The 72,089-nt window shown below is 36.6% G+C and overlaps 1 protein-coding gene and 2 long non-coding RNA genes across 5 annotated transcripts; all 3 read right to left on the bottom strand.

Annotated features, from left to right (window-relative positions):
* Nucleotides 1-18,414: 18,414 nt before the first annotated feature.
* On the bottom strand, nt 18,415-21,295 carry LOC136221800 (uncharacterized). 3 transcript variants are annotated; one of them, XR_010685312.1, is made up of 4 exons: nt 20,943-21,295; nt 20,033-20,367; nt 19,500-19,619; nt 18,415-18,774 (listed from the first exon to the last, which is right to left on the bottom strand). It is a non-coding gene; the product is annotated as an uncharacterized lncRNA (long non-coding RNA). The 3 variants fall into 3 exon arrangements; XR_010685314.1 differs by having other exon boundaries at nt 20,033-20,363; XR_010685313.1 differs by having other exon boundaries at nt 20,033-20,271.
* Nucleotides 21,296-44,155: 22,860 nt separating this feature from the next.
* On the bottom strand, nt 44,156-46,657 carry LOC136222728 (sulfite exporter TauE/SafE family protein 3-like). Its single transcript, XM_066010460.1, has 11 exons — nt 46,514-46,657; nt 46,271-46,430; nt 45,991-46,191; nt 45,828-45,910; nt 45,536-45,646; nt 45,378-45,464; nt 45,005-45,055; nt 44,687-44,911; nt 44,529-44,622; nt 44,308-44,448; nt 44,156-44,232 (listed from the first exon to the last, which is right to left on the bottom strand). The coding sequence occupies exons 1-11, from the start codon at nt 46,655-46,657 to the stop codon at nt 44,156-44,158; spliced, it is 1,374 nt and encodes a 457-aa protein (XP_065866532.1).
* Nucleotides 46,658-53,066: 6,409 nt separating this feature from the next.
* LOC136222140 (uncharacterized) lies at nt 53,067-55,416 on the bottom strand. The gene is made up of 5 exons (XR_010685515.1): nt 55,355-55,416; nt 53,665-53,710; nt 53,532-53,587; nt 53,322-53,374; nt 53,067-53,216 (listed from the first exon to the last, which is right to left on the bottom strand). It is a non-coding gene; the product is annotated as an uncharacterized lncRNA (long non-coding RNA).
* Between the last annotated feature and the right edge of the window lie 16,673 nt (nt 55,417-72,089).

Here is a 72,089-nt window from a genome sequence, read left to right as displayed (position 1 = left end):
GCACTAGGCAGGATAAAAAGAGGAAAGCTGACCAGTTCTCAACCAAAGACATTAACTCAGCTCCTAAGAAGCTTAGGATAATATCTAGTGCGAAGAAAGCTGCTCTTGCTGAGCAAGCTCAAGGGGAACCTAAGTCAGCTGAGAAACAGAAAAGGCAAGATGAGCCTGAGGAAGAAAGTGAGGAAACCCCTGACCAGCCTTTGAAGAGGAAGAGAACTTCTAGGTTGAAGCCGATCGACGCTAACCCACTTGACTTCATGATTACAAAGGAATCACACTTCGTGCGGAGTCAAGAAATTGATCTGGAGAAAACTCCCTGTGATCAGGAGGAAGAACTGGGTGATACTGAGGGTCAGCCTCAAGCTGACAAGATGGGTTCTGCTGAGCTAAGTAACACAGGTGCTGCTGAGCAAACTGCTGAGAACCAAGCTGAGTCACCAGTGAAGGACAAGGTTGTGGAAGGCCTTGATGCTGACCTTGAACTTAACTCTTCTTTTGAGTCCCTTGAATCTATTGCTGCTGATCCTTCACCTCAAACCAACAAGGACAGCACAGGAAGGCGGTTCAAACGCAAAGATCTAAAACCCCCAGTCATAGACTTATTGGATGAATCTTCGCTGAGGGAACCTATCACTGATCTCACTGGGCTTCAATTCCAGTTCTTCACAGACATCGTCGAACCTTCTCCCGACCAAGTAAAGGAAAAACAAGCCTCTGTTTCTCGAGCTGAGGAACAAGCTGACCCGAAAGCTGCTAAGGGTCCAATTTCTGCCGACACTTCTGCTCATCCTCCCATTGAGCAAGTGCTCGAAGTCCATGCTGCTCAACCCAACGAGTTAGCAAAGGAAACTCCTCCTGCTCAAGCTAGCTCTGAGTTGCCTCAACCTCCAAATTCTACTCAGCCTCAGACTGACACTAAGCAGGTTAATAACTCTGTTGATCCACCTCTTCCCACTCCTACTAAGCGGAATGAAAACCAGTCAGCACTAGCTGCTGACCTGAATAAAAGTGCAGCTACTGACCAAGCTGACACCTCCACTTTTGGACAGCACCAAACACCTCCTCCATCCGGTGCTGACAACATTACGGCCGCTGAGCAACAAACTGATGACTCTTACATTTATCTGAATGCCTCTGAGTCTGGAAGGAAAATCATCGACTCAGCTCAAGCACTTCAAGATATTCATTAGTTTCATGTCGATGCTGCTGGGTCTGTTCCTGCTGAGCCAACCCAAATATCCTCTGTCACTCAACTTCTGGCTGAAATTAAGGGTCTCAAAGATTTGATGAGTGTCATGACATCTTTTGTATCTCAACAGCCCAAGCAAGAGTGCATAGTAAAGCTGGCTGAACTCCAGCTGATGATGGTGAATCACATGAACGCCATCCAAGGTCAACTTAATGCCTTATCAGCTGCAAACTCAACATCTGCAACCTCTGCTGAGGTCAATCATCTATTCTCCCAACTGACCTCTGAACTGGCCGGAGCCCGTGACCTTATCTCCTCCTCTTCTCAATGCTCTATAGAACAGATTGGTGAAGCCATTCGCCTACTCAACTTAAGCAAAGAAGAGATGGACACTGACCAGGTCAAGACCAATAAGATTCTGCAATGCACTCAGTCCACACTTGCGCATGTCCAGCACACAAATGCTCAACGTCAGTCTTATGACACTGCGCTGCTCAGGATGTACTATCAATCCTATGCACGACTGACTCAATCCATAACTTGGATCGGGAAATCTCAAGAGTATCTGCTAAGTATGCTCAGTGCCAACATCAAAATCCTCGCCTCAAGTATGGCCAATGGCATGCAGGTCTTTACTGGTCTAAAGGAAAGTACGAGTCAACTACAGCAGTATTCCTTGAGACTGACTCGTGCTGTTCAACAAGGGACTTTTAATGCTCCTTCTCCTCCCTCACATGATGCTGGCAAAATAGGGGAGAAAGATCAAACAAAGCAGCTGGTTGAACTCAGCAGAAAACGGGAGATACATCTAAACAGCCAGCTGCCGGAACTCAACAGAAGCCTGGTTCAACTTCTGCTGCTCCGAGCAATCCAAGTCAGCAGCAAAGAACAGCCAAGGACAAGGGCAAATCAAACAAAGTTCAAGTCAACATAAAAAGATAGATTAGAAATAGTTTTAGTTTTTGACTTGTAACTCTATATCTGACTTGTTCTATTTTGTTGCGCTGACTATCTATATATATATGCATCCTTTATCTAAAACTGACTTGGGCTTATATGCTGATCTGTCATACCTAACTATTCATTGAACAACAAATTAAAACTTGTGAACATAAGGAATATACAAGTAAATAATACTCAGCATAAACTCTGATATCTACAATGGACATTGAGTAATAACTATATGTTCCAAGTAGTGATCTACTTCTGAAAACTGACATAGGCTCATTTGAATTAGATCTTGGAAGGTCTAGAATTGAACTAAGTCAGTAAAGGCATGTCTTAATTTTACTCGATTAGATCTTAGAAGGTTTAGAGTTGAATTAAGTCAATAGATGCAACCCTTACGGGGGAGTAATTTCAGAAGAACCCACTGCCATTCTGACCTATCAGATCAACACGCTTCGACTATAAATAGTGAACGATTTCTCACTAATCCACTTTCATGCTTGATAATTTCGCACGCGATCTCTCTCTCAAATCCCCAAATCCTCTGCATTTCTTTAGAACTTCCTAAGAACACCATGTCTGACGATTCCCAGAACCGCTCAAACGATCAATACAATGACAACCGCTCAGATATAAATCCTCCCTCTCCAGCTGAGCAGGAATATCAAGGGACTTCCTCAGAGTCTCAAGAACAAACCCATGGTCAGCTTGACCAACCTATGGATGAGGTCAGCATCCTCGGTGAAAACCCCCAAACTGACCGATCTATTCCATCGAAGAAGAAGAAAGAGAAGAAGAACAGGAAACCCAAGGAAAGGAAATTCTTTCCAGTCTTCAGCAGTACCAAGAACCTCGACGTCTTCCACTCCCGATGGTTCTCTAAAAGCTTTGTCGAAGCTGAGAAACCCTTCTGCGAGTGGATCTCAAAGAATGGATGGACTACCCTCTTCTCTCTCCCTGGAATAACCTACCCATAACTGGTGAAGGAATTCTACGCTAACCTGAAAGTGGCTGACGATGATGATGACTATATGATCACTCAGGTTAAGAACAAGGAGATCACCATCACCCAATCTTATCTCGCTATACTGCTAGATCTGAAAGAAGAAGGTGCAGAACTACAATGCACAAATGATTACAAGCGGGTTGACTACGACGCTGAGTTCTATAAACCCAAGAAACACGTTGATGAAGTCTCTAGTACTAATTTGAGTCAGCCTCAAAGACAAGCACACTACCTCCTGACCAACTATCTTTTTCCTAAGGTCAACTCCTCCTCCTCAGCCTCAAACTTTGAGCAATGCTTCATCTGGCATATGCTCAAATTTCAACCACTCAACATGCCCGTCTTCCTCATTGGGGCTTTCCAATGCAGCACTGGGATTCTGAGGATGGGTTCTCTCATCACCAAAATTCTTCAGGATCACAAGGACAGCTTAAAAGGGGAAATCGATGTAGAGGGTGTTAAAACACCTTTCCATATGATTTTGATTTGACAAAATTATTTAAGTTAATCCCATGATTAAGACAATTAAATTTAAGTGCTTTGATTTAATTATACTAATGTGTTTGTTCAATGTTGAGTATATTAATAAATGAGAACAAGAATGAAAAGTAAGACAGAACAAAGTCAGCATAAGCCACAGAAGCTGAGTGAAATACAAACTCAGCATTATAAAAGAAAAGTCTTCTACAGAATAATGCTTGAAGGCGAAGCCGACCGAAGAAGCTGAGTAGAACGTAACTCAACCCCGTCAAAGGAAATCTTAAACGCAAAGCCGAACAATCAAGTAGAGTGTTCGTCAGGACAGCGCCAATGATCCCTTAACTAAAAGACAATGCCCGACAAAGGTCTGCATCAATTCAGAAGCCTCGGAATTAAACCAAGAGACCTTTTCGAGACGCATGGACCATCTGGCGTTTGGCAAGAAGACAAACCTGGCGCTAGAAGACGAAACCTGACGCTAGAAGATGAAACTGGCAAGCCTGACGCCTGCTAAATTCAGACGACAGGATTGGCCTGCGATTCTGAATGCTGACCAATGAATGACGCAAGAAGACCGTTTGAATTCAACGGATATGTCCGAATTCAAATCATTGAAGCTTCAGAAATTGCTATAAAAGGACAAGTTCATCACTTGGATCTTTTGCCGAATTAGAAAAGAGAAAAGACAAGCAAGATCTTCACTAAGTTAAAAGATCCAAAAGAGAAGTTGTCTGATTAGAAAAAGCAAGTTCTTACACCCAAATCCAATCTCTGTGTAAAAGTCTAGAGTGAATTTGTATTCATCTAAAGTGTTCTTCATTTAGAGAGAACAATCTTGTATCAATTGTAAAGGTTGAGAGAGTGAAGCTGAGTACTCGGTTTTAGTACTCAGTGGTAGAGAAAATCTGAGTGTTCAGTTATAGCACTCAGTAGGGTTGAGTAGACGAATAGAGGACGGTACTCTTGCATACTCAATTGCTTTGTAAACGGTTTGTGCTCTACCTTTAAAGAGCTCAGTAGTGGATTGAAAAAGCCTGGAGGTATTCTGGGGACTGGACGTAGGCGGTGAGGCCGAACCAGGATAAGTATGCTGAGTAATCTCTAACCCTTTCTCTTGATATATATATATATGTATGTGTTGTTTGCTTAAATTGCTCAGTATATAATTTATATAAAGCCGACGCTGAGTAATTAGAGTGCTGAGTTGGAAGCTGACCCAAAGTGTTATCTCCTAACTCAAAATTGAAACAGCTCTAGTCAGCATCTGATTAAAGCTGTCTCACACTTCACTCAGCCGTGCTGACCTAAAGCCGAGTTAAATGATCAAACATTCAATTAAGTCAGCCTTATTAAGCGAAAAAGTTATATTAGTTCCTAAACCCCCCTTGGAACTAATCCTATTACATTACACGGGCCCAACAGAGGGCACTAAAATCACCTCAGGAATCCTATTCGGGTTAGCTCACAGCCTTCCTTTCAAATCTAAGAAAGGAAAGGAAACTATGGTTGAAGAAGCACCTGTTGAGCTACCTAAGAAAGGAAAGAAAACCATGGTTGAAGAAGCACCTGCTGAACAACCTAGGAAGAAAAAGAAGAGGAAAGCTGACCCATCCTCAACACCGATAGCCAAAGACATTAATCAAACTGTGAAGAAAATCAGGCTGGCGGTAAGGGAGAAGAAAGCTGCTCCTACTGAGTCAGCTCAAAAGAAACCAAAGTCAGCTGAAAGATAGAAGAAACGCTCTGAGCCTGCGGAAGAAAGTGAGGAGACACTTGAGCAACCTCTAAAGAGGAAGAAAACCTATGGGATGACGCCGTTGGATGCTGCCCCACTTGATTTTGTGATCTCAAAGGATTCACATTTCCTGCGAAGTCAGGAAATCGACTTGGAAAAGACTCCTCAAGAGGAAGAGCAAGGCTGTACTGAGGAACAACCTGAAGCTGATCAGATGCACGCTGCTGAGGGAAGTAACACGGCTGCTGCTGAGCACGCTGATGAACAAGGAGCTGAGTCTCCAGTGAAGAACAAGGTTGAGGACCTTTATGCTGACTTTGGACTCAACTCCTCTCCTGAGTCCCCTGAACCTATCTCTGCTGTCCCTTCTCCTTCGACCAAAAATCATAAGGGAAGCATTGAAAAACGGTTCAAGCGGAAGGCACAAAAGCTTAACCTCATAGACATATTAGATGATGCTCCGCTAAGGGAACCCATCACTGACCTGACTGGGCTTGAATTCAACTTCTTCACCAGCATCTCTGAGCTCACTCCAAGTCAAGTGAAGGAAAAGCAAGCATCTATTTCTCAAACTGAGGAACAAGCCGACCCAACAATTCCTAAGGGTCAAGTTTCTGCCGACACCTCTGCTCCATCCTCTACTGAGCAAGTGATCGAAGCTCCTGCTGCTCAACACAACGAGTTAGCCAAGGAAAATCATCCTGCTCAAGCCAACTCTGAGCCGACTTCACCGACTATCCCAATTCAGCCTCAAGTTGACTCTGAGCAGGTAAATAATACTGCTGGGCAAACCACTCCAAATCCTACTGAGCAGTTAGTAAGTCAGTCAGCTCCTGCTGCTGGCCTCAATAATGAACATGCCGTTCCTAACCAAGGCGGCACCTCGACTTCTGAACAGCACCCAAATCCTCCAACATATGGTGCTGACAAAGAAACGGCCCCTGAGACTTCGCAGAACCATTCTGAAGATGATGCGTACAACTTTCTCAATGCCTCTGAGTCAGGACGACGAATCATCAATTCTTCCCATATGCTTCTACAAGCAATTGATCAGTCTCAAGTCGATGCTGCTGGGTCGGCTCCTGCTGAGTCTACTCAACTCGCATCCATTACGCAACTTCTGACCGAACTCAAAGCTGATGAATGTTATGACTTCCTTAGTCTCTCAACAGCCCAAGCAGGAATTCATTATCAAGCTGGCAGAAGTTCAGCTTATGATAGTAAATCACATGGACTCCATTGAAGGGAAAATCAATGCCCTATCTGCTGTGAACTCATCATCTGCAACTTCTGCTGAAGTCACTCAGCAATTCACCCAGCTGAACGCTGAGCTAACCGGAGCTCGTGAACTTATCTCCTCCACTTCTCAATGCTCCATCGAACAAATTGGTGAGGCTATACGCCTACTCAACCTGAGCAAAGAAGAAATGGAAACTGACCAGGTGAAGACCAATGACATCCTATTCTACACTAAAACGACTCTTGACCATGTCCGACATCTGAACGCTCAGCGTCATATCAACGATGCTTCCATGCTCAGGATGTATCATCAGTCGTATGCACGGATGACCGACTCCATTACTTGGATTGGGAAGTCACTTGAGTTTCTACTCAGTATGCTCAGCGCCCATATTAAGATCCCCGCATCCAGTATGGCAGATGGCATGCAGGTCTTTAGTGGTCTCAAAGAAAGTACGAGTAACATGCAACAATATTCAGCTACCTTGACTCGTGCTTTTTAGAGGGGCCAGCTCTATGCTTCTGCCCCTCAGCCTGGTGATGCTGGCAAAACGGGGGAGAAAGATAAGCAGCCAGCTCAAGGAACTCAAAATCTAACTCAGCAGAAGCCTCCTGGCTCAACTTCTGCTAATCCGGGCAACCAAACTCAGCAACAAAGAACAGCCAAGCCCAGCCAGCAGACCAAACCTAAAGCTAACCAAGTTCAAGTCAACATCAAGAAATAGAACTAGCAATAGTCTTAGCTTGTAACTTGTGTTTCTATACATGGCACGATTCTTGTTGGACTGAGTATATATATATATGAAAGCATCCTTATTCATACTATCTTTTATATATATACATGTGATGCTTTATATGTTGTGTTTATCTATATGTTGACATAACTACTCATTGAACAAAATGAATTTGCGAACATAAAAATTAAACAAGTACTTGGCTACTGAGTAAAACTACTCAGTCTCAATTCATATACTCAACTCACCTTTACTTTGATACCTGAACTTGACTAAGTATTAAAACTGAGTAAAGGAAAAATGTTCCAAGTATTGACCTACTGCTGAAGCTGACCTTAGACTCATTTCGATTAAATCTTAGAAGGTTTAGAATTGAACTAAGTCAGTGGATTCAAGCCTTAGTTTCACTCGATTAGATCTTAGAAGGTTTAGAGTTGAACTAAGTCAATAGATCCAACCCTTCCGGGGGAGTATTTTCAGAAGAATAGAAAAAGTCAACTATCATGGGGGAGCTCAACACTGAGTTCCTTACTGTTGGGAATTAGGCTAAGGTGTAGCAGCGGAAATATAAAATTTTTAGCCTACTTCCATATAACCATAGGATCCGTTAATCGTTATTTCATATAAAGAGGGTTAAGAAGAAATACCTTACGATGAACAATCTACCGTTGTTAATGAAGTGCCCACAACTCTAATCCGAGTTCCCAAGCACAAAGTAAAACACAAGAAGATTAAGTTAGAATCAACCGTATGAGATGCAACCAAAATAGATTGCCTCTAATTAATCAACACAAGATCAAAGAAAAAGGGAGATAGATGAAATTAATCGATCGATCGATGGAAGCCGTATGAATTCTTGTCGACGAACTAGTCGAATTCTTTTCTCTCTCTCTCTCTTGCAAAAATCGAAATTCACAAAGGGGAGTATCTGGGCTTCGAAATTCTATGTAGTAGGGGGTATATATAATCACTTGTATCTAAACCCTAGTTAGATAGGAATAGGTTACTTAATAGGAATTCCATTCGGAATAGAATTCCTAATTATTATCTCACTATATATCTAATATATCTAGGATAATAATAAACAACCTTATTGGATAATAATAGGAGTATATTAATCTAATTAAAACTCCTAACTTAATTATCTCTTAATTAATTTAATTCATATTCCTAATCAAATTAGGATTAATAAAATCAAAATAATTAATTACTAATTATATATAAATTTCGGCCCCCTTTAATTAAATGGGCCTTACTGGGCTCAATTGGGCTTCCATCAATTAATAACATCCATCTCTCTTTTGGTTCCAAGTCTTATGTGTGATCCATTAGGTTCTTACTACTTCTGGCCGTATGCAACTATTAAATTAATTTCTTCAAGAATTATATTTAATCTTTGCATAACGGAATGATGTACTGAGTATGTTATTGGCAAGTCTGTAATCATTCCCCCAAAGTCCGTTAAGAAGACAGGTTGATTCTGTCGTTAACCTTTCCGTATTAGTTACAGTATAATTTGATCCTTTATCAACTACATCCTTGAACTGAATCTTATGACTATGGATGATGTCAAGTCACATATAGCGAGACGTTCGTTTTTCTTGTACAGGCCGAGTCAACTCAAATAGATAGGTTAAGTGAAATCCGCATTTCAAGTTTTAAGCTATCACCTTGCAAGGATTTAGAGTCGAGTCTTCCACAAGTGATCCATGGACGTATCTCCCATTAATCGGGAGTGATAAATGCTCAATCCAATGTATAACTACCCTGACATTACCTCCTGTGACACCCAACCTTTGCAGTTCACACCCCAGAGTCATCTCTGTTAAGGATCGTGGGACCGCAGGATCAAAGTCTCACATTCAGTAATTCAGGATGACCAATTAACATTCCTTTGAGTCTGAGGATTAGTTATACCTATTAATACCAATGAGATGAACAGGTGACAAGGATGAATCTACCCATCCTATTATCTCAAATCGGATCCCCAATCCTAATGAACAACGTTTCATCGGATCTGTGTAACTGTCGAGATATCTATATATATGAAGCTCGTGAGATCAGCTTTCTGTCGGACAGAAGACATTGTTACATACAAGTCTCAACAGTGATATATCAATCCTAAACATATCACTTGACTTGGGGTGGTTTTAAGTTTATTAGTTTATTATAAAGTTTTGTCTCACTTCATGCTTGTATGAACACTTTATAATCACTTTAAACAAACTTACGGATTTCCTTTTATTAGACTTTATTTAGTGCTTAAAAGGGATTGCCTTTATATAGTTATAAAACATATATCTCATTAAAACAAATGATATAAAGAACAATTCATTGAGAAGTTACCAGATAACCAAACTTTCACTGACTGTAGCAGAGCAATGTCATTTCCCATTAATAATATATCGTCCACATATAGTATGAGAAATGCTATAGAGCTCCCACTTGCTTTCTTGTAAATGCAAGCTTCTTCGCAATTTTGTTCGAAACCAAATTGTTTTATGGTTTCGTCAAAACGCTTATTCCAGCTTCTAGATGCTTGCTTGAGTCCATAAATGGATCTCTGAAGTTTGCAAACTTTATTTGCATCCTTCGATATGAAACCTTCAGGCTGCATCATATATACATCCTCAAGCAGGTTTCCGTTTAGGAAAGCTGTTTTCACATCCATTTGCCAAATCTCATAATTGTAGTGATCGGCAATTGCAAGCATGATTCTGATTGATTTGGACATAGCCACAGGAGAGAAAGTTTCGTCATAATCAATTCCTTGCTTCTGACGATATCCTTTCGCTACTAACCTAGCTTTGTAGGTGCTAACCTTTCCATCCATGTCTGTCTTCTTTTTGAAGATCCACCTGCACCCAATGGGTATTATCCCTTCGGGTGGATCAACCAAGTCCACACTTGGTTAGTATACATGGAATCCATTTCAGAATCCATGGCCTCAAGCCATGCTTTAGAATCTGGACTAGTAAGAGCCTCTTCGTAGTTTTCGGGTTCGTCGTCTAACACGGGAACCTCATTATCATCTCCCACTAGAAAACCATATCTAACTGGGAGTTCGCGAACTCTTTGTGATCTACGAATAGGTGGCACTGGAGTCTCATCTAATGGGACTCATTCGGGTACCTCAACCGCCTCTGTCGTTTCAGTTGGTGTCACTTCTTCTTGAACTTCATCAAGTTCAATCATGCTTCCCTTTTGTGTTTCTTCGAGAAACTCTTTCTCTAAGAAGGTTGCATGCTTGGATACGATTACTTTCTGATCATCTGGATGATAAAAGTAATATCCCATAGTTTCCTTAGGGTATCCAATGAAGAAACATTTATCAGATTTAGAATCTAGTTTGTCGGACGCAATGCGTTTGACAAACGCTGAACAACCCCATACTCTCATGAATGAGAACACGGGTTTCCTACCAACGAACAATTCATATGGTGTGGAACTAGCGGATTTAGTTGGTACTCGATTTAGGGTGAAGAGGGCAGTTTCTAAGGCATAGCCCCAGAACGTCTTTGGAAGTAAGGCCATGCTCATCATGGATCGTACCATATCTAGTAGGGTACGGTTTCTCCTCTCGGATACACCATTGTGTTGTGGTGTATAGGGAGGTGTCCATTGTGAGCATATCCCACATTTAGTTAGATAATTCAGAAAATCATCTCAAAGATATTCGCCACCTCGATCAGATCGAAGCGTCTTTATTTTCCTTTCTAATTGATTTTCCACTTCATTCTTGAAGCATTTGAATTTCTCAAAAGCTTCTGATTTGTGCTTCATCAAGTAGACGTAACCATATCGGGTATGGTCATCTATGAAGCTTATGAAGTATCTGAATCTACCTCTTGCTTGGACTGACATAGGACCGCATACATCTGAATGAATAAGTCCTAGAGTGTCTGATACACGCTCACCTTTATTGCTAAAGGGTGTCTTTGTCATTTTACCTTTTAAACATGACTCGCATGTTTCCAATGATTCATGATCGATTGGATCTATAAGCCCATCTGAATGTAGCTTTAGCATGTGTCTCTTGTTTATATGGCCTAAACGACAATGCCACAAGTAAGTTGAATTATCTATCTTATGTCTTTTGGTATCAATTGCAAAAACAGGAGTTTTGTCATCCAACACATAAATCCCATTTTGTGATATTCCTGAAAAATAAAAGATCGAATCTTTATAAAAAAATTGCAACTATTGTTCTTTATTGAAATATGAAAACCGTCGTCAACAAGACGGCTAATAGAAATAATGTTACGAGACATTTCAGGAACGTATAAACAATTCCTTAATTCTATTACAAGCCCAGAGGGCAAAGATAAAACATAATCTCCAATTGCGATGGCGGCAACTCTTGCTCCATTTCCCACTCGCAAGTTTATGCTTCCTTTCTTTAGTTCCTTAGTTTGTTTTAGCTCCTGCATATTTGTACAAATATGAGATCCACATCCGGTATCAAGTACCCAAGATTCAGACAGTGAAACTGTATTTATTTCAATATAAAACATACCAGATGCTGTAGCACCGTTATTTTCCTTCTTGTGGAAGGTTAGGTACTCCATGCAGTCCCTCTTCCAATGCCCCAAGTCACCACAATAGTAGCATTTTCCTTTGGGCTTCTTTAATTCCTTTCCATTTGTTTCAGTGAGCATAGCCCCCTTGCCTTTATCAGGATGGTTTGGATCGGGAGAGATCCCTTTCCTTTTTCTCGATCCTTTAATAGCAAGGGTCGGTATCTCCTCGTTTTCTTTTATAATGGGCTCGACTGACTCGAGCATATGTGCAAGCTCTGCAAGAGAGATTTGCAAGCCACTCATTTGGTAGTTCTCGATGAACTGTGAGTAACTCTCGGGGAGGGATTGAAGAAGTAAGTTTTCACTTAGTTCATCATCCATCGCATCTCCAATACTAGAAAACTTGGTGATAAGGCTGATCATTTTGGCACAATGTGCCATTACAGATGTGCCCACCTGCATCTTGCTTTTGTATAACTCCTTTGTTATTTCGAAGCGCTCGCACCGAGTTTCATTTACAAATAACTCTTTTAGGTGCTTGACCATGGAATAGGCATCCATATCTGAATGTAGTTGCCGTTTAACTTCCGGTGTCAAAGATGCAAATATGATGTCTCTTGTCTGATCATCATCAGATTTGTGCTTCAAGTAAGCATAAGACTCTTGGTAGGAAGCATCATTCGTTGGGTAAGGGGGTATCGGTGTATCAAGTACATACCCTTTCCTCTCGAACTTCAAAACAATTTTGAGGTTGCGATACCAGTCGGTGAAGTTTGAACCATTCAATTTGTTATTGGTAAGAATGTTTCGCAGATTGGTGTTAGTCATGATTTTAAGAGTGTGCGTTTAATTAAACTTGAGAGTGAGAAAGAGTAAACGTATGTCATTCATTTGCTTAAAGTATATCAATCTAAATTTATAGGCCTTTTAGTTTATTTTAGATTGCTCCCACTATTTTGCCAAATTAATAGCCCTCCATATTAATTCGAAGAATTTCACAAATCCTTTAGTGAGCTAGGATCCTAACTACTGAGATTTCGCCTTGAGTTTACTCAACAAGCTAGTCTCATTCATTAGGTAGATTCATATGATCAATCACATCTCTAATGTGATTCCTAGGTTATTGGGTTACTAACCACATTAGTAACTAATATGCTATTCATATTAATCCCAACCATCTTGCCCATTAGTTTATGACAACATGAGTTTACTCATCCAATTATCATAATCTAATTTAAGTATTACCCCATATTCATGAAAGAACGATTTTCGATAATTCAGGTGTTACCATAAGACCCCGAGCTTGAGTTTACTCAACAACCCAAAGGCCTCCAGTACTGCCGGCTGAATTATAATATTAGGGAGGGGCAACCGATTTTAATAACTTGCTTATTTACTTAACTTTTTAATGAGGGATTTTATTTTATGTCTCATAATCTAACTTAGTCTTGATTTGCTTTAGCATACATCAGACACATACATTCACATACATTGGCGTTATGGACATATCATCTAAATTATTCCGTCGAGCCAGAGACGGAATAAAAGGGCAAACCTAAGGAAATACTAACTATTACATATTTCTCTTTAGATCCTCCGTCTTGTCCATGGCGCCTTGAAATTACATATTAATTTCTATACTACTAAAGAAAACTTCAACTGAATTGAAGGGAATTAGATGAGAGGAGAAATTACAATAGATAGTAGATATGCAGGACTCGCAGACTCTATTTTAAAAATACCAAAAGACTAAAGAGATGGTCCAAATATGTCCATAACTCCAAACATGAATAGACTCAATTAAATAAATTTAATTGGTTGATTACATAACTATCTTATGTAATATTTATGTTAATCATATTAACTTATCAAATTAACTTTCATCCAATTTTACTTCTAATAGTTTCGTATCCTTTTATATTAAACTTTTAGGTTAATATAACTATACAAAACTTTAATTATGTATGTTCCAATTATTTAGATTTTAATTCATTTAACATTTTGATTTACAAATTGGTAAAACAAACTTTTAAACAAATTTTCATTCGATAATCAAAAACAGAAAAACTAGCAATTTCTGAAATATATATATATTCAAATATAAAACGATTTTAAACCATTTAAAATCAAGTGGGTATCGGGCCGGGCCCGAGAGTGGACCGCTGCCGATTGGCAACGGCCCTTAGGGCGCGCGGGATGCCGCTGCCTTGCGGCAGCGGCGCCCCAGCGCCGCACGCAGCTGCTGCCGCGAGGCGCGACTCGGCCCGCTGTCGCGTTATATATTTTTTTATTTATATATATATATATATATATATATATATATATATATATATATATATATATCAGATTTTAAAACGATTTTAAAAACGATTTTCAGAAATAGGAAAAACTACAATAGGTTTCCGTTTTATCTTTAGATTTAATAAAACTGATTTTATTAACCTAACTATAAAACTAATAGATTCTATTATAATGATTATCAACCGAAATAATTAGGAACATATGCATAATCAATTTTAATTAACAATTAATTAAAACTTATTTATCCTTAGGATTAATTAATCAAAACTTATTTATCAATTAACCTAACCATAAATATTTATTCAATCCTATTGAAAAACTTCTAAATTTTCATATATGAAATAACGGATTTAACGATGGCTCTGATACCACTGTTGGGAATTAGGCTAAGGTGTAGCAGCGGAAATATAAAATTTTTAGCCTACTTCCATATAACCATAGGATCCGTTAATCGTTATTTCATATAAAGAGGGTTAAGAAGAAATACCTTACGATGAACAATCTACCGTTGTTAATGAAGTGCCCGCAACTCTAATCCGAGTTCCCAAGCACAAAGTAAAACACAAGAAGATTAAGTTAGAATCAACCGTATGAGATGCAACCAAAATAGATTGCCTCTAATTAATCAACACAAGATCAAAGAAAAAGGGAGATAGATGAAATTAATCGATCGATCGATGGAAGCCGTATGAATTCTTGTCGACGAACTAGGGGAGTCGAATTCTTTTCTCTCTCTCTCTCTTGCAAAAATCGAAATTGACAAAGGGGAGTATCTGGGCTTCGAAATTCTATGTAGTAGGGGGTATATATAATCACTTGTATCTAAACCCTAGTTAGATAGGAATAGGTTACTTAATAGGAACTCCATTCGGAATAGAATTCCTAATTATTATCTCACTATATATCTAATATATCTAGGATAATAATAAACAACCTTATTGGATAATAATAGGAGTATATTAATCTAATTAAAACTCCTAACTTAATTATCTCTTAATTAATTTAATTCATATTCCTAATCAAATTAGGATTAATAAAATCAAAATAATTAATTACTAATTATATATAAATTTCGGCCCCCTTTAATTAAATGGGCCTTACTGGGCTCAATTGGGCTTCCATCAATTAATAACATCCATCTCTCTTTTGGTTCCAAGTCTTATGTGTGATCCATTAGGTTCTTACTACTTCTGGCCGTATGCAACTATTAAATTAATTTCTTCAAGAATTATATTTAATCTTTGCATAACGGAATGATGTACTGAGTATGTTATTGGCAAGTCTGTAATCATTCCCCCAAAGTCCGTTAAGAAGACAGGTTTATTCCGTCGTTAACCTTTCTGTATTAGTTACAGTATAATTCGATCCTTTATCAACTACATCCTTGAACTGAATCTTATGACTATGGATGATGTCAAGTCATATATAGCGAGACGTTCGTTTTCCTTGTACAGGCCGAGTCAACTCAAATAGATAGGTTAAGTGAAATCCGCATTTCAAGTCTTAAGCTATCACCTTGCAAGGATTTAGAGTCGAGTCTTCCACAAGTGATCCATGGACGTATCTCCCATTAATTGGGAGTGATAAATGCTCAATCCAATGTATAACTACCCTGACATTACCTCCTGTGACACCCAACCTTTGCAATTCACACCCCAGAGTCATCTCTGTTAAGGATCGTGGGACCGCAGGATCAAAGTCTCACATTCAGTAATTCAGGATGACCAATTAACATTCCTTTGAGTCTGAGGATTAGTTATACCTATTAATACCAATGAGATGAACAGGTGACAAGGATGAATCTACCCATCCTGTTATCTCAAATCGGATCCCCAATCCTAATGAACAACGTTTCATCGGATCTGTGTAACTGTCCAGATATCTATATATATGAAGCTCGTGAGATCAGCTTTCTGTCGGACAGAAGACATTGTTACATACAAGTTTCAACAGTGATATATCAATCCTAAACATATCACTTGACTTGGGGTGGTTTTAAGTTTATTAGTTTATTATAAATTTTTGTCTCACTTCATGCTTGTATGAACACTTTATAATCACTTTAAACAAACTTACGGATTTCCTTTTATTAGACTTTATTTAGTGCTTAAAAGGGATTGCCTTTATATAGTTATAAAACATATATCTCATTAAAACAAATGATATAAAGAACAATTCATTTACATTAAGTTTGTATCCTAGAACAATTGTCTATAGGACACCAAACCCCAACACTTACTAAATACTTTTGCCAACATCAAAATGGGGGAGTTTGTTGAAACACCTTTTCACATGATTTTGATTTGATAAAATTATTTAAGTTAATCTCATGATCAAACAATTAAATTTAAGTGTTTTGATTTAATTGTACTAATGTGTTTGTTCAATGTTGAGTAAGTTAAGTAATAAAGAATGGGAATTGAACATCTATAAGAGAAAGCCAAAAGTCAGCAGACGCAAGTCACACAGCAGAAGCTTAGTAAGAATGCAACTCAGCTTCACGAAAAGAAATGTCTTCTTCAGAAAAGCTTGAAGGCGAAACCGCTACGTCAAGCTGAGTGGTCGTCAGGTCAGCGTCAATGATCCGTCAACTTGGAAGACAAGGTCTGAGCAAAATTCAGAAGACTCAGAAATCTATCGGAAGGACCTTTTCGAGAAACATGGACCGTTTGATAAATTACTAGAAGACAAACCTGGCACAAGAAGACAAACCTGGCGTTAGAAGACAAACCTGGCTCCTGTCGAGAACAGAAGACAGGATTGGCCTGCAGCTCTGTAAGCTGACCAAGTGATGACAAAAGGAGACCGTTTCCCCACAACGGCTATGTCGGAATTCAAATCATTGGCGCCCAAAGATCACTATAAAAAGGGCAATTCATCACTTGGATCAAATAAGGCAAACAAGCATATCTTCATCAAGAAAAACAATTGAGTGAATACAAATTAGAAGCTCTGTCGAAAAGAAAAAGCAAGCTCTTACACCAACTCCAATCATTGTGTAAAAGTCTAGATTGATTCAGTCATCTAAAGTGTTCTTTGTTGTATTAAGAACGATTTCTTATCATCTGTAAAAGGTTAGAGAAGCTGAGTACTCGGTTATAGTACTCAGTGGTAGAGAGAAGGTGAGTACTCGGTTATAGTATTCAGCGGTAGATAGGATTGAGTAGACGAATAGAGGACGATACTCTTGCATACTCAGTTGCTATTGTAAAAGGTTTGTGCTCTACCTTTAAAGAGCTCAGTAGAGGATTGAAAAAGCTCGGAAGGATTCCGGGGACTGGACGTAGGCGGAGAGGCCCCACTAGGATAAGTCTGCTGAGTAACTTCTAACCTTCTGATATATATATGTATGTGTAAAAGTATTAAAATTAAAAATTAGTCAGTCTTTAAAGCGAAAAAGTTTAATTAGTTCCTAACCCCACTTTGGAACTAATACTATCACGTTACACGGGACCAACACTGCTTAGTACCCATCCAAACCCTGAGTCTTTAAGGGAGCCATATCGAACAATTCCATTGTCACATAAGCCGCTTCGAAACTCCTATCAAAGGACTCTAACATTCTTTTATCTATATTCGGGAACCCAATCATCGTGATTATAGTGCAACAAATAGCAATCTCCACTACACCATAGATGGTCTGTTGCAACACCAAGCAAGTGTTGGCTAAAGTCGTTATTGTGTTGCTAAAGAAGTTTTGGCAACAGTTTTTGTCAGAAAAGAGAGTTGCTTTTTCGCACGTTGCTAAAGATGTCTTAAGCAACATTTTTTCACATTTTTAGCAACATCGATACAAATGTTGCTATTCGTATCTGTGGCAACACTTTCTTATCCTATAGCAACTTAAATGAAACGTTGCCTCAATCATAGAACAGGTAACATATTATCGAATAAAATTATAAGCAACACTTTTGAACTTTCTTGCAACAAGTTTTTATGCAACATTGTTTTTTAGTTGCAACTCTTTTTATATAGAATTGCAACACTTTTTTATTTAACATTTTTTTTTTGTTTCAAACAACTCTTTCGTATACAATTTGCAACATTTTTTAATGTAACACTTTTTAAGCAACTCTTTAATTTAACACTTTTTAATTTAACATTTTTTTAGCAACTTTTTTATATTATGTTCATAGCTTTTGTTTGAAATTTTAACGACTTTTAATGTAACACTGTAATATATGCAACATAAGCTTTAACTTGTGCAACACTAAAAAAATTAAAAGAAATTTTTGAATTTAAATAATAGCATAAAAAAACCCTTAATTGCAATTACAAATCCATAATAAGCCAATATATCAACAATAAAATTTAAAATTCTCAAATGATCCAAAACACATAATAAAAAGTATAATAAAGTCATAATAATGTAACCTATCCTTCAAATTCCTTAGAAAAGACAGTAGCATTCTCATTTTCATTTGAAATGCCACCATATATATCCTCAATGTCAATGTTGAGATTGGGATTAACTTCTACCATTTTGTTTATGATATATATTAGAAGTCCTATTGCAGAAGTTGGAAGACAACAGAATTTGCTTTGCTATTCCATGGACATTTGCCACCAGCTTCCAAAGTAACCTCTTGACAAATGGATTTCTGAACCCAAAAACCGCACATCTGAGAAATAAGAAACTTCACTTAGCACAATGCCATTGTTCTTTCAATTCAAATACAATACTCTTTTGAAACTGATCGTATGAGAAAATAACAGTTTATAATACAATAATAAGAATTAAGTAAGCATCCTACTTGCAATTAAAGCTAGCAGCTAAAATAGGCTAAATAGCTGAAATCAATCGAATATGAAATCCATAGGTTGCTTTCACTCCATGATTCCTTAATGTACTCTTGTTCCCATTTCAGAAACAAACTTGGATATTAAAAAAGGATGTAATTACTTGGTTATATGAACCTTGCAGCACAAGGATAATATACAAAAAAAAAAAAAAAGATGGAGATATGTATCCAACATTTATACCAAACTCCTTGCACTTAGCCAAGTGCATCAAGACATGATTCACACCAATCACTAAGTTAGAATTTCCAAAGGAAATTTAAATTAATAGAAACATAACGAATTGCAAAAAGATATTCAATGAGCATTATAATAACCACACGCTCAAGCAAAACAACCAAATCATGCAATTTTAATGAAACAGAGCAAGAGTAGGTAATACTCATCTCATCTATTGTAATCTAGAGAGACATAACCAGTCTCTGAATAACTGAAAACGAGAGCTTTGGAGAGTATAGGGAATGTAAGAGACCAGCACCTTATCCCCGTGGGGTTCCTTATGCCAATAGGAGCTTTGGAGAATATAGGGAATATAAGAGACCAGTACCTTATCCTCATACGAAACGATAGCTCCTTCAATAACTGAAAACCGAAAGCTTTACTTCTCACGTCCCAGCACCTGAACTAAAGCCGTGAAAGCTGTTGATACTCTAAGTCAGCGGTTCACCTTAGATAAAAGAAGACTAAAACATCAATGGAAAAAGAGTAAAACAATTTTCACTATATTATGAAAACAAATAGAGCATTGAAGTGCATAATGACACAAATAACACGACTTATTTGACATAATTATTATTTAACATAACATGAGTATGACATACCAATCCGAACTGTGAAGGAAAACAGAATGAAATGAAATGAAATTTGTGTGTTTATGGATGTATTGATTCAGATTGTTACAGAAGTATAGTTTAATCATAGTGAATGAATTAGATAAATATTATAAAAGAAAAAACTCAACTGAAACTAAGAAATTGGGCATGATTTTGAGATCCAAAAACACAAAAGTAACGACAAAGTTATTTACTTCTGGATCAAACCTTGTTTTTGATTGATTATGAAATTGAAATCAACACTCACCTCTTGATGTGGTTGACAAATTCTGCATCAGGAACAGCAGAAAGTCCAATTTGGCTGACATCATCTTCAGCAATTGGAGCAGGGAGATTGACATCTATCAATAAGATGGAAAATTCAAGATTTGTTCACTTAAAACTCACTCGTACTCCAACTATGCTTCTCAACTCTTCCTTGTCATTTACCATTGCTGTACAAAACTGGCTTTACTTCTCCTTACAGATCTATTTATAACAAAAGCTCTGCAATTCAAAGAAATTTCCTCCCTTCAATTGCTAGAAAATAGCTATGCAATTGCAAGCACTTTCCTTACTTATATTCCATCATGCATTATCTACCTTCACAAAATATCACAAGATGTTATGTGATCAAAAGACACCTTTCAAAGTGTAAATAAGTTCCAACTTAAATTGCCCAAGAAAAAGATTGATCCACCTCAAACCGACAAATATTGAAGCAAAAGTTAAAAGAAACAACCTTTCAGAGTATCTCTGTTTATCCTCATTCCATTTATGAATCAATCAGTACAAGTCTAATTTATCCTTATTCCATTTATAACTGTCGAATTGAAACACACTTTAAACTAATTGCAGTTTTTGAAAATTTGCCAACATTAATCACAATTCATGGAGTCTCATAATAACACTTAACTTCACCAATATATAAAGTACCTAGCCTCGTAAGGCAAAATAAGCAAAACAAGTCTTTACAGTTGATCATAGATTATAGTTTGCTTTACCACATTATAGAAATTAATACTAAAACTACAACCAGCATTTCAATAATGAAATTATGCCTATTCTACGAAATGTATGGCTTTAAATTGATAATTAGATAGTTAAACAAAGAGGAGGCTATAATGAAGAACCTGATAAAGCATAACCCATCACGGAAATTAAAACCTAAAATATACCTGAGCTAAAGCAGCGATGGTGCACCGAACAGCACTGTAGAAGTAGCAGAGGAGAAAAAAAATCCAGTTGGAGATTCACCCTTCCATTCTGGTGGCCAGATCTAAAAAGGTAGAGGAGAAAAAATGAAGTAGGATAGAGAGAAATCGGGAGGATATAAACGATGAAATGGAGTGGCGATACGGTGGTGAATGGCAGAAGCCGTTGAAGGGGAGGAGGTGGGTCGGACTGTTAGTGATGGTGGAATTTCTGGATTAGGTGAAGCAATGGAGAACCCTAGGTATGAATTTGGCGTAAAGTGAAAATTTGGGGAAAGCCTAAATCTGTAACCTTGAAATATTGGGAAAAAAATGGGGGGAAGGGAAAGCGGCAAAAAGATCCGTGAAAAAGAGGTGAAATTAGGAAATAGTGAGTTAAATAAAATATGGGATAAGGTGCAAAAATACCCCTAACGTTTTGGGTCAGTAGCAATTTTACCCCTAACGTCTAAAATGGTGCAATTTTATCCCTAACGTTGGAAGCCAAGAACAATTTTATCTCTAACGTTAATAAATTGGGTCAATTTGAGAAATAATTTATCAAACTGTCTTCTCGATCATGAATCTTGTCATCTACACTTCATACGTGTGTCATTTTATCATTAACAAACCACAAACATTCGTTGGGATATGAAAAAAAATAAAAAAATAAAAAATATACTGTCTTTTTTGTACGAATTAGACAAAAAAATAAATTTCAAAAAATTCACCGAATTTATAAATATTAATCTCAAATTCTATTATTAAATTATAAAAAACATGAAATCATTTTTTTAGAACGAATTGTTATGCAATTGGTGCAGAATAATGAACAAAAATATCTATGTTTTATAATAATGTCTGAAATTGATCCAATTTACTAACGTTAGGGGTAAAATTGCTCTTTGCTTCCAACGTTAGGGGTAAAATTGCACCATTTTAGACGTTAGGGGTAAAATTTCTCCTGACCTAAAACGTTAGGGGTATTTTTGTACCTTAACCCAATAAAATAATAAGAATAATGAAAAATAAAATATAATAAATTGGTAAAAAATTAATATTAATGAGAATAAAATAAAATAAAATTTCATAAAATATCCGTGACGTTTTGGTTATGAGCAATTTTACTTCTAACGTCTAAAATATGCAATTTTACCCCTAACTTTTGTAGCCAAGAGCAATTTTATCCCTAACGTTGATAATTTCGATCAATTTCAGACACTATTATAAAACACGAGTATTTTTGAAGTGCATGTGTTTTATAATAATATCTAAAATTGACCGAATTTGCGAATGTTAGAGATAAAATTGCTCTTGGCTACCAATGTTAGGGGTAAAATTGCACCATTTTAGACGTTAGGGGTAAAATTGCTCATGACTGTAAACGTTAGAGGTATTTTTTCACCTTATCTGTCACGTCCGTGTCTAAATTTCTAGAATTTATACCTAGATATTAATATATATTATAATTATGGGGTATGTGATTTTTATTTGGTGTTATAGAAAAAATTTGGAGTTAATTCGATGGTTTTAGGTGTAAATTAAAAGTTTAGAGTAAGTAGTAAAAGATTATATAAAGATGGAGGACCAAAATAGATATTTGCTAACTTTGGTATATAAAACCAAATTGTTCCAGAATGTCGAGCATCACCTTTTCTTTTCTTTCTTCTCTGTTTCTTTTTGCTTTTATCCGTTCTTCGCCGTTCTTCGACCGTTTCTCCACCGTTTCTTTGATTTACGGAGATTCGACCGTCCAAATCACTTGAAACTTAAACTATAGCATCCTTAGGCATAGATCTAAATCCTAATCGAAGAGTTTCTGAATTTCGGAAGTGTTTGGAGGGAAAACGTCTTAGACAGGATTTAGAGGCGAATTGAACGAGTTGTTTTCTTCAATTAGCAGTCAAGGTAAGTAACTATCAATTATATTTTGAGTTTTATGTATAGAGATATATATATAATCAAAGAATTTCTAGAAATTGATATTTTAGGGTTATGCCGGAATTTTGTAAAATTGAGGTTTTTCACAATCTTGCTTTTATTGTGAAATTATAGTTCAAATGAACTATTAACTATGTTTAAATGTGAAGTACAGATTTTTCTGGGTTATATTGATTTGAGGTTTCATTGGTTGATAATTTTGGAAATTTTATTTGATTAAGGATTGATATTTTGGAGAATTGAACACTTGTGAATTTGATTATGATCAAGTGAAATATATACATATATACATATATGTTTTTGGTTTCAATCTATATATATATATGGAATTAAATGTTTGGTATCCATTGAGAGTAGTCCGGTATGGTGGATTTAATTTTCAAAGACCATATTTAGTGAGAAATATGGCATGTGTACACAGTCTGAAGACCTATTGGGTATGGCAGAGAAGTGTTGGGTAAGACCATATGGGATAGGCAATGTTAAGAGACGTCTCGTATATGTTGTGAATTGTGATTTGAATTATAAGGGGATGAACTCAAGAATGGATACAAGATTATATATTTTTGGTTTTTGGTTTAATACCTTGATTGAGTATATTTTACAAGGTTTTGATTAAATCCTTTATAAACGTATATATATGTAGTTATATTAAGTAAAGTTGATTTTTATAGCTGATAGTTTCTTATTGAGATTTTTATCTCATGTTTTCCAAATGTTTTTATTGTTTTGTTTTAGGCGAGGAAGTGCAAGGTACCGAGAGGGGTACTCGATCCTAGGGCGTGGTTCGGTTACAGCTACGAGGTGCAAGTCGTCTCTAGGGTATTGCATCCATTTTGTTCATGTACATATATGTGGATAGTATACGGACACTTGAAGAACTTGTTTTTGGCAGTGTCCTTTTGTTTGGTTTGTATTATCTACCGGTATATATATAGATATAATAAAGAATTGTCTATATAGGTGATGCGGAAAAATCAGATTCATACCTGAATCTTGTGATGAATTTTTCGACCAGATATAGGCCGAATCTGTCTTGGAGTCCTAAATGAAAGTTCTTTATTTTTGTCTTATGTTTCCAGGGGTTTTTGAATCGCCTTAATCGGACTCCGTATGAAAAAGTTAAGCTGGAAACGGAATATGTTGTTCATTTTAGCTTTAAACTAGAATTTCGTTTTTGATTTGATTTTTCTCCTTATTTGAGAGATACTGCTATTGGTTTATATAATAAGTCAGTAGTAATGTCTCACCGTCTTATCTGATCTTATTTTAGGTCGGGTTTGACATTTTGGTATCAGAGAAATAGGTTTAATCCATATCCATAAGTGGATATATAAGTAATATAATGTGATTCTTTGTATTTCTTGTGTTGCACACATGACATTCATGCATAGCATATATCTACATATAATTATAATTGTGTCTTTATCATATAGATGCATCCGAGACGACCGCGTGGCCGACCGCCTCTAAATAGAGGTAGAGGTAGAGGTAGAGATGAGGAAAGAAGAGAGTTAGGATGGGATCTTGAGGGCATAGGGGATAGTGAAGCCTCTGATGCTAGAGTTCCACCCATTAACCAACCCCAAAGACAACAACAACCATTGCCTCCACGTCGACCTGTTAATCTTCCAGCTGAACAACCTGCACCGTATGTGGCTCCACAAGCTGCAATGCCACAAGTAGTACAACTTGAACCCCGAGCTTTAGTTGAAGCTTTTGTTACTATAATGGAAACACGGGAAGCACATAGAAGGCCCAGTGAGCTAATTGAGGATGCTAAAAATTGTGGGGCATTTGATTTCAAAGGTACAATTGACTCTGAGGAAGCTGACAATTGGTTAAAGGCTACAGAAAAAGCCTTTAGTACTATGCAGTTATGTGATGAGGATAAAGTCAGGGTTGTGTTTGGTTTATTACGTGGACCAGCAGATGCATGGTTAACTCGAGTCAGGGGTTTGTATCCTGAAGGTTTGAATTGGGGAGTTTTCAAACGTGAGTTTATGAGAGAATATCTGACTGAAACATTCCAGAAAGCGAAGAGAAATGAGTTCTTTAATTTGAAACAGGGGACTATGGCTGTGAAAGAGTATGTGGACAAGTTTGATGATTTATATCGTTATGCTAGTCAGTGGTTTCCTACTGAGGAAGTGAAATGTGAGAGATTTAAGGATGGATTGAGTGCATTTTATCAGAATGAGCTGAGTTTATTCGAGGGTGTACATTATCGTGGCTGGGTAGAGAAAGCATTACAGAAAGAAAAGTTAAAGGGGAAGTTAGAATCTGAGACCAGTCAGAAGCAGTCAGAGGAATTTGGGAGATCAAAGTTTGCTAGAGGAGGACCATCTCAGTTTCGGGGTAGTCAGATACAAAGTCAAGGTTCAAGGGGAGCATTTGTGAATCGTAGTACTTTTCGAGCACCTGATACTTTTAGCCAAGCTTCACACAGTCCTTCAATTGCTAGCAGTGGTAATGTTTTAAAATGTAGTCAGTGTGGGCAATTTCATTCAGGTGAATGCAGAAAGAGAACATTACAGTGTTTTCAGTGTGGCGGAAGTGGTCACTTAAGAAGGGATTGTCATTCAGGAAGGACAACTGAACCTCAGAGAAGAATTGTTTATTATGAGTGTGGTGAGGAAGGACATGTACGTACTCGTTGTCCTAAATGGAACAGAGCTGGAAGAGGTAGAGGATTACAGACTGACAGAGGAAGTAGAGGTAATTTGTTTGGGAGAGGAAATAATCAGGGTAATGGTAGAGGTAATAACATGGGAAGAGGAGCTGGTAATACTTCTCAAGGAGCTAGGAATCAGGGTAATCAGTCAGATAGAGCTGCAACTCAACCTCGAGCTTTTACTATGACTCCACAAGAAGCTGTTGCATCTGCAGAAGTTATCACTGGTACGATTTCTTTATTTGGAAAAGATGCTTATCTGCTTATTGATCCTGGTGCTACACATTCTTTTGTGTCTCCATTATTTATGTCTGATATAATTTGGGAGTCAAAACTTATGCCAGAACGTTTAACTGTTAGCATGCCTATGGGAGAATCTTTAGTATGTACACATGTGTATCCTAATTGTGAAGTGAAGTTAGGAGAGTCTTTTATAGATGTGAATTTGATACCTTTGCTGGTGCAAACATTTGATGTCATCTTAGGCATGGATTCATTATCTAAGTATCAAGCAATAGTAGATTGTTCTAAAAAGAAAGTTAATCTAGTATTAGCTAGTGGAGAGGGATATGTGTTTCATGGTGAGAGAGGTGTACGTAGAAGTATAGTCACAGTTATGACAGCTATGAAAATGCTAAGGAAAGGATGTGACGCTTTCTTGGCATATGTGGTAGATAGTAATAAGGAATCTCCCAACTTGGAAGATGTGCCAATTGTGAATGAGTATCCAGATGTCTTTCCGGATGAAATACCAGGGTTACCACCAGTAAGAGAAGTAGAGTTTGCAGTTGATTTGCAGCCTGGTACTGCTCCTATATCACTTGCACCATATAGAATGGCACCGGCAGAAATGAAGGAATTGAAAGTGCAGTTGCAGGAGTTATTAGATAAGGGATATATTCGACCTAGTGTATCACCATGGGGAGCTCCAGTTTTGTTTGTAAAAAAGAAGGATGGTACAATGCGGTTATGCATTGATTATCGTCAACTGAACAAGGTTACTATTCGTAACAAGTATCCATTACCTAGAATTGACGATTTGTTTGATCAATTGCAAGGAGCAACCATATTTTCGAAAATTGACTTGAGAACTGGGTATCATCAATTGAAGGTCAGGGAAGAGGATGTTCAGAAAACAGCTTTTAGAACTCGATACGGGCATTATGAATTCTTGGTTATGCCATTTGGATTAACTAATGCACCTGCTGCTTTTATGGACCTTATGAATAGGATTTTTAAACCTTACTTAGATACATTTGTGATTGTGTTTATCGACGATATCCTTGTGTATTCTAAGGATAAGGAAAATCACAGTAAGCATTTGAGAACAGTTTTGCAGATTCTAAGGGAGAAACAATTATATGCAAAATTTAGCAAATGTGAATTTTGGCTTGATGAAATGATGTTTTTAGGTCATGTGGTCTCAGCTAGGGGAATTTTAGTTGATCCTAAGAAAGTTGAAGCTGTAGCTAATTGGGAAGCACCGTCGAATGTACATGAAGTACGTAGTTTCCTAGGATTAGCGGGTTATTACAGAAGATTTGTGAAAGGATTCTCACTTATAGCTTGTCCGATGACACGATTACTGCGGAAGGGTGTTAAATTTGAATGGACACTTGAATGTCAAGAAAGTTTTGATATACTAAAGTCCAGACTTATCAGTGCTCCTGTGTTAACACTACCTATAGTGGGTGAAGGTTATACAGTGTACAGTGATGCATCAGGGCAAGGTCTCGGAATTGTATTGATGCAGAATGATAACGTTATTGCTTATGCGTCACGACAATTAAGGCCACACGAATTGAATTACCCGACACATGATCTTGAATTAGCTGTCGTGGTGTTTGCGTTAAAGATTTGGAGACATTATCTTTATGGTGAAAAGTGTCTAATGTTCACTGATCATAAAAGTCTGAAATATATAATGACACAGAAGGAATTGAATTTGAGGCAAAGGAGATGGATTGAGTTATTGAAAGACTATGACCTGACTATTGAATATCATCCTGGTAAAGCTAATGTTGTAGCTGATGCATTGAGTCGCAAGAACGTTGGAAGTTTGAGTTATATACAATCAGTGAGAATGTCTTTATTGCTTGATATGAGAGCTTTGAATGTTGAACTGATTTGTGGAGATGAGGCAGTATTATGTGCAATGCTGAAGGTGAGACCGATTCTTCGAGATAGAATTAAAGAAGCTCAAAATCAAGATGAATTTTTAGAACAAATCAGAAAAGACGTTAGCGAGGGGAAGAAGATTGAATATAAGGTAACAGGAGATGGCATGTTAATGTTTGGAGACAGAATGTGTGTTCCAAATGTTAATGATATCAAGAAGGAGATATTAGAAGAAGCTCATGATTCGTCATATGCAATGCACCCTGGGAGTACTAAAATGTACAGAAATCTTCGAGAGCATTTCTGGTGGAAAGGAATGAAAAGGGAGATAGCTGAATATGTGGGTAGATGTTTAAGTTGCCAACAAGTCAAAGCAGAACATCAACGACCTGCTGGTACTTTACAACCACTTCCTATTCCTGAATGGAAGTGGGAACATATTACAATGGATTTTGTCAGTGGATTACCTCGTACACAATATGGTAATGATTCTATATGGGTAATTGTGGATAGATTAACAAAATCATCCCACTTTCTTCCGGTGAAAGTGACTTTTTCTTTAGAGAAGCTGGCACAGTTGTATATCAAGGAGATTGTTAGACTTCATGGTGTACCGGTTTCTATTGTTTCTGACAGGGATCCTCGCTTTACATCAAGGTTTTGGCCTAGTTTTCAAGATGCATTAGGCACGAGATTGAATTTCAGTACAGCTTTCCATCCACAGACTGACGGTCAAAGTGAACGTACCATTCAAACTTTGGAAGATATGTTGAGAGCTAGCATTTTGAATTTTCAAAGTAGTTGGGATGTACATTTGCCTTTAATGGAGTTTGCATATAATAACAGTTATCAATCTAGTATTGATATGGCACCTTATGAAGCCTTATATGGAAGAAGATGTAGAACTCCATTATGTTGGTCTGAAGTAGGCGAGAGACAGTTATTAGGGCCTGAGATAGTGCAGTTGACAACAGAAAAGGTGCAAATCATACAACAAAGGTTAAAAGAAGCACAAGATAGACAAAAGAGTTATGCAGATCTGAAACGGAGACCAATTGAATATGATGTGGGAGATAGAGTATTTCTGAAAGTATCACCGTGGAAGGGTTTACTTCGGTTTGGCAAGAAAGGAAAGTTGAGCCCTAGATTCATTGGTCCATATGAAATTGTGGAACGAGTTGGGCCAGTTGCATATCGATTACAATTGCCTCAGAATCTCTCCAATATACATAATGTATTCCATGTTTCAATGCTACGGAGGTATAGGAGTGATCCGAATCACATTATTCAAGAGCAGCCAATTGAATTGTCTGAAGACTTGTCCTATAAAGAGGAACCAGTAGCTATCCTAGCTAGAGAACAGAAAGTCCTCAGGAACAAAACCATACCACTTGTTAAAGTTATGTGGCACAGACACTCTCGTGAGGAAGCAACCTGGGAAAGAGAGGAGGATATGAGACAACAATATCCCCATTTATTCACCTAGACGGGTAAGTACAATTTCGTGGACGAAATTTCTTAAGGTGGGGAGGATTGTCACGTCCGTGTCTAAATTTCTAGAATTTATACCTAGATATTAATATATATTATAATTATGGGGTATGTGATTTTTATTTGGTGTTATAGGAAAAATTTGGAGTTAATTCGATGGTTTTAGGTGTAAATTAAAAGTTTAGGGTAAGTAGTAAAAGATTATATAAAGATGGAGGACCAAAATAGATATTTGCTAACTTTGGTATATAAAACCAAATTGTTCCAGAATGTCGAGCATCACCTTTTCTTTTCTTTCTTCTCTGTTTCTTTTTGCTTTTATCCGTTCTTCGCCGTTCTTCGACCGTTTCTCCACCGTTTCTTTGATTTACGGAGATTCGACCGTCCAAATCACTTGAAACTTAAACTATAGCATCCTTAGGCATAGATCTAAATCCTAATCGAAGAGTTTCTGAATTTCGGAAGTGTTTGGAGGGAAAACGTCTTAGACAGGATTTAGAGGCGAATTGAACGAGTTGTTTTCTTCAATTAGCAGTCAAGGTAAGTAACTATCAATTATATTTTGAGTTTTATGTATAGAGATATATATATAATCAAAGAATTTCTAGAAATTGATATTTTAGGGTTATGCCGGAATTTTGTAAAATTGAGGTTTTTCACAATCTTGCTTTTATTGTGAAATTATAGTTCAAATGAACTATTAACTATGTTTAAATGTGAAGTACAGATTTTTCTGGGTTATATTGATTTGAGGTTTCATTGGTTGATAATTTTGGAAATTTTATTTGATTAAGGATTGATATTTTGGAGAATTGAACACTTGTGAATTTGATTATGATCAAGTGAAATATATACATATATACATATATGTTTTTGGTTTCAATCTATATATATATATGGAATTAAATGTTTGGTATCCATTGAGAGTAGTCCGGTATGGTGGATTTAATTTTCAAAGACCATATTTAGTGAGAAATATGGCCTGTGTACACAGTCTGAAGACCTATTGGGTATGGCAGAGAAGTGTTGGGTAAGACCATATGGGATAGGCAATGTTAAGAGACGTCTCGTATATGTTGTGAATTGTGATTTGAATTATAAGGGGATGAACTCAAGAATGGATACAAGATTATATATTTTTGGTTTTTGGTTTAATACCTTGATTGAGTATATTTTACAAGGTTTTGATTAAATCCTTTATAAACGTATATATATGTAGTTATATTAAGTAAAGTTGATTTTTATAGCTGATAGTTTCTTATTGAGATTTTTATCTCATGTTTTCCAAATGTTTTTATTGTTTTGTTTTAGGCGAGGAAGTGCAAGGTACCGAGAGGGGTACTCGATCCTAGGGCGTGGTTCGGTTACAACTACGAGGTGCAAGTCGTCTCTAGGGTATTGCATCCATTTTGTTCATGTACATATATGTGGATAGTATACGGACACTTGAAGAACTTGTTTTTGGCAGTGTCCTTTTGTTTGGTTTGTATTATCTACCGGTATATATATAGATATAATAAAGAATTGTCTATATAGGTGATGCGGAAAAATCAGATTCATACCTGAATCTTGTGATGAATTTTTCGACCAGATATAGGCCGAATCTGTCTTGGAGTCCTAAATGAAAGTTCTTTATTTTTGTCTTATGTTTCCAGGGGTTTTTGAATCGCCTTAATCGGACTCCGTATGAAAAAGTTAAGCTGGAAACGGAATATGTTGTTCATTTTAGCTTTAAACTAGAATTTCGTTTTTGATTTGATTTTTCTCCTTATTTGAGAGATACTGCTATTGGTTTATATAATAAGTCAGTAGTAATGTCTCACCGTCTTATCTGATCTTATTTTAGGTCGGGTTTGACATTATCCCTTTTTTTCCTCATATGTAAAACATACTACATAATAAAATGTTTCAATTTTTTGTATATCTCTTGCAACACTTCATAAATAGTGTTCGAAAATACCATAGTAAAGTTAGTTTAACATATCTTTGGCAACACTTTCTAAATAATGTTGCAATAGATCGAATTTAAACCTATAAATTGCAACACTTTAGAGGCAACACATGTGTTTTAGGTTGCAAAAGACCATCTATGGTGTAGTGCTCCTTATTATAAAGATTTTAAAAAAAACTAAGACCATCTAATAGATAATGCTTTGGCCGCCATGCCAAATGTCGTGCATATAACGTAGTCCTCAACTTTATTCTAGCGTCTCTAATGGCAGTGGAGAGAAAGAAGAAAACGATATTCCGATCTCTAAAATTTAACCAATTAAATATAGACTTTGGAAACCAAAAAACTTCCTCATGATTTACGATTTCATCAATTTCTTCCAGCAAATTCCTTTCTAACAGCAGCAAACTGTTAATAACTCTAACTGTAAGAGATTTCTAAAATGCTTCTAGTCTTTTATGTTCTATAAAAAAAAAAAAAAAAAAGGGCGGCCCGGTCGCATTACGCGTCCCCGCTGAGCGAGCGTCCGGGGAGGGGTCCCACCACAAGGGTGTATTGGGGGCAAGCCTTCCCTTGCCAATTTAATTGGCAAGAGGCCGCTCCTAAGACTCGAACCCGTGACCTCTGGTCACACGGCAACAACGTTTTACCGTTGCGCCAAGGCTCGCCCTCTAGTCTTTTATGTTCTATATTTTTCCAAAAACCAAGATGGCCAAAGACACTATGATTCCGCTCGAGAAGCTGGGGGTGAAACTTTGAAGTCCATCACAAATGTTCCTTTCAAAATCCCAGTTCTCATTGAAAAAACTTTGAAAGTTCACATGCTTTAGCCAAGCTGCCTAAAAACAAAAAGGACGTCAGACAAGATGAGTATCTGTACATTTGGTATTAAGCAGTAGAGGAGGATGGTCAAATTTATTTCGTGGGAGATGCCTGATGGAAGCCTCAAGATAAGACGAATGCCAGTTTGTGTTGCACAACGTTCTGTCAAGACGACACTTGTTGCACAATTGTATTATGATTCTACTTGGAGTTGTATATATATCTTGCATTGTTTCATCAAAGGTTAATGGGAATTCAAGACTTGTTATTGTATTTCATGCTATTAAAATCTAATCCTTAAAACTTAATTATTCCGGCTTAGCAAAAATAATACCATGTCAACCATTTCAAATCCAATCTTATCGAACACATGTTGTTCCACCTCCACTGCTGGATGACATTCCACGAACCCTTCGGTGACCTTAACTGTTCAACAATGGCTATTACTTATACTTTTAGCCAATCATGGGCTTAACACCTTATGCTTGCCATAATCACCATTAGTTAGAGTAAATTTTGTTAGTTTATCTATAAGTCACCCCAAATTCGAACCACCTACACTAAGATTTTTTAATATTATTGTATTTGGAAAAGAGAATTGTCTAACCCTAACTACCTACTTAATGGGTGTATATATAGGTGAAAAATAATTATAATTAAATATCAAATATTTAATTAATTCATTTGAAATTCTTATCGGTATAGAACTACGAAATCCATTAAATAAAACATGTTATATTTTATTTAATTTCTGGTCTCATATTTTGGATGTCTAATTCAAGCAATATTTATCGAATATGGTCACAATCTAGATATTATGAATATGGATATTTTTTTTTTTTTTGTACATTTTAAGTCATTCTTTGTACGTGACTCTGTAGGTTCATATAATGTTAATAGTAAGACAAATATCATTTTTTCCTATAACATAAGCGCTATCAAGCAAGATATTATGACTACTCAATTTATATGAAAGAGATAATCCAATATAACCTTTTTGATAGTTTATGTCATAATCTATTTGTCTCGTAATATCTAGATTGAAGATAAGACATGTTCCTTGTCATCCTTATCTTATGGAAGCATATAATTTCTCGATCTTCAGGTGGACTATAAAACAAATTAACTGATACCCTTATCAATTTATTTGAGCACGATCATGCATTTTTGAGTCTCACTTATCGAGGTGCCCATTGATATTGCTTTCATATTGACAGAGACAAATCACATATGCCACTCATCTTCTTGTACTATGTCCAATCACAACTTTTATAATTATGGAGTTAAAGGTAATATTGGATTTTGTCAAAACGTATTACTCTTCATAATTGAGATCACTTATGACACTATTATATTCAACCGTTTAATAGTAGCTCGACCAACTTTACATTACAATTAAATTGATTGTATATTCTTGTGAGATAATATAATAAATTAATTGAAACAAATAAGTTACACCATTTTTCTTAACAAGATGGAAATTAATCATATACATTTGAACTCTTAATATAAATTAAGTTTTGAATATATCATCTTGGTAATATTATTTTTTATTCTAAGTATGTATTTTCGTATGTATAGATTGGTAGGTTTGACTGTTAGATAAAATAACTTATAAATATATATGATTTCTGAAATTAAAACAAATTCCTACTTTATATATACATAAAAAGACGAACACAGATTTGATAAGCTTTTGTCTACTTTTGGAAGTAGTTAAAATGAACATGAATGCAAAGGATCTCCATCCAATATATTCTAAATTAAATGGATTTATTTGTTTTAAATATTTTCCAAGGATCTTCATAATAATTTATTTTCTACCTAATATCTGCTACTGTACTATTGATATTATTTGTATGCATGTGGTTTTAATAGTTTATATAAATGTGCCAATTAGCTAGGACAACCTCTCTTTTCTGGAAAATTTTACTTAGTTGAAGGGATCTTTTGGCGAAATGTAATAAATTATAAATAAATAAGTTAAAAACTTATGAGAGAAAAAAAGTTCAATTACTAAAATATCTTTTCTTTTACAGGACAAGCCTAAACATACAAGAAGAATGAAATAGATAAAAGAAAAAATAACATTAAAATCATAACAAGATTGTAACCATAATTATAATATTAAAATTATAACATTAAAAACATATATAATATTATCAAAATTTACAACAATATTGCAACATTAATTCTAACTCTAAACCCTAAGAATGTGCTTCTGGAACAGAATGATTAGCACAGTGTTCTGAAGGCACACTTTTTCCTTAGTGTGCTTCCCATGACATTTGGATGAGAATGTGCTTCAAGAACATTTTGCTAAGAAGTTCAGAAGCAAAAGGAACTAAAATATTGGAGTGCTTCCAGGCTTTACAGAAGCAAGAAAAATCGGCAGCGTCATACAAAGTCAATGGCCTTTGGGATGATAATAGTGATTTGTCTTTTCTTTTCAGAAGTAAGAAAATTGGCAGGTTCACAATCTTCATCACATCCCAATCACCCCTCACTGTGATTGATGCTTTTGTATTCAAGATAAACAGATCATTATGATTGATGCTTTTGTATTCAACCTTCACAAAAATTAAATCATTTTAGTGAAATAATGAAAGAAACGGTTCGCAGAGAGAGAATCTGTGAATTCTGCGAAGAAAAAGACATTTGAAAAAGGATGATATTTACTTTGCAAAATTAGTTTACGTCACATTTTGCGAAGTCTGCGAAAAGGAATTCACATGGGAAATGATGATTTTGCTTCGCAGAAAGCGAATCTGCGAAGCTTGCTAAGAGAAAAAAAAAAGTTACAAAGGAATGATTTTGCTTCACATATTCGCTCATGAAATGATACACAACAATGAGGAGATGGAACATTAAAATCGATAGAAAAGAAGTGGGAAGATGAAAGGTTTGTGATATTTTGGGAAAGTCATAAATAAATAATCTAGATAGGTAACGAGTTGGGTAATTGATCTAAATATGTAAACAAGTCTATAATTTGATCCAATTTTATAATTTTCCCTTAATTAATTAGATGATAAGTAATCCTAATCAAAATATTATAATTCTACCATCTATTGCGAAAAGTATTATTGTACTTATCCAGTAATACATTCAATTAGTCTCTTTAAAACAATAAAAGTAAAAATAAAAATATAGAATGCACCACGTTTTTTTTTTTTTTTGAATAGAATGCAGCACTTGATGGGAGATAAATGATTCACTAGGTGCTGAAATTGATATTTGGATGGTTGTGCAAGTGCAACAAAAATTAAAGTTGAATATACATTCAGACAACTTTTAAATGATTCACTACTAACACATGATTTTTGAGGTTAGGACCAGTTTGTATTGATGTGATGTGAGATAAAGTAGTGTGGGGAAACACACTCTGGAAATAAACTGATTTTAATCATAAATAAAAAAGAAAACAAAAATATACAGGAATATTCACATGGACCTTAATGACCAAGTGAATTTAGTCATTCACCGTTAGATCTAGGCTTATTAAATCTAAGTCGTAGGATGTTTTAAATCTCCACCTTAAAATTCTAATAAACCTAGATTTAATGGTAAATGACCAAATACTACATGGTCATTAAGGTCCATGTGATAAAAACCGCAAAAATATATATTCAAAAGCTGATTTTTACCATAATTTCCTCTTTTGAATTTTCAATATTGACACACACCCAAATTGCGATGCAAAATGGGAAAATTACACTGAAATTCATGTTTTAAAAATTATTTATAACTATGTGAAGTTATAATTTTAGATTATATTAAACTAGTAAAATTAGTACTTTTAATATATTTTAAAGATTAAAATTTATAAATTAAAAGTCTAGAATATATTTTTTAGGATTTATAATTTATGAATTGGAGTCTAGATTTTTTAAATTATAGTGTAAAGTCATAATATATAGAAAATAATACATATTAAAATTTAAATTTATTAATATAATTTAGTTGTAATTATATACCTATGATATTCATATATTTGAACCATGCAAAATAATAGGTTGAAGCCCAATAGGCCTGATTACAGGGCCTAGAAATACTCATCTCTTTGTTTATAATAGATTTTTTTTTATATAAATATCACACTTATTACTAAATTATAAATTAAATCATATCATCAAAATTAATTATTAATATGTAACTATTTTCTATATATAATAAATAAAATATATTTTTATATTCTAATTTAAAAACGTTAGATTCTAATTTGTAAATTCTAAACCATAAAAAATATTTTTTAGATCCTTAATTTATAACCCTAATTTTTAAAATATATTAAAAATTAGTTTGATATAATTTAAATTATTACTTAGATTTTGTCAAAATGGTATCTGAAAAAGAAAAATCTCGTTTGCGACAAGGAGATGACAAAGGTTTTTTGTTTTACTAAAAACAAGGACCTTAAGACCAATTGCATATCAATTCGCTAAAAAGAGGATTCTCTCAAACAAGAGACCTCCTTTCTCCCATAAAATTTATCACATCTTTAAGATGAAGCCTATATTTTCTAAGTGATGAAGGATCCTCAAATCTGGTAATGATTAAACTTTGTTTAACCTTATTTCTTTTTTCTTCAATCCATAATTTGTGATAGTGAAATTTAAGATGGTTTTTTTATTAAATTTGAAAAACCCTTCCTTATTGAAGCATCCTTGAAGGTTAAGGAGATTAAAATCTGCCTAAAAAGTCCCCAAAACCTTCCTTATCCAAATTAAGACAAGATAAGGGAATGAGAATTATACCAAATAAAACAAATTAACATAACCTAAGGATGGCGTCTAATGTGCCGCCTTGATAATTATTTTAGGATTGGGGTTCTTTTCAATCCCAAAGCCCCTTTCTCTGGCCGGATTGCGTGTTCTTCGTCGATTCCTGGGATTTCGGTGGGTGAGGCTTCTGTTGCTCCTCCTGCTGGTCGGAATTTTTCTTATGCGCAGGTTGTTTCGGCCAAGGCTGATACGGTTCCGAGTTCTACGGCTGTGGTTACTGAAATTGGAGGGCTAAAATCAATTATAATTTCTCAACAGGCATATGATAAAAGGGCTGAACTTTGTTCATATTCTCTAATTGGGCGTTTGATTCTCAGTAAAGGGGATTCCCCTTGGAAAGTTGCAGCTCTTAAGGATGCTTTGTCAAATATTTGGGGGTTTCAGGATAATTGGAGACTTATATCTATTGGGTGCGGGTTCTTTCATGTGGTACTTAACTCTCAGGAGGCTAGAAATTATGTTTTCTCAAAGGGAATTGTGAATGTTAAGCCAGGTACGTTTCGTTTACAATCATGGGTTCCTGATTTTGATATGTATGCTGAGAAGTCTACTAATGCACAAGTTTGGGTTAGACTATATTCACTTCCGTGGGAATATTGGGATCCACAAATTCTGTCAGACATTACAATTGGTGTTGGAGGTCTGATTAGGCTTGATAAGGCTACTATTGAAGGTGATTATGGGCATTATGCTCGAATGGTGGTTGATGTTGATTTGAGTTCTGATCTTTCAATTAAACTTGGAATTGAAAGAGCAAGAAAACAGATATGGATTGATCTTGTTTATGAGAGATTGCCAAGCTTTTGTAAGGTGTGTTCTAATATTGGTCACATGGCTTATGATTGTAGGAAAAATAAGAGACCGGCTGAAGGAAAAAAGACTGAGAAACTTTTAGAAGTGGTTGTTAATGCGATACAAAATCTTAATTTGGTTAAGGTGCATAAGGAATCACAGGTTGTGCAGGTTCAGCAGGTTAATGCGAGGTTGCTTAATGATCTTGGGGTTCATGATGGGCCTCCGGGTTTTATTGAGGATCGACATGAGGGTGACTTGGTTGTGCCTTTGTCTGGCAGCCCGCTTGGGTATCGGGAGGACGGTTCTGATGTTTCTCGTCCTCCTTCTCTGGGGATGGCAAATATTTTTAGGGCTTTGGAGAAGGGTAATTGTTCAGCTTCTGATCCTGTATCTCAGGGTTCGGAATCTTGGGCAGATTTGGTTGAGGAGGATGATATTGGTTGGAGTACTATGAATAGTAAAAAAGTGAAGCAACACGAAAGGATTATGACTACTACTAAGAACATTTCATCTCGTGCGAAACGGGCCAGTAAGCCTCCGATTCGTTTTAAATGAGTGTTTTATACTGGAATTGCAGGGGTATTCTCAATAGAGATACCCAGAATTATTTGTTTCATTTATGTTCGGTTCATAAACTTGATTTGTTATGCCTTGCTGAGCCAATGGGGAGTTTTGATTCACTTAGGTTGTCTTTTTGGAGAAGTTTGGGGTTTTCTTTGATTGCTGTTAATGATAGGTCTTTGCCGACTCTTTGGGTTTTTTCTTATGTTCGTTTTTCTTTTGCTTCTGTGTGTTTCCATCATGAGCAGTTTGTTCTGTTGCATTTAAAATCAATTAATACTTATGTTTGTGTGGTGTATGGTAGTGTTTGGGCTAATCGAAGAACTTCTATGTTTGATAGTATTCTGGATCAGAAAAGTAGGATGGGTGGGTAGTGGATTATTATGGGGGATTTTAATGCGGTTTTAGGTGCTCATGAGAAGCTTGGTAGAGTTTCTGCTGCTAGGTCTTGCAATGATTTTCGTAATTTTATTGATAATGGTTTGTTGATGGATTGTCCCTCTCAGGGTAATTTTTTTACTTGGTCTAATGGTAGGGTTGGTTCTGCTAGAGTGAAGTCTCGCTTGGATAGGGTTTTAGTTTCGTCTAATTTTTCGAAATTCTGGAATACTGTTAGTTGGACGGCTTTGTTGCGACATCATTCTGATCATTGTCCTTTGTTTTTTAGTTTTTCTAATGGGCTGCGAAAGTTTTCTCGCTTTCATTTTCAAGCTATGTGGGTTCTTCATCTGGGTTTAGGGATGTGGTTATGGAATATTGGAATGGTTCTCATCCTATATTACCTCCTATGCAAAGTTTGTGTGACAAGCTTAGGTGTCTTCGCCCGATCCTTAGAAATTGGAATAAGAATGTTTTTGGTAATGTTGACATTGCAATTTCTGAGTCTGAGGAGAGTTTGGCTAAAGTGCAGCATGATATCTTGGTGTTTGGTTTTTCTGATTCTCTTTATCTTGAGGAGATCGCGGCTTATTCTAATCTGGATGCGGCTCTTCGTAGGAAAGAAGTTTTTTTACGGGAAAAGACCAGGGTGAAATGGTTAAAAGATGGTGATAGGAATTCAGCTTTCCTTCATAGAATGGCTTCAAATCATGCTGCTATGTCTGGAATTTCGGCTCTTAGGATTGATGATCAATTGGTTACTAATACTATGCTGATTAACTCTCATATTGAGGATTTTTATTCAACTTTGTTTAAAAATGATTTGGGCAACCCCGGTAATTTTGATTTGGTTTATGAGGTGGTGCCAAGATTGGTTACTGATGCTGAGAATGATTTGCTTATTCATTGTCCGGATTTCTCTGAAGTCAGAAAGGCTGTTTTTGAGATGGATGGTTCTAGCTCTCCTGGTCTTGATGGGTTCACAATGATCTTTTTTCAACATTTTTGGGACGTTGTTGGTAAGGATGTTTATGAGGTTGTGAGGAGCTTTTTTCTGAATGAGATGGTTCTTCCTGGTTTATGCTCTAGTATTATGGATTTAATTCCAAATTAATTGATGGTGCCATTACACTTGATCAGTATAGACCGATTGCTATGAGCAATTTTTGTTATAAATTAATTTCCAAGATCTTGGCTGATAGGCTTGCTTCTGTTGCTTCAAATATTGTTTCTGCTAACCAGTTTGGTTTTATTCCTAAGCGAAGTATTCATCAGTGCATTGTTATGGCTTCGGAGGGCACTAATATACTTCGGAAAAAGTGTTTTGGTGGTAATATGGCTTTAAAGGTGGATATTAAGAAGGCCTTTGATACTTTGGATTGGAATTTTCTTTTAGCGGTTTTGGATGCTTTTGGTTTCTCCTTGCAACTTCGGGATTGGATTTTGAATATTTTGTCGGCTTCTAGAATTTCTATTCTGAATAATGGGATAATTAGTGGCTATTTTAAATGTTTGAGAGGGGTTAGACAAGGGGATCCTCTTTCTCCTATTTTGTTTGGGATTACTGAAGACTTTCTTAGTCGTTGGTTGCTTTATCTCAGAGATTCGGGGAGGTAAGCTCTGATTCAGTACACGGGTTTAGAGGTATTTCCTACTCATGTACTTTATGCAGATGATATCTTGCTTTTTTGTAAAGCTTCGTCTGCTAATTTGGAGGTTATTAGGGATGTTTTTTATATGTATGGTTCTTTGTCGGGCCAGAGGGTTAATTGGAATAAGTCAGAATCATTTTTGGGTAGCTCGATTACTTTTCATCGCGGTACTCGTTTGGCGGTAATAATTGGTATTAGGCTTGGGGAGGTCCCGTTTCATTATATGGGTGTTCCTCTTTTCTTTGGGGCCCCTCGCAAACAGGTTTTGAGAAGTTTGAAGGATAAGGTTTTGGCTAAATTTACCAAATGGAAGGGTCATTGTCTGTCTATGGCTGGTTGGGTTGCTTTGATTAACTCTGTTATTACTGGTAGTTTCATTCATTCATTTATTGTTTACAAATGGCATGTGGCTCTGCTTAGGAGCATGATGGGTTGTATGAGAAATTTTGTTTGGTCTGGGTCAATTGACAATCGGAAATTAGTTTCGGTTCCTTGGAAATTATGTTGTGGTTCGATTGACTCTGATGGGCTTGGGGTGAAGAATTTGATTTTACTTAATCAGGCTTTACTTAGTAAGATGGCTTGGGGCTTAATTCAGGAGAAGTCATTGTGTTTTAATTTATTAAGATCCCATTTTATTACTAAATCGGGCCAGCATAGGCTTTGGCTTCATAATTCATCCATTTGGGGTTCGGTTAGAGGGGTATATTCTTTGGTTCTAGATAATTATTGTTGGTGGATTGGGCAGAGATCTGGTCTTAATTTTTGGAATGGTAGATGGATTTGCCCTACTGTGGCTTCCCAATTGGGTTTATCGGCCTTGCAGCAAAGGCGTGGCTTAGATATGGTGGATGATTTTTCGATCAATAATGCTTGGGTTGGTTTGCCGAATTTGCCGGCAGAGGTGGAAGATGGTATCAAACGGGTTTGTAGAAGTTCTGAAATGGAGGATTTTTGTATTTGGGAGCCTGCGACTGGTGGGATTTTGATGGTTAAATTGTTTTATGATTGGTTGCGGCCTCTTAGGTTGAAATTGGATTGATGTTGTTTTCTTTGGCGCCGATTTGTTCCCCCTGCGCATTCATTTATTTGTTAGAGGGCTTTTTTAGGTTATCTTCCTATCCATGAGAATTTGAGGCGGCGGGGTTGCTTGATTGTTTCTAGATGTCTGTTGTGTCTTTCTCATGAGGAGACGGCTGATCATATTTTGCCAACATGTGTTTTTTCGCAGGAGGTTTGGCGATGTATTTCTGCTTTGTTTGGGAGGCGTTTGCCTTTGGATGGTGATTTCCAAACTCTGATTTTGGAGGCTAGTAAACAAAGGTTTAGTTCACAAATTGCTGAACTTTGGTCTGCGGCAATTGTTAGCACTGTGTGAGCTCTTTGGTTAGTAAGGAACAATCAAATTTTTAATGATGAGAAACTAGTAATTTCTTTGGTTCTTCGGCGTATTTGGAGCGCAATTCGTGAAACGCCAAATTAGGGTCGTGGTTTTACTTGGAATTCTTCTGCGGAATTACAAATTCTTAGGGAAATGAAAATTGATAGAAGATTTTCTAAGGGACCTCGTATTATTCATGTGGTTTGGCAGCGTCATCCGGTCGGTTGGACTAAGGTTAATACTGATGCTTCTGTTTTTGGTAGTCCGGGTGCTGCGGGTTGTGGCGGTATTTACCGTTCCTCAAATGGTATGTTCCTTGGTGCTTTTGCATTCCCGTTTGACGCTTCTTTTGCTTTTTTACCTGAGTTGAAGACTGCCATTTATGTGATTCATACGGCTTTTGACAAAGGTTGGCGTCACCTTTGGTTAAAGAGTGACTCGACTTATGTTGTTCAGTTGTTGCATAGTAAGTCGACTACTGTTCCTTGGGTGGTTCGTTAGAGTTGGAGTGATTGTTTATCAAAATTAGATTCCATGCAATTTGTCATTTCTCACATTTATCGTGAAGGAAATGCGGTTGCTGATTCTCTTGCCTCTTTTGGTCGTATGGTTGATAGTTTGCATTGGTGGGATTTAATTCCTCATTTTTGTTGCCCAAAGGGCGTGGTTCTTATCGCTTCGCTTGACATGGTTTTGTTTTGAACTTTTGTATTTGGTTCTTTTTAACTTTTCTTTTCTTCTTTAATAATATTGGTTCGGGTTTGCTGTGATTTTCAAATGTGCCAGCATAGCTGGGATGTCTGTTTTTTACACTCTCTCGCTAACCGGCCTTCAATAATAAAAAAAAATTATTACTTAATAAAATTTCATATAAGTTTTTAAAAGTGAATTTTCATATAAGTTTTTTCTTATGGATAACTGTGACATTAAGGTGTCGTTTGCTTCGCGGAATGGAATGGAATAGAATAGAATAACAAATAATAAAATAAATATTCTTTAGAAATAAATATTCTCATATTTAATTGGTGGAATAAGATATAATGAAATAGATAATTTTTTTTATTCAAAAGACAACATTGCTCTAAAATATAATTTTTTATTTCTTTTAAAATTTTAATTATTACTATAAATTATTCAAATATTTAATATATGTTATTTTAAAAAATAGAACAATGGGAAACATGAAAGATGGAAAAGAATATTAAAAATAATAAAAACAATAAAAACATGAAAACCTGAAAAATTGTAAAAACACGAAAAAAGGAAAAAAGAGATGGAAAACAGTAAAAACACACAAACGTAAAAAAACTTAAAAGCACAAAAATAAAGAAAAAAAATGAAATAAAGTGGAAAATGGTGAAAATGCGAAAAACATATAAATGGGTTAACACGTAAAACATGAAAAAACACACCCAAAAAATGTGCAAACGGTAAAACACACAAAAAAAAACATAGAGACGTGAAAAGTTGTGAAAACACAAAAATAGAAAAAAATATAGAAAGAACCCATGAAAACAAGAAAATACAAAAAACACGAAAAAAAAACGTAAAAAAAACATTAAAAACACGAAAATATAAAAAACAGGAAAATGTGAAAAAACAAAAAAAAAATGTGAAAAACATGAAAATGTGAAAAAATGTGTTTATAGCGTTATTTCATTTTTTTTAATGTTTTTTCGTGTTTTTCAAGTTTTTTTTTATTTTTCGCGTTTGTTCATAATCTCATATTTTTCGTGCTTTGTCACGTTTTCTTATTATTCACGTTATTGTGTTTTTTTTTGTGTTTTGCTTTTTTTCGCGTTTTCATGTTTTTCGTGTTTTGTTACTTTTTTGTGTTATTCACCGCCTTTTCATGTTTTTCATATTTTTTCATGTTTTCATAGTTTTTACGTTTTCTCGCGTTTTTGTGTTTTGTTTTCGTTTCACATTTTCATGTTTATCTCACGTTTTTGTGTTTAGCATTTTTCGTGTTTTCATATTTTTCGTATTTTTTCATGTATTCATATTTTTTTATTTGTCATGTTTTGTCACTTTTTTCGTGTTATTCCTATTTTGTGTGTTTGCATTTTTTGCGTTTTCGTGTTTGTTCATGTTTTCCTTTTTTTGGTATATTTTCGTGTTTTGTAACATTTTCGTGTTATTCACGTTTTTTGTGTTTCATATTTTTCGTATATTTTATATTTTTTAATATTTCCCCATTTTTTCAATTTTTTACATTTGTTTAGATATAAATTATAGATTTGCTAAAATTTATACGTTTTGAGAAATTGGCTATAGAGAGAAGATTATATATTTAATGGAAGATAATTTTATAAATTACAAAAATATAGTATCAAAATATTTATTCCGTAGTTAAAATGAAGAATAACTATTCCGTAAAAAACAAGGAATAAAGATTCTATGGAATAACTATTTCATATCTATTACGCGAACCAAACAAACCGTCATGATTATATATAAAAAAAAAACCAAAAAAAAAGTGACATTAATAATTTATTAATTAATTTTATAACATCTATGTCAAAACCCTATATAGACTAAAATAAATAAAATAAGTTAAGCTTCTCTTTTTTGTTAATTTTAAATATTTCTTCTATATTTAATTTTAGCTAACAATAATTGGTATTGCCCTAAAGCCTATAAACATAAACTAAGAACACATGTTTTGAAATCCCATGTACTCTTTGTGCTTAAGATCTTTGATAATGTCTGCTATTCCAACTCCACCTGTTTCAAAACAAATAATCAAATATATAACACAGATAATCACATTATAATTACAATTAATTATATAAAACTTACCAAGTGCAATTGCACTAATTAGGATTGTTAAGGACAAAACGAAAATAATAATAGAAGCCCTTCCTAACATATCAATCACTTTCTTCACCACATATTGTCCAACAATCCCAGCAACCGTCGTCACTCCAAATAAGTAGAGAGCTGTATATATCCATTAATTAACAACTAATCATGATTAATTAATTTAATAACTTCATACAAAAAAGTAAGTAATTAATTACCATATGGAATTGGAAAACGTTTGAGGAGGTAGTATTCTACTACAGACATAGAAGCAGAAAATGTCATTGCAAATGTTGCTGTGGCACTTGACACCTGTATATAGTTAATTAATAATTAATTTCTTAGTTAGAGGATAAAATTGTAATTAAGAAAATACCTGAGGAGGGATTCCCATCTCAAGAAAAAGTGGACCTAAAATGAAACCTCCACCAAGACCAAGCAATCCTCCAGCAATGCCAGCCACTACACCACATAAGCAATAAAATATCAATTTTGATACTCTGAACTTATTTTCTCCTGCTGATCCTTTTGATGAAATCTTCCTTTTTCCTTTGTAAAGTCTAACTGCTTCATATATGGTTAAGGCGCCAGCTACTGGCACCTGAAAAACATAAACATATGCATATATACTTAGTGTATTAATCCAAATTTAGATTGAGAGGTAATTTTTAGGAATTTTTTTGATTTGTGTTACCTGAGAAAAGTCTAGCATCCAATATGGTACTGAACAATCTTTTGTGTAATTCTGCACAACAAAAAATTATTACATATATTGGTTGCACTTTAATAGGGAAAATCTAAAATTTAGTGTATATATTTGACATCATTGGCATTTTGGCCTAGAATGACAAATCTGTTTGTTATTATACAATGAGTCCGGTCCATTGGACCTCACTAATAAAGATGTAACAACTGTACAAATTTTTTTTAATAAAGTGTTATACATCTCATTTTTCATTGGTTAGGTGCATTGCATCCGGTCTATTGAAGAACTTTTCATTAGATAAAATGCTCAAATTTTAGACCTTTCCATCAAAAAATGCAATGATAACAGTAAAAAAAAAAACCTTTGCAATCTGCAGTGCAAGGATCATTAGCCAGACAGCAAAGAGAAGCCCAACTCCCTTCCAATAAACATTTTGGATAACAGATACCTGAACATAACAATTTCAATCAATTTTAGTCACCTAAATCAAACACTTAACAATTTTTTTTCTTAGCTTACTTTTTCCTTTTTAGGACCTTTGGTTTCATTCTCAACATTATTGCTTAGTCTTTCAGAGGGAGATTTTGAAACTACTACTTCAACTTTAGGTTCAAGACATCTAGCAGCCTCCTAAAAAAAGATACAAAAGAAAGAGCATGATGTTACATGATCCGTATATTCCCCGTGATTATATAAGATATAAATACAGTAAAAAAAATAACAGTGTCAAACCACTAGTTTCAAACAAATTATCTCAGTAGATCGTGTTGTCTTGTGAGAAATTGACAATAGTACAAATATGCATAAAAACTGAAAAGTTTGAGAGCACCTTTTTGGCTATAGTTTCTTTGTTCCATGTTTTAATACCCTTCAAGAATGCCTTGGACGACATAACTGCAAGGAATTGTTGAATTAGCTCATGAAAACTACAGAATTAATTAGAAATGAATGAATAAGAAAAAGAAAAGTCATACGAAGGAAGATGATAATAAGCAAGACAGTGATCATCCAATCTGCAAAAATGACATTAAAAGTAACACCAATGGTAACTCCAAGAACCAACATTGGCTGGAAGAAAAGAGCAAGATCATAGTCAATTAAAGGCAAATCAAGTGTTGGATGTCTTTGATTCAAGTTATAGTATACTGTTCCAGCTGCTGCACCTGTTACCATACCTGAGTTTTACAATCACAATATCACTATCAGATTATGCTAATTAACCATAATTAATTAATTAATTTAAATCACACTTACATTTGGATATAGCTATTGATGATTTGGAATCAAACCCAATAATAAGCTTAAGCATAGGCACAAAAATTCCACCCCCTCCAACACCTCCTGCACTCCCAAATGCTGCTCCAATAAATCCAATTATCCCTCCCATCGCTATTTTCCACCCAAATTTCATTTCCTGTTCGTGATTATACATGATATAAATGCCACAAAAATGTTAGATTGTCTATGTAAATCATATTGTCGTGTTAAAAAACTTACCGGCCAGACATGTTTATAATCTGCTTGTGAAGCCTTTTGAGTCTGATTTTGTTGGGTAAAACTAGATTCTGCTGTGGTTACTAATGAAGCTACAACGGCTAAACTTGCCAAAATGTTTATAAAGTTCATATTCTCTCCCGCCATATTTGAACTTGATTAGCTTTAAATTAAGAAAGTAAAAGGGATTGAAACTATATACTATAGTAATATATACTAAGACATGATGACATGTTTATGAGGTGGCACTGGCACGATGAATATTTTTTTTTTGGTTTGAATTGAAAGCTGTTAAAAGCAAACAACAGAAAATCAATGCGGATTTACAGAAATCAATCTGCAATCCCCTAAGCTCCTATAATCTAATTGTAGTAATTGTTGAATCCCGCTTGGAGGGCATCTGAAGGAAGTTACTCCTTTGCTAGAATCTAGAGCCGATTTGGCAAGCCAGTCTGCACATTTATTCGCTTCCCTGTAAATGTGGTTGAAATTAACAGTGCACTTACTCTTGAAAGAGAGGATGTCCTGGATAAGAACTCTTTGTGGGTGGAGTTGGTGTTGTTGAAAACGGCCATTGAGAAATTATATAACTTCTAGACAATCTGATTCCACAATTATAAAGTCATACCCTTGTTCGACGGAGATCTTCAGGCCACTGTATATTCCCCAAAGCTCAGCTATAAAACTGTCTCCTTTCCTTATGTTGTGTGTAAACCAGATTATCCATCTTCCGTTTGAGTCCCTTAGTAGACCCCTGCTCCAATTGCTTTCGAGCCCGAATTGCACTACCCATCTGTGTTTAATTTCACCCAGGGATTGTTTGGTTTTCGCCAACAAACCCATATTTCTTGATTAGGTGCTCTAGATACATCGACATTTATGGCATAAAAATGTGTATTAAATTTAGGAACAACTAGCAAGTTAAAGTCCCGCACGCATTAGATCTGAGTGAATCAATTAAAATAAGGGTAAATTTCAAAAAAAACCCATGTGGTTTTACTTTTTTGCCAAAAAAGGATTGTGGTTTTTTTCGTTTCAAATACAGGACTGTGGTTTATTCGTTACACTATTTACGGATTTGGTGAAGATGCCGTTAATTTGCTGACGTGGCTGAAGGGCAATTATGGGTTTTTAAAAAAATTGGGATAAATTTTTTTAAAAACAACCATGTGGTTTCACTTTTTTGCAGAAAAAGGATTGTGGTTTTTTTTTCTTTTCAAATACAGGACTGTGATTTATTCCATTACATTATTTACGGATTTGGTGAAGATGTCGTTTATTTGCAGACGTGGCTGAAGGGCAAATATGAGTTTTTTTAAAAAATTGACTATAAAAGGCTTTGAACAACCATGTGAGATTGCGCTCATGTGAGATTTTATAGTCAATATTGTAGCCACAAAATAGTTATAAAAAATTCATCGGTAAATATTGTAGACCCAAAATAGTTATAAAAAATTTATTGATCAATTTTTTTAAAAATCCATATTTACTCTTCAGCCACGTTAGCAAATAAACGACATCTTCACCAAATCCGTAAATAGTGTAAAGAATAAATCACAGTCCTGTATTTGAAAAGAAAAAAAAACCATAGTCCTTTTTCTGCAAAAAAGTGAAACCACAGGGTTTTTTTTTTAAATTTACCCTAATTTTTTTAAAAACCCATAATTGCCCTTCAGCCACGTCAGCAAATTAACGGCATCTTCACCAAATCCGTAAATAGTGTAACGGAATAAACCACAGTCCTGTATTTGAAACGAAAAAAACCACAGTCCTTTTTTGATAAAAAAGTGAAACCACAGGGTTTTTTTTTGAAATTTACCCTTAAAATAAAGACCCACGTTTATGAATTGCAAATATTCATAACATTTTCATTACAAGTGTAGTTTAAAAATAGCAAGAGATAATGATTCTTGTTACATATTAACCTAAACTTTATCTGAAATTTGTTGCACACCGTTATCATACCTAAGATCACGGAAAAACTCAATTTTTAGCTACCTCTTCTACTTGCCTAACATTTCATAATCAATTGGTGGTTTTCATTCGATGAACTAATGAGTCTTCGTTACTTAAATAGATTTCAAGTTTGAGTTTTAGCGTACGCAAAAAGCTTTATCTGTGAGAACATCCACCTAAAAGGTATCTGACGAACCTTTGATACAGATTATTGACCTGTGAGTTGATTTTAATCTTAAATCAAAAGGAGGTTTCTTTTCTACCTAAAGTTAATAAAAATGTTTCATGAACTAAATATGTAGGAACTGTGAAATCCCCATTGTTAAATAGATGAACCCTAAACAAAGTTGTCAAAGAAAAAGATATAATTGATTGATAAAAATTTAAACATTACAAATGAAATAGATGAATTTATATCATCTCTAAATCTAAAGATGAAATTAGATAAAAAGACAAATGCATACAATAAAATAGATGAAGCTTAGGTAAAACATGATAGAAGTATATGGGTGACATGTGTTGTAAATAAGGGATGGCATGAGTTATAAATAAGTGGTGATAAAGTTGTAATTAAAAGGAAGTTGGAGTGAGAGGCAATATTGACCTTGTAAGGCATTTTAAAAGTCCACTCAAACTTTTAATCCGAAAAATAGCTGCTAATTTTGATAGTTCACGCAGCAGTGTGTGAATTACCAAAATGAGGATCAAGAGCTTTTCAATAGATCCACACAGCATGCAAGCGATGTTTTGTAATAAATAGTCTTCTCTTTGTTTCGGTGTGTTGCCCCTTTGACCCGGCTTCTTCCACCGTTCATCTCCTCTCATTTAGTCGAATGGATACATGTATCAACCTCAAACTAACAAATCGAACAAACTATAAAAAATAATAGTGTTGTACATAGATGCTAAATTTTAGTAAGTAACTATTACGTAAATCTATATTTATTAGATTTGAATCTTAGGATAATTTTAATCTTCATAATATAATTCTAATAAATATATATCTAATGATAACTGATCAAATTCAAAGTTCACATGAACACTACCTGTTATTATCTATTCCATTAATTAATAAACATAAAAAAATATGTATGTTTTTTCTATTAAGCAAATGTAACTGGATTTATTGGTAATTGTTAGGCATGAACACTACAAAAAAAGAGGCTTTTAATGAGAAGAAAAATTATCATTAAAAGTCCAAATATTCTCATGAAAAAGTTTTTAATGAGAATTATTACTCTCATGGCTCCCTTCATTACAAGGATCCCTTACTAAAAGTAATTATGAGAATAAAATAACTTCTCATTATCACCATATATAATGAGATTAATCGTCTTCATTAGAATTTTTTATAATAATAAAAATTCTTCTCATTAAATTATTTATAATAATTAGAAATATTCTCATTAATATTTTATATAATGATTAAAAATCTTCTCATTAAATCTTTTATAATGATTCAAAAACCCCTCACTAAAGATTTTATCATGATAAAAAAAATATTTACATTATATAATAATATTCTGGTTATTAATTATAAGAATACAATTCAACAATCGATAGAGAACTTTTCAACTGTTAATCACTCAAAAAGGTTCGGGTCACTGCAATATGGGAATATCTATAAACCAATGGGCGAGTGAAACAATTCATTTTCCGTGCCATCGCCACAACCTAGATGTGCCAGATAGTTCACCGTTCCCTGAGGCAAATACCCCATCTCCCTGAACTGTTAAAGAATAATTACTGAATAGTGGAACAACAGTGTTTGCTAATAGTCGGGTAATTATACTTAGAAATTACCTATACCAAAGATAAGCAACAGAACAGAGAATTACCCGACCAACTGAAGTTGCACCATGTCGTTTTGACAATTACTCCCATCTGGAGCAAGAATTGAGGAAACGTGTGCAAAGGAAGGCATAGAGAATCCAAGAGCCTGTGCCAAAATCATATATCGAAAAGTAAGTTGAGTTCTCGGTAAAGGTTGAAAGGTAGAGTACATATCTGTTTCTCGTTTAGGAGTGTATTTGATCATACCTTGTATATCAGTGATTGCCTATTTGGTAAATGCTCTTCAGCTCTAAAATGCAATGACATGAGTAAGACGGGGAAAAAATGTAACCCGTAGGGGTGGCAATTTCTAACACGAATACATGATTTACAGCGACAACTTGACTATTGACACCAAAATCATTTTTATAGCATTTATATCATATATAACCATATGAAACATATATACATGGTTTTGAGACAAAAAAAATGAAATTGCAACTATCCACAGCCCATAAACAAACAATAAATCTTCAAAGGAAGTAAGCAAGACGAATACTGACTCGACTTGTAGAACTTTAGCCAGAGAACTTTACAGGAACCATAATTACCTTATCACATGTAACAAACTTAGTAACAAACATAAACTTAGTAACAAACATTTCAATGCCAGTTAATGTATAATCTACACCGAACTCCAGTGTTGTTAAAGGCGCAAGGCGCACTAAGGCGCAAGGGGGGTCCTGGAGCCTTGGCGCAAGGCGCAACTTAAGGCGCGCGCCTGAGCGACTCGAGGCGCACCAAAAAAAAATCATAAATTTATAAAACTAGTCATAAATAATCAAAAACCAACAATAAACCATAAAATGCACTAGTTAAGTTCTAGTTAACTACTAAGACATAATCTAAAACTCATAAAATTTTGGCAGCTGCGAGTTATGTGCGATGATGTCTGCTATTCTTTTCTTTTCTTTTCTTTTTTGAAGTTAGAAAACCCTAAGAAACCTAATATACCCTCAACTCAACCCTAAAATACCATAAGGAAGCCAAGGCGCGCCAAGGCGCGCGCCTTGTGCCTGGCTTGAGGCGCACCAAGGCGCGCGCCTTACTGCCCGCGCCCGCCTTTGGTCACCAGAGGCGCTAAGGCTGGAGCCTTAGCCGAGGCGCGCCTTTAACAACACTGCCGAACTCAAAGAACACCGAACTCGACAGTAACTTGTGTCAATAGTTAAAAATGGAAGCTTATTGAACAGAACATGTGATTGAATTGGATGAGGAAATACCTTTCCATTGAAAAAGTCAAAAAAGGACCATCAACTACTTTGGCCCTGTTCTGTAATCACTTCACCACAAATGAATCCCCAAGAGCACCCATTAAAGAGAGGAACTTGACTGATATATGGCTCATATAACTTCTGGGAGATCTGGGAGCATAGAAGAGAACAAAAAAGAACACAGTGAAGTTATGCAGATTTTCAATTGAAGAAGTCAAACTTCTAGCATGTCAATATCATATGCTGCCAGCATGTCAAGAGAGAGGTCATATCATAAGTGCCAGAGAAATAAGGAAAAACACATACCGGAATTCATGAATAGCAAAATGAAGTAGAAATTGAGAGAGATGCCAATAACAGACTCTACAGTCTCCTTATTCTATACAAATTACATCAGGGCAACAAAGGAGAAATATGACTTACCTAAACCCAAGGATGACCTGCAGAAGGACAATATATGACAGTTATGGTAAATAGTATATCCCGATTAGGTACACAAGCAACAACTTTCTTTTGCAAGGAAGGAAGCGAAAACTGTACGAAGTTTATACATGAAATATCTAAAACCAAACAGGTGCAAATGGGTATGATAACCAGAACAACAACTTTGTAAACCCAATTTAAACAGGTGCAAATGGGTTCAAGTCCTTTCAGCTCTAGTTCATTCAGCCTGTTATTCGCAAAACTGCAACAATAGCAGCAAGTAAAATGGTCAAGTGATTGTCCTATAACCTATTAAACATCTTTGTAGACCAAACTTATAATCCTTTAAGAAAGGAAAAGATAAGGAGAAATCTTGGGTGTTTTACCTCATTAATTGTCAAGGACTGTTTGAAGCCATCAATTGTATTTTCTTTGTGTACCAAAAAACCAACCAACTTTGGGAGTGAATGCAACGATCCTGTGCTTTCTTCGACCTCTGTTTCAGCCACTGCTGCGGACACAAAGTCTTAGCCAGGTACAGTGGACCAGAGCTCCCCTCACTGACCAGGAGGCAAGGCCTCTCCCGTTGCAGGATCAGCAATCTTGGCTTCCATATCAGACACTTGTGAGCCACTAATGGAAGTCTCCTGGCATTGCATAATTTCAATTTATCTCCACAACAGTTACTTTAAGGCTGAACCCACAATGCATAATTTCAATTTATCTCCACAACCAACCACTGACATTGAGTGATCCAATATTTAACATAAATAACAAGAAAAGACATATCTATTAGGATGTTAGATAAATTAATTATCTTACCTCCGCTTCTCTTTGTTCTGCTGACCCATACTGCGAAGGTCTGTGTCTGAAGTATGCTGATGAACAGTTGACAACAACATCTTTCTTGCAAACTGCTCAATACTGTTCGCTGCGTAGTTCATCTGATAAAGTTTGTTTGCCACCTGTCTAGAAAAGAGTAAAATTGATGAATCATTGGCACATGAGATAGAGTAATGAATTTTCCTCCAAAAATGTGGAAGAAAATGAATTAACTTCCATATAATATGGCAAGCAAACAGCTTAGTAAGTCACATGATACCATACCAGCCAAATGGTTTTTGCTCGAATCTGCTGCTTTCTTCTTTTCAATGCTTGATTTGATCATTTCTTTTATGAACCTAACTTGGTATGTTGGTGGTGATGATAGATTTGGATTTTGATTTTCACCATCTTCACTACATGTCTGACTTTGCCCTCTCCTCTTAATTTTTGCATCTCTACGAAACCACCATAGTAAAGGATCAGAAATCCTTCAAATCTTTTTAATTAATCAAATTTCTATTGGAATACTACAAGGGGAAGGGGGTTTTCTGTTTTCTTACCTTGGGTTCCAGTTGCCAAAAGGGGTTTTCAATTTCTCAGCTGAGCATAAGAACTACAAAGGACAAAACCAACAAAACGAAATGAGACAGCTATTCAACTAAATTAGATTACTCCATTGTTAACTAATTGAAATAATTCTAAGGAAAGATAAATTCCAATCAACATTGCATAACAAAGGAAATATCACAGAAGCTAAAATTAGAAGAAACCTTTTTAGTTGGGGTAGTTCTGAAGAAATCCTCAACTATCTTCGGATACTTACAATCTAAAAAAAGGAGATATACATTAATTAAATTAGAGAAAGTCGATAAGTCAAAAAACAAACAGCTAAACGATTCATACCAGGCCTACAGAACCAAGATTCATCATCCACGGAGTCTTCCTGATCCTGAGGGTTCAAGAAATCAACCCATTTAGGTGCATTTATGTTCTCATACAATTTGTCTTCTTCAAAGATGGATTCCACCAATTTCTAATCAATTTTTGTGGGCTGCAGCTTTATTTCTTCCTCTGTTATTGTCCTTGTTGTCCCACTCATGTCTCAGTCTTCATGATTAATTATTATAAGGTTCATTTATAGAGGGTGAAGCTGTAATATAGGTCATGTTCTGTTACAGAACTGGTCTAGTTCTGTAAACAGAAACACGACTGGACCAGTTCTTATTCTATAACAAAACAAGTCATGCTTTGTTACAGACCTCGTCTAGTTGTGTAAACATAAACAGAACTGGTCCAGTCATGTAACAGAACTGATCATGTTCTGTTGCAGAACTGGTCCAGTTTTGTAAACAAAACTGATCCTAGTTACTAGTTCAGCTGTATTTGGAGCTAAAGATTATGCTGAAGGTAATAGATACATATGAATATCTAGTTATGTTTATTTTCATTGTGTGATGCTCTTTGCTGGTGTGCTTTTCTATTGTGTTCTTTTACATCTATAGAAGGCATTAAAACAGTAAAAGGCCAATAGCAATACCAACTTGATTTATTGGAGGAAGATCTAATTTCATTAAATATACAACATTTGCATTGTCCATGTATTTTACATTTTCACTAGGTTAGCATTTCAACATTCAATTTTATGAGCATCCTGAAGTTTTGAATTTCTGATTTGGTTATATTCTGCTTTAAACTCAGATGTCAAATTATCTTCAATAAATAGCAAAATGTAGCAAATTGAGGTGAATTCTAATAGTCATTTGAGCCAAATTTCCATCATTCAACAGTCATTACCATATGAGAAAGAATTAAATAATGCAATTTAGTAAACTAACTCTCAGAAGCACATAAAATCATATCAGGGGAAGTACAAATAAAATTCTATATATAGAAGTCAGTTTTCTACCATTTCAACAATTCTTGGTAACATCAGAATGTCCCCTAAAGTTCCACTCTCATTTCAACATTCTTAGTACACCCAAGGAAACATATTGAGATGTCAAATTATGTTTAATAAATAGCAGAGTCCGAGACAGCTGTCAAAAGGCTCAAAGACAACAAATATTTTAGAACAACAATGAGAAGAAAGTAAAGACCTCAAACCAATCATTTATGAACCTAAGTATAGCCAAACCAAATGGACTATGTACAGACCATGAATCCATTTTATTTCTTCAACTTCACCATGTATGTGTATATCCTTTCAAGTTTATGGCACAACCAATCAAAATGAGACAACCAGAAGCTCCTTGGTCTTGTATGGTTACAAGAATGAAGAAAAGTAGCACATTGGTACTCATCTCCAACTAAGTCAGCTTGAACAAGCAAACTACGAAACACTACCTAGACTAGAACATACATGGACTCTTTGCTCAAAGGAATCTACTATCTATAAGAAATGCTGTCGAGAAATCATACTAGCAATACAAAACCTGACAAGGAAAACCCATAAAGAAAATTACTCGTTAGAGTTCAAAAGCATAGCCACCAAAACTTCAATGTTGATGATTGCGATTCACAACACTAAAATAATGAACCAGATAACATCAAAATTAAGAAAGAAAAATTGATGAAGGTTGCAGAGAAAGCTTACTAGTTGACGAGTAGCACAATCTTCTTGCTTAACGGAGCTCCAATTAGAGATTTAGGTTTTCTAGGTCGGAGAAAATTCCTAAGAAAGGTAGCGATTCAGGTTGGAGAAGAAGTTGGAGGCCGTTGCTGATTTAGGTCAGTAGGAATTGAGGTTGTAGAAGCCTTGGATTGAAGTGTGGATATGCCTTAGGTTGGAGAATCCATGAGTACCGCTGCTTTTGGAATGGATATGAAATCACGAATTGAGGTTTTGTTTGAGATTTGAGATTTGGGGGAAAAAAATGGAAGGATAGTTTGGCGGTAAGTTGATTTTTTTTGGGGTAATTATTTGGATAAAATAGTGAGAATAAAATATATTATTAATATTAAAGTGAAATAAAAGAATGAGAATAATAAAAATACATTTAATAAATTAGTAAAAAATATGCATTAATGAGAATAAAATAAAAGGAAATTTAATAAATAAATTGTTTTGTGATTAATAATATAATATATAATTTATTCTCATTAAAGTTATTAAATTTATGTTTTTAATGAGAATTTTTTTTATTCTCATTATTTTTTTCTCGTTAATACTCATTTTTCTTGTAGTGGAAATTGACTAAGTTTTAACATGATATTTATAAATGAATAGGGGTGTTTTTCTGTTATATTGCGAGAATGAAGGGCTGATTAATGTTTTTTTCAGATAAGTAAAGATGAAGCCAAACAATCTGGAAACAGCTTGTTTCGCTACTGCCAAAGAGGAGTTGGAGCCTTTCTCTGATCCAGCGGTCAAACGCCGGATAATCTGATGACGGACAGCGACAGGACAAAAGTGCGCGTGGCAGAGGCAGCAGGTGGAAAGGTGTATGAGAGCGTTACCTAAGTAGCAAAATGACAAGAAGTTTCGACCATTGAGTGTTCAAGGGTCAAAAGGATCCATTATCATTTTTAGTTTGTTTAGATTTTTGGACAATTGACTTATTTCTGTAATATTTTGTAAAGGTACTTTCGGGTACCGATTTTGGCCCCGGTCTTTCCTTTAAATAGATGTAGCAAAGGGAAGATAGGGAGAGCATATTTTTAAGAAAACAAAGTCACTGTTTAGGAAAGAAGAGAGCTCCTCCAATGGAGTTTCTGAATGTTGGAAGAATTTCTGATTGCTCACTGCTTAATATGAGTGAGTAATCCATTTTGAATGGGCACGGCCAGTCTGGGCCGGTAATGTAAGTCTCATAACTTTGCGATGAATATATAGTGTTTTACCAATGATGTGTTGATGAGGGTTTATATTTTTATACTTAGGCATTTATGCATGTGATAGATGAATGATAGGACACTGCTTGTATCTTCACTGATATCTCTATCAATCTCGCAACCTCGAAGTAGACATGTTAGATGGTTGTGTCAAAGGTTTTTGTTGTAGCCAGAACTAAACAATAAATTTGTAAGATGGGAGATCAATCGTTGAACTTCTGAAGGAAGGCGGTCCTTCCAATCAGAATGATGACATCCGACGTTCCTTGAGGATCGAACCTCCTGGATGAAGGTTTAACGTCCCTGGATGAAGGTTGAACGTCTGGATGAAGGTTGAATGTCCCTGATGAAGGTTGATCTTCCCTGATGAAGGTTGATCTTCCTTGAGGAAGGTTGAACGTCTGGATGAAGGTTGAGCGTCCCTGATGAAGGTTGATCTTCCTTGAGGAATAAACCTGTTACAGTGTGGGAAGCGGTCTTCCCACAAACGCTCCGATGCTTAATTTAGATATCGTAAAATATAGTATTATTTTCTCTCTCCAAAAGCCAACCTTTTCCTCTTCAGCTTTAAACCTATTTATAGGAATAAGGGAGGAAGTTACCTATGAGTTATCGGTAAAAGATCGTGCTGAACGTGGGTATAATTATTTAGGACGATAATGGAGTACGTGGGTAGTGGTTATATCAATTGCTCCCCACTGTTATTTTCGGATTATTTTCCAAAATAAGAGTGAGAAAAATAAATATCCTTAACCGCTCGATAAATGATTTTAAAAAATGGCAGCACGAATCTTCCTGTTAGGATTATCAATTTTGTACGAGAAGAGAAAACGGAATTAGAAACGAAATGAAGAAGAATCGGGTTCCCTCCCGATGAGATAGAAAAAATCGGTTTTCTCTCCCGTTATTGCGTTTTTACGGGATACATCTTGGCTTGATTACCCTGATAAGGATAACCTTAATAGTTTATATCTTCACTAAAGATGGGTTCAGAACCTTACCTCGTGAGATAAATTAGAATTGTAACGAACATCAGAATCCTCTCTGTTTGGGATTATACAAGATAATCTAGAATATTAGTAGGAAATAAAATCCCATTCTGTTTTGGATTAGGATAAATAATAATAATAATAATAATAAATATAAGAATCCTATTCTGTTTAGGATTAGGATAAACAATAATAATAATAAATATAAGAATCCTATTCCTTTTAGGATTCCATAAGATATCCTCAGTGTTAGGCATGAAATTGACTAAGTTAAACAGATAATTTATAAGGGAATTCGGGTATTTTTTATATCATTTTGTAAGGAATAAGGGCTAATTAATGTCCTTGTGCAGATAAGCAAAGAAAAATGCTAAACTCGCTGGAAACAGCTTGTTTCGCTAATGCCAATGAGGAGTGGAGCCTTACTTGTATCCAGCGGTTAAACGCCGGATTATCCAATGACGGACATCGACAGATCGTTGGTGGCAGTGAAAGGAAAGCGGCAGGAAAAGCAGGTGAAAGTGTGTGGCGATAGGATTGCCCAAAGAAGCATGATGATTTGAAGTCTCACCCCCTTGAGTATTCAAGGGTTAATCTAAAAGTTAATCATTTTCTAGTTTATTTTAATTGTAGTAAGTAGTTGACTTTGTTTGTAAAAGGGTACGAAAGTTGTACCAATTTTGGATAGTCTCGGTCTTTTCCCTTTAAATAGGCAAAGCAGAGAAGGTTTTGGGGATCGGATATTTTCTTAGTTTTAGTTTTTCTTAACAAGTAGAATAGAGGAAGAAGAGAGCTCTCATGGAGTCTCAAGCTGTAACAAGAATCTTCTTCTGCTCACTACTCGATATGAGTGAGTAGACATTTTGAACGGGCACGGCATGGCCGGCCCGGTGATGTAAGTTTTACAACGTTTTTATGAATATTTAGTATTTTGCCAATGTTGTGATCAATGAGGATTTAACTTTCTTGCGTAAGCATGTATGTATGTGTTAGATGAATGTTAGGACACTGCTTTCATCTCCACCGATATCTCTATTGATCTCCCAACTTCGAAGCTGACAAGTTAGAAGGTTGTGTCGAGGGTTTTCTCATCTAGAAATGCAGTTTTGTTCTTAATGCTAGAAAGAACGTATCTTTAGGACGCTAAAGATGTTAGTAAATCTTAGGAGTTTGAGAACACACGACAGTTGACTCAAACTCACTTAAAAACTGATACTTTGGCTTCGTTGGCATTATCTTTTATTCATCAAATGTTGTAAGATGTAGCACACCGTGTTCGGTCATGTAAAGCCTGTTCTCTTCCCTTAATCTTTGAAAAGTAATCTTATTTCCTTGATTGAGTGTTCTGCCTGAGTCATTAAACAACCAATATCAAACAAACAACCATAAAGGAAGGCACTTTTATAACACACACTGTTTAGCAACGATTTCCCATATTTATTTGTATCACAATCCCTGTGGAGACGATACTCACTTATCACTTTATTACTTGTATCTAGTGCACTTGCTAGAGTCTGTTTACTGGACAACAAGTTTTTGGCGCCGTTGCCGGGGATTGAGAGCAACAAATTTATAGCTGAAATTTCTGTAAAACATGGTGTTTTTAATTTGTGTGTTAAGGCGTGCAGGAACAAAAAGGTCATTTTTCCGTTTATGCATAGAGCTGAACCTCCTGTTTTTCCTATCGATCTCGAATTAGAGAGAACGTGTAGACGAAACAGAGCGGGAGCTAGACGTGCTAGACAAAGAGAAAGGCAAAGAGAGAGAAGAATGGCTGGAAGGGAAGGACCAGAACAACAAGTTCCACCAAACCAAGAAGAGGAAGGAGAAAATAATAACCCTCCTGTTATGAGAATCAGAGACTACTCTAGGCCAACTACCGAGGGACACTCATCGTGTATCGTATTGCCCAACGAGGGAAACAACATGTTCGAAGTAAAAGGGTCCATGATACAAATGATCCAAGCCTCGGTGCAATTTAATGGGTTTCAATCTGAAGATCCTAATGGGCATCTTCAAGAATTCATTACCTTGTGCAACACATTCAGGTCGAACAGAGGTGTCTCTGATGATGTGATCAGATTAAAGCTGTTCCCTTTTTCACTAAGGGATAAAGCAAAAACATGGCTGCGGAATTTACAGCCTGGAACGATCACGAGTTGTGAAGAAATGGCACGAGCTTTTCTAATGAAGTATTTTCCGCCTCGATAAGCCATTAAGCTACGAAATGAAGTGTCACGCTTTATACAGGACGAAGATGAGTCGTTGGCAGAAGCATGGGAAAGATACAAGGAGCTGCTCAGAAGGGTGCCAAATTATGGTATCCCCATGTGGATGCAAATGCAAAACTTTTACAATGGCGCGACCAACGTCTACAAAATCCAGATCGAATCTATCGCGAATGGTAACCCGGAAGATCTAGAGCCACAAGCCTTATATGACCTAATAGAGAAAGTGGTCAGCACGAGTTACAACTGGCATTCGTCACGAAGTGAAGGAAAAAGGACAGGAAACGAGGATGTCGTTTCAAAACTAACAAGCCAAGTAGAACAGCTTACCCGGCAGCTGGGAAAGATAAATGTCTCGTCCATTCACAATGAACCGCCATTTAGTGAACCACCATTCAATGAAAGTTGTGGTTTTTGCGGAGGAGCTCATTTCAATATCAACTGTCCTGGAGTTAAGCAAGGAAAAGGCACACGGGCTGAATGCGACTACGTAGGGTACAATCAGAGGAATCAGCCCAACCGTTATTCTAACACTTACAACTCAGAAACGAGGAACCATCCAAATTTTGGATGGACAGGCCAACCGGACCAGCAAGGACAGTATCAAGATCAGCCGAGGTATCAACAACAGCAAGGAGGACATTACCAAAGACAACCTCAGCAGCATTATAAGCAACTTGTGCCACAAAAGGAAGAAGTCGAACCAGATATGAAAACAATGATGATGCAGTTCATGAAACAGACGCAGGCATCGATCAAGAATCTGGAAACACAAGTCCACCAGATCGCCGCGTCCACATCAAAAGGAAAAGGAATAATGCCGAGCAATACTGAGCCAAATCCTAAAGGCGACGTCATGGCAATCACCTTGAGGTCTGGTAAGGAAACTCAACCAGTTGTTTTATCTAACAAAGATGCTGAGCGTGTAGAAACATCCAATGAGGCTGAAGGGGAACTGGAACAAGCTGTTCCTGGTAATGAAGAAACGAGGAAGGATAACCAAGCAAGTAAGCCAAATCAAGAGGAGGAAAGGGCTTGTAAACCACCACAGCCGTATGTCCCACCGGTGCCATATCCAACACGGCTGATCAACAAGAAGTTGGAGGAGCAGAATTCTAAAGTGTTGGATACTTTGAGGAAATTGCACATCAACATACCTTTTGTGGAAGCACTGGCACAGATGCCGACATACGCAAAATTCCTCAAAGATATCTTGTCGAACAAGAAGAAACTGGAGAACATTTCCATGATACAACTCAACAGAGACTGTTCGTCCATACTCCAAAACAAGCAGCAGCTTCCAAAGAAGCTAAAAGATCCAGGGAGTTTTTCGATTCCTTGTTCAATTGGGAAGCTGACTATTGAAAATGCACTTTGCGACCTAGGAGCTAGCATAAACCTAATGCCATATTCTGTATATGCACAACTCGGGTTAGGAGAACCACAACCCACTCGTATGCCTATTCAATTAGCTGATCGTTCTGTATGCTATCCTAGGGGAGTAGTAGAAGACGTGTTAGTCCAAGTAGGAAAATTCATTTTGCCCATTGATTTCATTATAATGGACATTGATGAAGATTTGCATGTCCCTATTATCTTAGGAAGACCATTTCTGGCAACAGGAAAAGCATTGATAGATGTAGGAGAGGGAAAGTTATTCTTAAGGATAAATGGTGAGGAAGTGATATTTAAAATGAATGAAGCAATGAGGCGTGCGAATAATAATGATGACACTTGCTGTTTCTTAGATGATTTTCAGAGTCTTACTACTTTGCAGGAACAGGACACATTAGAAACTTTATTAGGGAGAGAGGTGAACATATGCGAAGGAATAGGCTGTTCCATTGAAAGCAACTTTCCGACACCTCCATTAGATCCTGCTGTTCCAACTCATCAAGAACCACCAGAGGTACCCACTATGCCTGTGTCTAAGCCAGAATTGAAGCCGTTGCCTGAACATCTCGAGTATGCTTTCCTGGAACCACCCAGCGGAAGTCCTGTCATCATATCATCAAAATTAACTCCTGACCAAAAGGCGCAACTAATGGCGGTCTTGCGAAGAAACAAGGCTGCAATAGCATGGAAAATTGATGACATAAAAGGAATTAGCCCGGCAGTCTGTGTTCATAGAATCTTGATGGAAAAGGACCACCGACCAACTGTTCAGCCGCAACGTAGGCTAAATCCCCATATGAAGGAGGTTGTGAGAAAGGAGGTGATCAAACTTCTCGATGCTGGCATTATCTACCCAATATTTGATAGTGTGTGGACAAGCCCTGTCCACGTTGTGCCAAAGAAAGGCGGAACAACCGTAGTCCTAAATGAAAAGGACGAGCTAGTACCCACAAGAACAATAACAGGGTGGAGAGTTTGCGTCGACTACAGAAAGCTTAATGAAGCCACAAGGAAGGACCATTTCCCCTTACCCTTCATTGACCAGATGTTAGAACGACTAGCAGGCTATGCATTCTATTGTTTTCTTGATGGGTATTCAGGATACAACCAAATCGCAATTCATTGCGATGACCAAGAGAAAACCACGTTCACATGTCCATATGGGACTTATGCTTATAGAAGGATGCCTTTCGGACTATGCAACGCTCCTGCCACTTTTCAGAGATGTATGATGTCAATTTTTCATGACATGGTGGAGCGGACTGTGGAAATTTTTATGGATGACTTCTTGGTCTATGGAAGTTCATTCGATAGCTGTCTAATCAACCTTGAAGCGGTGCTCGCGCGGTGCAAGGAGACTAATTTAGTCTTGAACTGGGAAAAGTGCCACTTCATGGTCAATGGAGGAATTGTCCTAGGGCATAAAATTTCTGAGAAATGGATGGAAGTGGACAAGGCAAAAGTGGAAGTAATCGAGAAGCTGGCTGTGCCTGCGAACGTCAAAGATGTGAGAAGTTTTTTGGGGCACGCAGGGTTTTATCGCCGGTTTATAAAAGATTTTTCAAAGATAGCACTCCCATTGTCAGCCCTACTCCATAAGGAAGCCGAGTTCTCTTTCAATGCAGACTGTTTGAAGGCCTTTGAGCTCTTAAAGACTAAGCTGATCAACTCACCTATACTAGCAGGACCAGATTGGGAGCAACCTTTTGAAATAATGTGCGACGCAAGCGACACTTGTGTAGGAGCTGTTCTTGGACAGAGGATTGAGAAGAGGTTTCGACCTATTTACTATGCCAGCAAAACATTGAACGTGGCCCAGCAAAACTATACAACTATCGAGAAGGAACTTCAAGCGGTTGTGTATGCTTTCGACAAGTTCAGGCCCTACTTGGTTTTATCCAGGGTGATTGTTCACACAGATCACGCAGCGTTGCGATACTTGTTCACGAAACAAGATGCTAAGCCAAGGTTGATCCGATGGTTGCTATTACTTCAGGAGTTCGATTTGGAAATTAAGGATAAAAAGGGAACGGAGAATGTTGCTGCAGATCATTTGTCAAGGATAGATCACAAAGGCAGGGTTGAACAAATAGAAATCGTGGAAAGGTTTCCTGACGAGCATCTGTATGCGGCACAGTCTGAGCCCTGGTTCGCCGATATAGCTAATTACCTTGCAACTTCGCTCAAACCACACAACCTATCCACAAATCAAAAAAGGAAGTTTTTCTCCAAAATCAAATATTATTTTTGGGATGACCCTTACCTTTTCAGGTTGTGCGCGGACCAAATCATTCGAAGATGCATATCGCAAGAAGAGGGACAAGATGTTCTCAGCCACTGTCATAACCGCGAAGTAGGAGGACACCATAGTGCAAGCCGTACTGCGGCAAAGGATCTCCAATCAGGTTTTTTCTGGCCCACTCTTTTTAAGGATGCTAATGCATTCGTTGGAACTTGCAATGAGTGCCAACGAACGGGAAACATTTCAGCTCGAAATGCTATGCCCCTAGACAACATAGTTGTGTGCGAAATTTTTGACATCTGGGGCATAGATTTTATGGGACCATTCCCAACTTCCCAAGGGAATAAATACATCCTAGTGGCTGTGGATTATGTGAGCAAATGGGTCGAAGCAATAGCAAGTCCCACCAATGACGCCCGTGTGGTAGTCAAATTTCTGAAAAGACTGTTCGCCAGATTCGGGGTCCCGCAAGCGATCATCAGTGATCAAGGGACCCACTTCTGTAATGCGAAATTTGAAAAATTAATGGGAAAACTTGGAGTCTCACACAGGGTTGCCACACCATACCATCCACAAACCAGTGGACAGGTGGAGATCTCCAATAGAGAAATAAAAAGAATCTTAGAGAAAACCGTTGGCAACTCTCGAAAGGATTGGGCAAACAAGCTCGATGATGCTCTATGGGCATATCGTACCGCTTATAAAACACCGATTGGAATGTCTCCTTTTCGGTTGTTATACGGGAAATCTTGTCACTTGCCGGTGGAAATGGAACACCGCGTATTATGGGCGTTAACATTTTTAAATTTTGAGACACAGGCTGTTGGTGAACAGAGAAGTTTACAGCTGAGCGAAATGGAGGAATTCAGGATGTTCTCATACGAAAATGCGGTGAATTACAAAGCCAGGACCAAGCAGTGGCACGACAAAAAGCTCATGAACAAGGTGTTCCATGAAGGACAAAACGTCCTTCTTTTCAATTCACGATTGAGGCTTTTTCCAGGAAAGCTCAAGTCAAGATGGTCAGGACCATTCATTGTGAACTGTGTATTTGCACATGGAGCTGTTGAAATTTTCAAATATGGGGGTGATCCTTTTAAGGTGAACGGACAAAGATTAAAACCATATTTAGAAAACGATCACACAAGGAAGATCGACACTGTTCATTTCTAGGATCCCCCAGGACAGTAAAAGCAAGAGAACAGGGTGTCCGCTACAAACACCAATTGTAGCACAAGTAACTTTGCATTTTATTGATTTTTATCTTTACTTTTTATTTTTATTTTGTTTCTCTTGTGTAAAGTGTGTTTGAAGTTGACTTCATCTTGAGTAATTTCTGCCCAGGCACAATTGTAAAACCTAAAAATCCTTCCAAGGGTGAGGTAGTACAATTGTTCCTGTGTTGTAGGGAAAGGGAAAATCGTAGAAATTTGGGCGTTAGGAATTTGTTATTAAAGCTAGGAAAAGTGGAACGTCCACTCCTATGCCAAATAGGCAATCATACCGCCTGTTTTTCTCCTCGATAAGATTGAACGGTTGGGGGGATATAAATGCTAAAATAAAATCTTGACCGTTCATCTACCCTCATTCTGATTCGAAAATACGCGCCTTTCTGCCGATTTGTCCAGGTGGCCGACTTTGATTCGGCCTCAAACTGACAGATTGGCGAAAAGACGCCTCGTTTCCCCTACTTAAAGATGATTTATCTCAGTTCAGTCCGTCTATCACCATATTTCGTTCTTTTCTTTGAGATTTCTTTTCACAAAGGCAGTTCATGATCTGTGCCCTATACCACTGGAAAACCCTACTTAAACTTGAAAGCGAAATGAGAACCCGAGGCTCGGGCAAAAACGTGAAAATTGAGGGTTCTTCCAAGAAAGAAAAAGCAAAGGCAAAAATGGCGGTACCGTGCACTGTGGCGTTTGTCCCAGATGAGAAGCTGGTCAAGAAACTCTCCCAGTTCAAAGAGGCCTCTGTTCAGGCGTACTATGATGAGCTTGCAAAACTTCAGTTCGGACCCATCCGAACAGTTTGCTGGGAATCCCTAAAAAGGCTAAAGCTCGAGGATCGTGTACGCACCCTCATGAAGTCTGGTCATTTTGAATGTTTCTTTGAAATGACGGAACCGGCCTATCGGGAACTAACACTCGAGTTCTTGGCAACCTTTAAGCACAACGCTGAGATAACCGAACCTGACGAAGAGGGAAAATTTAGCTTCAGGCTCATGGGTCACTCCCAAAGGCCTTCGCTTAACTTGTTCAACCAGATGCTTGGTGCTGCCGACGATGACGATCTAGAATCCGAGAGCTATAAAGAGGCATTCACCACAATGCCTGATGTTTTCGACCCTGTGGCCTTCTGGGAATCACTTTCAGGACAGAAACATTATGACGGCAGTTCGACCAAGGCATCCAATATCGATGATTACGCTGTTCGGTATTTGCACAAGTTGATCTCTGGTACAATCTTCGCCCGGGAAAACCAAGCCACCATGCCACATGCAGATCTCACCGCGTTGTGGAGTATGGCAGTTGGACCGAGAATGAATTTGGGATTCTGGTTTGGAGAGTACATCAGTGCTTTTTCCAAGAAAAACTCATCAGTCATCTGTTGTGGAAGCATTGTCACCAGAATTGCAGAGTCAATCGGGGTTTTTAAACCTGAAGACCACTCTCGTCTCACGATTGTGAATCACCCTGACCCAATTGATCTCAAGAGCCTCCAAAAGATGTTATTCGGAAAAATTGTGAACGGGAAGTGGGTCTGGATGTCTGATTTTGTTACATCTCGGCAGACTGAGAGCCGGAAAAGGAAAAGCGAGCCTACCCTATCAGTGTCGTCAGATTCCGAGCAAGTCGAGAAGCCGAAAGACTTGGACTTTTATAAGAAATGTGCAAAGATGACCTGCGAGGATGTGATGGATCGATTCAATGCCCTGTTTGCCTAGAATCAGGCAAACCGCGAAATGATATTCACCATGGAGCAAAAGTACGCATCGCAACAGGGCGAGATCGATATGCTCAAGAGCCTTTGCATTGAGGAGCATGCCAAAGAAAGTCCCTCTAGTTTCTCTGTGAAAAGTCTGGTAAGACAAGTGCCCGAAACACCTGCCAGTGCCAATGTTAAGGCTAACGCTGCCGCCTCCTCGAAGGAGGAGGGTATTCCTGCCCCTATGGATAGAGAGGTTAACTCCTCTCTTTCCCATCACGCCTGATCTGACCAAATATTCGCTGTCCTAGCATCTGGTAACCTCTAACACCCTTACTCTATCATGTTTTGGTCCGCCTATCTCGTATAATCTGCTGCCATGATTATTAACATTGAGGACAATGTTTTGTTTTGTTTTGGGGGTGGGGATTGTGTTGTGTGCATCACAATTTATCCGGAAATAACATGATAAATGCTGTAAATCGGTTGGTTTAATTTAGTGATTTGATGTAGAACAAATGTCCCTTGAGAATCCTTGTGCATATCCTTGGTAATTATTGTCTGCTTCCATTGTTTTCTTTCTGTTTATGTTTGTTCCATCTAGAGAATTGCTTGGTGTTATATAGGAATCATAGAGCAGACTGTGCATGCTATTTGGTGTTAGGTTGTGTTAATTGCTTGTTTGTACTTCGTGTTCTCTAATTCAGGAAGTTCCAAAATTTTTGAAATCTTTAATTCCTCTATCAAAATTAGTAATCATGGCCTTACTGCAATTTTCCCCGAAAATAGTGAGAATTTGAGCTTTATAACGCATCCATGGTATGCATTGTTTTTTTGAGTGAGCCAGCACTCACTATCTTTAGGGAGAATTTGCCTTGGTGCCCTGATGAAACGGTGATTGGTTCTGAATTTCATAGGAGGAAAAAGGCATTTAGTTATTCCCTCCGCTACACAAAAGGCACCTGTGCTATGCACCCCAATTATTAGGATAACCAAGTCGAGCCATAACCTGCTCTTTCTGAATAACCACAAATAATAGCCCTCTCCATTCACTTAACTCTAAAATACCTTGAGTTCTGTCTTATGCCTCGAATTGCCAATTGTTTAAAATAAAAATCATGTGCTTAAGTTATGCGAATATAAGCAATTGAGCAAATATCGCTTAAGGAAAAGATTGAATGAACTAGGGAATATAATGTGGGGAGGAAGGAACCTTTATTAATAGTCAGAAGAGTACTGGGTTATGAGGGAACAGTTTGTGTAGATAAAGTATGTGTAAACGGCAATCATTATAGGCTGCGAATGTTAAATAAAGTGCAAAAAGACAGAATTCATACACTGAAATAGCTTTTCACTGTCAAACCAGAGCCCAAGCCTAACATTACAACCTTTATAAAGTCCTTTGGACTATGTCAGGAGGAACTTTGACCCATAGACGTGGGACCAATAGGCAAACTCGCACCCTAAGGGTGTGGTGTCTGAGCTGAGGAGTGAAATCGCATTTGTTTTCCTATGGCAAAAAGATGCCATGCGAGAGTGAGTGAATTATTCCATTCCTTAGTGAGGCATGTCTGGCTGTTGGTAACTCTTTGTGAAAGAGGAAGTCTAAATTTTAAGATTTGAGGAATTTCTTGAGCAAAAAGGACACAACTTTTAAAACAAGCTTTTACTCTTCGATGAAACCATATCATGCATCTGTTCATCTCCTAATAGTGCCAAGCGTTCTATGTTTCTTTACTCGTCGTTTTCATTCATTAAACTAATTTCATTCCTAACCCTTTTTCTGATCTCTTCTTACAATTTGTTGCTTGAGGACAAGCAAAGGTTCAATTTGGGGGTATTTGTTAGGCATGAAATTGACTAAGTTAAACATATAATTTATAAGGGAATTCGGGTATTTTTTATATCATTTTGTAAGGAATAAGGGCTAATTAATGTCCTTGTGCAGATAAGCAAAGAAAAATGCTAAACTCGCTGGAAACAGCTTGTTTCGCTAATGCCAATGAGGAGTGGAGCCTTACTTGTGTCCAGCGGTTAAACGCCGGATTATCCAATGACGGACAGCGACAGATCGTTGGTGGCAGTGAAAGGAAAGCGGCAGGAAAAGTAGGTGAAAGTGTGTGGCGATGGGATTGCCCAAAGAAGCATGATGATTTGAAGTCTCACCCCCTTGAGTGTTCAAGGGTTAATCTAAAAGTTAATCATTTTCTAGTTTATTTTAATTGTAGTAAGTAGTTGACTTTGTTTGTAAAAGGGTACGAAAGTTGTACCAATTTTGGATAGTCTCGGTCTTTTCCCTTTAAATAGGAAAAGCAGAGAAGGTTTTGGGGATCGGATATTTTCTTAGTTTTAGTTTTTCTTAACAAGTAGAATAGAGGAAGAAGAGAGCTCTCATGGAGTCTCAAGCTGTAACAAGAATCTTCTTCTGCTCACTGCTCGATATGAGTGAGTAGACATTTTGAACGGGCACGGCATGGCCGGCCCGGGGATGTAAGTTTTACAACGTTTTTATGAATATTTAGTATTTTGCCAATGTTGTGATCAATGAGGATTTAACTTTCTTGCGTAAGCATGTATGTATGTGTTAGATGAATGTTAGGACACTGCTTTCATCTCCACCGATATCTCTATTGATCTCCCAACTTCGAAGCTGACAAGTTAGAAGGTTGTGTCGAGGGTTTTCTCATCTAGAATTTCAGTTTTGTTCTTAATGCTAGAAAGAACGTATCTTTAGGACGCTAAAGATGTTAGTAAATCTTAGGAGTTTGAGAACACACGACAGTTGACTCAAACTCACTTAAAAACTGATACTTTGGCTTCGTTGGCATTATCTTTTATTCATCGAATGTTGTAAGATGTAGCACACCGTGTTCGGTCATGTAAAGCCTGTTCTCTTCCCTTAATCTTTGAAAAGTAATCTTATTTCCTTGATTGAGTGTTCTTCCTGAGTCATTAAACAACCAATATCAACCAAACAACCATAAAGGAAGGCACTTTTATAACACACACTGCTTAGCAACGATTTCCCATATTTATTTGTATCACAATCCCTGTGGAGACGATACTCACTTATCACTTTATTACTTGTATCTAGTGCACTTGCTAGAGTCTGTTTACTTTACAACACTCAGTATTTAAGGATGTTAGCATAGGATTTATTTTTACCTCAAGTGCACCGATTTTCTCTCCTGTGTGCTTAGTCTTGGATTCCTTTGGCTTCGGGAAAAACTCCATTTTCAGGCTAGCTTCTCCCTTGATTCCGAAGTTTTATATCTGTGGAATGCAAAAATTATATTATATCGGTTAAAGGAATAGGAGAAAAATGTTCGATCAATCTGTAACTTAGATAATTGACGGTGCGTTTTTTCCTTTTTTGCGATGAGACTCCGTTTTTGCGATTTTTCTATTTTGAATAAGTCTGAACCTATAAGGTTTTTTCGACTTTTGTTTTTTCAAACAGTCGAATCCGCAAACGATTTTTGGGATCGAACAGCCTCGAATCCCTGACGTTTTGCGCTTCTTAATAAAATTGGACTTATACGTTTTTTTTAAACAACAGAATATGCAAACGCTTAAAAAAATGACTCTCGATGCTTTCAAATGAAAAAACGAGCCTCTACTATTTTTTCGTTTGAATTAAAACACGATCCTCAACCACTTTTTCGTTTTAATTAAAAACGATCCTCAACCGCTTTTTCGTAAAAAACGATCCTCAACCGCTTTTTCGTTTCAATTAAAAAACGATCCTAAATCGCTTTTTCATTTCGGTTAAAAACGATCCTCAACCACTTTTTCGTTTCAATTAAAAACGATCCTTAACCGCTTTTTCGTAAAAAACGATCCTCAACCGCTTTTTCGTAAAAACGATCCTCAACCGCTTTTTCGTTTCAATTAAAAACGATCCTAAACCGCTTTTTCGTTTCAATTAAAAACGATCCTCAACCGCTTTTTCATAAAAAACGATCCTCAACCGCTTTTTGATGATTTCTATGGTCCGAACCTTTAACGCTCTTTCGTTTTTTATAAAATTGATCCTCAATGTTTTTGCGATTTCAAACAGAGCTCGAACCTCTACCGTTTTTTCATTTTGAATAAAAACGATCATCAACGCTTTCTGCGATTTCAAACGAAACTCGAACATCTAACGTTTTTTCGTTTCTAATTGCTTTTGAGCTTTTTCTTCTGCAGCTGGCTTACTTTGTCTGAAGATATTCATCATGGTTTATACTAAGCAAACATCAAGACATATATTCGAAGCATAGGGGCCACATTCCTTGGATGTATTAGCCTTGTGTGTTCCTACTTGTCTATCACAAGATGATGTTCGTACTTTCAAGACAACGTTCTCGTTTCCGTCTGATTGGGAGGTCTGCCTCCTTTCAGACTTGAAGACTTCTTTTGCCTTTGTGCCTTCAGAATCGTTTGCCATTCATGAGGTCTTATTGGAATCGGGAGTTCGTTTTCCTTTACCTTCTTTCTTCATGGAATTTTTGAAGAGCAACAAATTGTCTCCGTCTCAGCTTCATCCTCAAGGATGGAGATTGCTTCTGGCGTTTTACGCACTTTGTAACGAAAAAGGAGCAGTTCCAGCCGTTAACCTTTTTCATATTTTCTAACTTCTTAGGTCTCTCAAGGACAAATCCAAGCGATTTTCTCTTCAGATGACCGATATATGTGAGGAGGGATTATTCATCGATGATCTTCTTCCCATCGAGAAGTATGAAGATAGATGGATTGTCGTTTTTCCTACTGCAAGGACATGGAACATTCCTCTTCCATGGAGCTGGTGTTGGATTAGGCGAGGCGTCTCACATCCATCGCATTCCAAACTTTTAGATAGATGTTGATCCGAGATTCTTATTCTTCAGTATGCGAAAAATCCTCTTAGTCACTTTTTAAAAGCTTTCCGTCGTATCATGATTGGTTGGGAGATGACTCCATCCTTGACATCTGCGAAAGAAGGCAAGAGTTTTTGCTCTTCATCGGAAAAAACAACTACGGCCCCTGGTCTTACAGACATGACATCCGCATCTGATTTCATCGATAGCCCATCCTTGGTTGAGCAACAATTTAATGTTCCTTTGACGTCTGAATTGTCGAAAGATTCTCCACAGTTCATTCCTGAGCCTGGTGAATGACTTAAACAGGTTATGACTTCAACGCTTTTTTGACGATTTCTGCTTTTTTTTCTTTTTTCAAATGGTTCGAACTTCACCGTTTTTTCGATTTTCATCTTAATCATTTTTTGAGCTTTTTCTTCTATAATTAGCTTGTTTCGTCTGAGGTAAATTCCTCTTTGAGGTAAATTCCTCCTTGAGGTAGATTCCTCTCTGATGTAGATTCCTTTTTTGCAGGAAGCTCAATGTAAAAGATGCTTTTGATTTGATTTTGATCCTGAACCCTTCCAGATTCCTGCTCCCCAATCACTTGAAATTTAATCAGAATTGAATGTAGATTCCTCTTTGAGGTAAATTCCTTTTTGATGTAGATTCCTCTTTGAGGTAGATTCCTCTTTAAGGTAAAATCTTCTTTGAGGTAGATTCCTCTTTGATGTAAATTCCTCTTTGAGGTAGATTCCTCTTTTGCAGGGAGCCCAACATGAAAAAAATGCTTTTGATTTGATTTTGAACCTTAACTCTTCTGGATTCAATCATTCCTACTCCCCAATCACTTGAAATTCAATCTGAATTGAATGTGATTTTGATGAACTTTATT

Source organism: Euphorbia lathyris, chromosome 3, assembly GCF_963576675.1.
Source record: "Euphorbia lathyris chromosome 3, ddEupLath1.1, whole genome shotgun sequence".
In the NCBI taxonomy this organism is placed as follows: Eukaryota; Viridiplantae; Streptophyta; class Magnoliopsida; order Malpighiales; family Euphorbiaceae; genus Euphorbia; species Euphorbia lathyris.
Note: the sequence above shows the minus strand (reverse complement) of the source record. Positions and strands in the feature narration are given on the sequence as shown.

What these genes read in the sequence shown, in the direction of transcription:
- LOC136222728 (XM_066010460.1), bottom strand. Translation starts at nt 46,657, where the DNA reads ATGGCGGGAGAGAATATGAACTTTATAAACATTTTGGCAAGTTTAGCC. An exon ending in AGGTGCTCTCAAACTTTTCA is followed by an intron (nt 45,647 to 45,827) that starts GTTTTTATGCAT and finishes ATCTTTTTTTAG; the next exon opens with GAGGCTGCTAGATGTCTTGA. An exon ending in AAGGTCCTAAAAAGGAAAAA is followed by an intron (nt 45,465 to 45,535) that starts GTAAGCTAAGAA and finishes TGTTATGTTCAG; the next exon opens with GTATCTGTTATCCAAAATGT.